This window comes from Lissotriton vulgaris, chromosome 8, assembly GCF_964263255.1.
Source record: "Lissotriton vulgaris chromosome 8, aLisVul1.2, whole genome shotgun sequence".
In the NCBI taxonomy this organism is placed as follows: Eukaryota; Metazoa; Chordata; class Amphibia; order Caudata; family Salamandridae; genus Lissotriton; species Lissotriton vulgaris.
In genome coordinates this window covers 259,694,755-259,766,843 of record NC_141696.1, presented here as the reverse complement: position 1 = coordinate 259,766,843, position 72,089 = coordinate 259,694,755, and the positions used below count along the sequence as shown (strand labels likewise).

The window sequence follows — 72,089 nt, the reverse complement described above, 5'->3', positions numbered from 1 at the left end:
ATTTCTTTGTAGAGGAATGCTTTGATTTGCCCACACAGCAAATTATATGTAAGTATCGCAATCATAAGTCAGAGGAAAGCAAATATGCAGGCCAGAGCAATACATAACAAATTAGAACTAGTATCAATTCCAGATTTATTTTAATTAAAAGTTTATGAATCAGTTCTCATACAATGTATACATCCTTTCCAAGCAATAGTTCATATGGAACCAAAGACAGGGAAGCTGCCACTAACTGAGCTACAGAAAGGCCTTAACGGTAGAGTTGTCTACTTACCTTTAGATTTTAAACAACATATTGAAACTGTAGGGTTAGAGAGAGCTATTGAACATATTATCATTTTAGTAAATGGTGTGCCTACCAATAACAAACAAATCTGGAAAAGAGTTAGTGGATGCTAGTAAAGTAAAAAAAGAGACATTATACCTGGAACAAAATAATATTAATTATAAAAATCTCTCTATATATGGATGATGTAACATTACCATCAAGGGGACAGATTAAAAAAGTGGATCGATCAAAAGAAATGTATGAACTCTACATTGTCCACCCCCTGCATTCTAAAGAAATTATTGGTGATGCTATTGATTGCTTATAGAAGAAACAAGCAATAGGAGTGTGTTTAGAGGCTTGCTGTATTTCACAACTGTTTCCTACTGGACCAAGAGGTCGCGCTGATGACCACCCCACACAAATACCAGCAATTGAATAGTGATGCACCATGTTTTATTAAAATGATCCTATATTTTTCCAGTGTATTCAATACATATTCCATCTCTGCAAAGGAATTTGTTGACAAAGTTAATGGAAAAGTTAAAAAGGTAGAATGCAACTCAATTAATTTTATGGTGTGCCAACGGGTCACAGAGTATTGCTATCATTGTCATGGAGAACTGAAATGTATGTTGAGAACCCTAGGAGTACCTACTTAGTTTCTGACACCCAGTTGTGCTAAGTATGCTTGTGACAACTTACTTGCATAATAGCAAAATAAAAAATTAAGAAGACAGCAGGAGAACTTTGCTCTTTGGATCCTGCTAATGTTTGTAGATATTTTCACCACAGGTATCAAACCATTCCGCCTTTATCTGCAACAAAACAAATCCTCCTCTTGGCAAAGTAAATGATTTCTTTTGTCTAAAGGGTACCAAGCAAGAGGTGCTCTTGGACCCACATTTGGAACAGACAGTGATGTATCTATACTGTAATTCATAGAACAGTATGTGCCATGTGCCATCGCAAACAAAGGTGGTTAAAAAGGTCTGTGGCACCTAATCCTGCACTTTCAAACACATAGATGTGGGACGTAACATTGCCAAAAATACACATGCACAGGAAACCTTTACACAAAATATCAGTTTGGTTTCGACAGCCTGTCATTTCCCAAAGAAGAATGAACAGTTTTTTATCTGCACTCAGACATACACTGACACAAAAATCACAGAAAAACAAACACATACAGCTCAGAGGAATAGAGGCCTCCAAGTATATTAATGACTATACCCTTGTGATTCTCAAAATGTGGAATGCTAATATAGATATACAATTTGTTGTAGACAACTCCATAGCTGTAGTTCATTATGTCTCTGCATATACTACAAAGTCGGAGAAGACAGAAATAAGGAAGTTGTGGGAGATTTCAGTAGAAAAGACTCTAGCAAAGAAATTGTACAGCCTCAATCTGAAAATGATTTCCCATAGAGAGATAAGGTCCTATGAGCGCTGTGGTCATTTGTTCTCAAAGTCAATGGGAAATTGTTTGCGTAAGTCTAGGCCTAGCAAGCATGCGTAATAGAGTTTTGAAGTATTTCTCGGAAGTTCAGTACACAGATGAGTTCGACCAGTAAAGTGCAAACATTGTGAAATCAAATATGTTGGACACATACTATCCAGAAGGAGTCCTCTTCCAGAAAACATGTGCCATTATGAACCACATCAACACTACAGATATAGAAGTAATTTAACAAAAAACATACCTGACAGTTGTTTGGTTAGACATGCAAAAGGAAATTTAATTAATCACAGAAAACATAGTTGCCAAACTCCAGATAAAAGAGAGTGTTTCCATTTGGCACTTCTACAACTCTTAAAGCCTTGGGCCCTTATTTATGAGGCCTTGCGTCAGTTTTGCGCCGCCGGTGCGTCACTTTTTGTGACGCACCAGCGGCGTACAAAATGCACCTTGTTGCGCCATATTTAAAAAGTGACGCATCTAGGTAGATGCGTCACTTTTTAAACCCCTGCGCCACATTATACCTGCGTCAGGTATAATGTATGCAGAGGGGGCGTTTCCCCGCAAAAAGCCTCGTAATAGTGACGCAGTGAAATCTATGAGATTTCACTGCGTCACTTTTAGGATGCTGTTGCGTCAAAATCTTGCGTCTGCCTCACAGCAGGCGTAAGACTGACGCAAGCCCTTTCACATGGGGCTTTCCCCATGTGAAAGGACGCATTGCTGGAGTTGCGTCACTTTTGTGACACACTCCAGCAATGCGTCACTTTTGCGCTTACAGATGCGTCAGAAATACTGACGTAAAATAATTGTGAAGACTTTGATGTACAAAAAGGCATCCCTGGAATCTTCCGCTTCAGGCTCGGACCCACACACCCTCACAGTGAGAATCCCCTCCCCAAGCACAATACAGGATGGTTATCAGATAGTAGGAACGCATGTGGTGTGACGGATCTCATGAGGTGGGGGCCTTGATCTACTGTAACTCCTTTGAAGAGGGGTGATTCTCTACAGCTGGGGCCATAAACTACACCTGCAGGACTAGGTGATAGCCTGGGACCGGCCTGGACAATCGGACACAGAGGAAGAGGAGTGTCAGAGGGTGCGGTAGTGAATAGGGTGAAAGGAAGGTGTCGGGCGGGCACAGGGTGTGATTCTCAGAGAAGAACAACGCAGATGGGAGGAGGTTTCTGGGCCATGCATGAGAGAGAGAGCGGGGGTGACCAGTGCGTGGGGGAGATGCTTGCGAGGGAGGGAAGCCATGCTGAGGATCAGCGGCGTGCAGAGAGTGGGCCTGGTCAAGGCATCTAAAATGGCTGCCGTGCTCAACAAAAGTGTGGCATTGCAAAAAAGGCAAGATGGCGCAGACAATGTTTATCAATAAGGATTAATTTATAACAATTATTTTTAACAATATATTTACTCGCAGTGTCAAAATGGCGGTCAACACTTCCTGATTTCCATCGAATCGAACGTTAACAGACATCACGCAGCAAAAAAAAAAAACGCTCACGAACAGCGCAGATGGGAGGAGGTTTCTGGCCCATGCATGAGAGAGAGAGCGGGGGTGCACGCAGCAAAAAAAAAAAAAACGCTCACGAACAGCGCAGATGGGAGGAGGTTTCTGGCCCATGCATGAGAGAGAGAGCGGGGGTGACCAGTGCGTGGGGGAGATGCTTGCGAGGGTGGGGAGCCATGCTGAGGATCGGCGGCGTGCAGAGAGTAGGTCTGGTCAAGGCATCTAAAATGGCTGCCGTGCTCAACAAAAGTGTGGCATTGCAAAAAAGGCAAGATGGCGCAAACAATGTTTATCAATAAGGAATAATTTATAACAATTATTTTTAACAAAATATTAACTCTCAGTGACAAAATGGCGGTGTATAGTTATTGCATCTAACTATATATGCGAATTTCTATGGTTTTGTGCGAGTATATTAAGGTTTTGTAAATGCTAATCCCTAACTATATATGGGCTAAAACCTATGTTTTTTTCTATATATATATTTTTTTTTTAGGGGCTTGAATTAAAGAAAATCACCATACGATATCTGCGTGCTGGTCATCCTTCTAGCCGGATTGGAGTGGAGTGTGTTGAAAAAGTGAATATATATATATATATATATATATTCACTTAAAAAACATAGGTTTCAGGGGCGTTAAAGTTAGTTGAACATTTGACTCATATAAAACAAGATAAATTCACCTGTTACCGTTAGTTGAGCTAACTATAACTATCACGCCTGCAATGCACTGCTGATGATGTCATATATTACATCACTCATGACATGGCTAGTGACATCACTGATGACATCTCAAATGACATCCCTCATGACATCAGTCCTGACATCATCCAGTAAATTTGTGTTTCTGTAAAGTTTAAGTATGTTTCATATATATATATGCCAAGGTTTATTGAAGAATGAATGCATTTACAAGTGGCTAAAGGAAATATTTCATCGGTGCATGACTGACTTTATAAGTTAGTGATTGAACGTGTCTTACTGAATGCATTGGTTAGTGACTAAACTGTGTGAACGTCTGTATTAGTCTCTCCGTTGCTGTGTAAGCAACTGCATGGGTTGCTGAATAGCTACATGAGTGTCTATAAAGGTTATTGATTTGTTGTCTGAGTATCTGTATGGGTCCCTGAGTGTCTTTGTGGGTGGGTGGGTGGGTGTATGAGTCTGTGCATAGATGTCTGAGTGAGTGATTCAGTGGTTGTATGGATTAAAAAGTCTAGGACGGGCTGTATGGGTGAGTTAGTGTGTCAATGGGTGTGTTGATGAGTGAATAAATATCCCAGTGGTATATCTGTGACTAACTACAAATGTTTTAAGGCACGATATGTGAGTGTTGGAGTATATAAATGAGTATACATGAGACTAGGTTATTTAAAGAGTGGGTGTATAAAAATGTGTCCGCTTCTGTAAGTGATAGCATAAGACAGTAAATATGTGTTAGTATCTGTATAAATAAGTGATGTGGTATGTCTAAAAATAACGAAGTTGGTGTGTATAACTGTATACATGAGTAAATGGACATGTGATTGATTCTTTGCATTACTTACTAGGTGTGTGAGGAACTCTATGGATGAGTGGCAGAGTGTGACTGCATGTATAGATGTCTGAGTGCATATTATAGTCCTGTATTGATGAGTAACTACTTGTATAAGTGACTGGATGTGTGTGTGTGTGTAGACCTAGGAAATAGTGAGTGCTATGTAGTATATGACAATCTTCTGTGTATGGTTTCAAAAATAGTAGCCAGCATTTTAGAATGGGTGTACCAAAGTTTATATTAGAGCATCAGTATGTGCATCAGATTGCCACGTGGATGATGTCATGAGTGATGTCTTCAGGGATGTCATTTGAGATGTCATCAGTGATGTCATCAGTGATGTCACTGACCATGTCATGAGTGATGTAATATGTGACATCCTCAGTAGTGCATTGTGGGAGCACGAGTTATAGTAAGCTCAACTAACTATAACATGCGAATTTCTCCGGTTTTATATGAGTCAAATGTTCAACTAACTATAATGTCCCTGAAACCTATGGTTTTTTTTGTGAATTTCCACGTTTTTTTAAAAGCTAATTTCTAACTATAACGTGACTGAAACCAGTGAATTTCTAAGATTTTTTAAATGTTAATTTCATATTTTAATGTTTCTAAAACCTATATTTTTTCAAATATTTCTTTTAATATTTTGGAGCTTTATTATACTTCTTGTTTTGTAACTTTAAAAGTGATGTCCTGTTTTATATATTCCCCAAAAAACATGTATATATCTTAGTTTTTTCTGAGAAAACTGCACTCCCATACTGGTAGCGTACCAAGCTCCATCACCACGCGAATCCTATCCCCCATATTGCTAAACTTGTAAATGATGCGCATTTCGTATCTAATGACTTTGTGGCACCGCATCCCGTGCATGAAATCACCCCAGCTGCTATTTTGGTATCCAACCGGTACGCAGTACCAAGCCATGCATTACGTCAAGTATGTATGAGGTCCCGTCCGCTGTGCGTTACGTATGTGACGAGTGCACGCTGCCTGACCCTGCGTACGCCATTCCCTTGGTATATTTTTGTCTCAAAAGTATATCTAAATAGCTTTAAACAGTATATGAGAACAAGCGATAATCTAAAATATTTAAAACATTTATGTATTTCTAACTGTAATAAACTTATATTATGATAAATATAGTTTGTCAAAATTGCGTCAGGTGCGGCCTCCTTGCGTGCTCGGTGCGCGATTGCCATGTGACCTTAAAAACAGCATTTGATTGCTTCATAACATTTCCCATTGTAGCAGTTGGACGACCCCACCCATTTTACTCACTCTCTCTACAGCATTTGATGAGAGACACCTCTTTTGATTAGAAAGCTTTTTTGAAAACTTGTTTGCTGTGTACACGTATCTTATACTGCACACAACATGCAACGATCATTTTGAGCAACGTTCATGGTCTGTACATTTGCCTTCCATGTGTGATGGCCATGCATCTCAAACGTTCCATCAAAAAATAAATATTTGTTACACGATGCCCCTGGTGTGTGGGTGTGCACATTAATGTGCTCCCTTTCGGCCTGGGTATTCATGGTTCTATGAAGTATCACGAGCCATGGGCAAAATGCACATCCTAGATCACATGTGACAAACAGTAAACATCAAATGTGTAGATTTCTTTTGCTGTACGTTCTGTTGACAGACTTTACCAACATACTAGTGTGTTATATGTGAGACATTCAGATTCACATTTGACATGCATTCCTTGACTGTAATGAGTGTTATCACTGTGTAGCCCCACTGCTGAGCCTCCCTCCATCCGACCACATATACATGTGTATGCTTCATGATAGCAACACTTTCAATAATACCGCACACCATTGACATGCTTGTCTGCGCACATACACAACCTTGACAACGACATGTGATGTTCACTATTCAATCTTTTCAAACACCATATCGTTAGGGATAGTTGTCGCCGTCCCGACACATGCTACACTAATGTAAATTGCACACTCTGCGAGGTCAAAACTACAAAAGAAACACACATAAGTACACTTCCTGGCCAGACAGGAACTGAACAACGCTCAGGTTCCCGGAATAATTATTCACAGCCCTACGCTGGCCTGGCATGCGCAAGCCCAACCCACTTTGCGTACGTATAAATAGGATAACCACAACACCACACTTTCCTCTTCTTCCACACTGCCTCAGGTGATATGTTCGCATCCCCCTTGCATATCACAATGAGCAATAAAAAAAAAAGGGATCCATGAGGTGTACACCATCCTGGCAAATAACACTGGCTCTAAATTGTGAGCCCTACTGCCCGTCGTCTTTGAAAGGGATCCTTGAGGTGTACACCATCCTGAAATCATCACCCCAGCTGAATTGTGAGCACTTCTGCCCATAGTGTTTGCTCACACAACAATGACAGCAGGTAAGCAGAGCAGCCTGGATGCACAGGCCCTCCAATTGAGCGCTGTGCGGTGAGACAGGTGGGGTGCATCACCCTGGCTGCCAGGTGCGAACAAACGATGTTGCTGTGCAAAATGATGTGATCTCTGACCTGATTCAGTCCCATCTCTGTCTTATTTTAAAGACCTGCTGGACCGTACTGTAGGCCTGAGTCAGCGAGCAGGGCTGCCCTAAAGACATGTGGCGTTGGCTTTTAGGGCACTGTAGTGAGCTCGTTACTAAGTGTACATGCACACAGCCTTCCGCCACTGCATTACGCGCGCACATTATGCTTCTACCATGCACTCTGTTCCTTTCTATAGGAACCTTCGTATAACGTATTATTATTTAACCTTGTGAATTCTCAAGCACTCCAACTCCTCTTTAAACCATGATTACCACTAACAGTTGGTAGATCGTACTTCAAAAACGAAGGATGCACTCAACTCCTGCTTTCTATCAAGCTTGAAATAAACCTTCATTTACCTCCAGACGTTTCTACCATTAAATAATGTCTCCCTTTTTCTGACATCGAATTGATTGACTCAAGTTGGGCGGAGTGGGAGCTCACCCCGAAATGATGCCCTCGGCATTCTGACGCCTTCCATCGTGGTATCAAGACACCATCCCTGACCGGAGACCTGTTCTCCTACCGTACAAACGAACCCCGGACTCGGAGCTTCCACCAACACATCGTGGGACACACTGGTGGTGGCAGGTGAGCAGTGAAGCCTCGGTGTGCAGGACCTACAATTGAGCACAGTGTGGAGGAAGGGGCTGGGGTGCAGCACCCTGGGTGCACAGGTACAGGCAAGTGATTTTCCCGTAGCTAATAATGTAGGACCATATTATCAAAGTAAGGCGATAACATTACCGCCTCTTTAGCAGCAGGAAACTGACACTAAAGCGGTGACAATGGGCTTGATAATATGCCCTTGTGAATTCCCATGGAAGCCCAGGTTCACAACAGTACCTGGGCTTCTATGGAAATTCACAAGGGCATTCTACAACACATGGTTAAAAGTTCATCAATTGTTTTAAACCTAATGATATTTTTTTGCAACATTTTCTAAAACATTTAACGGCACGTGCAGGTTAAAAGTTCACAATTGTTTTACGTTCGAACACTGCATTCCAAATGCAGGTAGCAGGTGTGGTTGAGTTGATCAAATGTTATCCTATAATATGTACTCCACATTCAAACTGCTTTTTCTTAACCAATCACAAAGATGCTTTTCCACAAAACAAATGTGCACCCTACTTTTAAAAAAACAATGTTTTTCATCTCCCAATCAGGTACCATTTTGTATGGGAAAAGAAACTAGTTCCCCATCTTTAAACATATCTCTTATTCTATGGAGGAACTGCATGAGCTACAGACATCTTTCCATTCCTTCCAGCCTTACCTTCAAAATGCTACAGTGGATCGTAGGACATAGCTATGTTTTCTGGTGCAAGAGGTATGCAGAACAGAGATGTATTGACTTAGACCTCGGTTCACAAAATGTGGACATTAAATGGTTTGGACAGAGAGGATTGAAGTCGTACCAATTGCTGCCTTTGGTTAAAACCTGTTTGCATCTCCAACACCCTGACCTCGTGATTGTTCACTGTGGTGGAAACGACCAAGGCACATTGACTGGGGTAGGTTTGGAAATTCTTATGAAGGGCATCTTTGAGCAATTGATGTTACTTTTGCCTCAAACTGTCTTTGTATATTCCAATATATGCCAAAGACAGAAGTGGAAATGGTCCAAACAATTTTGTCCTCAGATTGAAAATGTCAGAAGAAAGTCAACAAAGCTATGTCTGCATACCTCAGAGACCACAAAAATGGCTCCATCTACAACAACAACATAAGTTTTGATGTGGCGGATATCTACAGAAGTGATGGAGTACACTACACAGATCAGGGAACCAGAGTTTTCCTGAATAACTTGAAGCTGTGCATCCACACTTATATGTAGCTCCAACTAATGAACACAAGGGATCTTTTTAGAGCGACCCTACAACTTACATTTTATTCCCACTCTTTTAGGACCAGATAACAGCAATTCCTGGACCCTCGCCAAAATGTATTCTCCACACAGCTGTGGTGCAGCGGCCATACCATCTACTTTGCAGCACAGACATCTCGCTTTGATCCCCCGCCCTACTCAACAATAGGGGTGAGTAGTTTGTGCTTTACAAATACCGTATTGATTTACCTTCGCACTCCCTATACAACACCACCTAAGTACCATATACAAGTTGAGCAGGTGTGGCACAGAGCCCAGAGCACATGACTTCACAGCATAGCACACACAGTTTAGGCTCACGGTTTCAGCCCAAAGTCCAGCAGCAGCTCAATTTTACAGCATGACACTCTAGGCAATACCTCACTTAATTTCCGTACCCCACACTTTCAGACCAGTAGGGGCCAGTAGTTCAACGGCTTTACCCCGAGTCCACCAGCAGCTCAGCTTATACCCCCAGTGCCATCAGACCCGTTATGGTGAGTAGATAGCACTTCACAAATACCGATTTGATAAGCGCAAATTTACCTTCGCACTCCCTCTATGAACACCTCCTAAGCACCATACATAAGCTACAATGTTGGAAACAAAAGTTCATCTTAAGTAGCTATAACTACATGCTCACACTACTTGGACAGGTATAGCACATCGCCTAGGGCACATGACTTCACAGCACAGCATACACAGTTTAGGCTCACGCTTTCATCTCCGAGTCCGTTACCAGCTCAGCTTAGCATAGCACCATGAGACTCTAGACAATACCTCACAAATTTTCCGTACCCCAGGACTTTCAGACCAGAAGGGGTCAGTAGTTCGTCCTAGTAGGTATAAACACATGCTGACACTACTTCCACAGATGTAGTGCAGCGGCCAAAGCACATGACTTCACAGCATAAGACACACAATTTGAGCTCACGCTTCAATCCAAGAGTCCCGTACCAGCTCACCTTAGCAGCAACAGACTCTAGGCAATACCTCACTTAATTTCCGTAACCCACAACTTTCACAATGGTAGGGGTGAATAATTTGCTTCACACCCCCTCTAGGGCATACCATAAACACCCCACAGAGGTTACAGGGCTCCTACCCTCCTATTTCCCACTTTTTTGCCCTTTTTTCCCTTTTACTCACTTCAACAGAATCACAAAATGGCAGCCAACACTTTCTAGTTGCAACCACTCACAGCCAATAAGCAGCAAGCTTACTCTAATTTTACAGAACATGTTATTAAATGTTGAAATCTCTTTTTTTAAACTATCAACTGTAATATATGTGTCTTGTTCTGCAACTCCTCCCCTTAACAAATATTTATTTTCCCTAGAATCCTGCTCAGAGCCATAGAAACAAAACTGCATATCACCAGCCACTGCCTACATCTGAAACACTACCATGCAAAAGTGCTCTACGTATTTCTAAGCCTGTGGGTAAAACTCTGCTCTGCTTAATGAGATATACCCAGCATTATACAACCGCGCATAGTTTTTTAAATGCTGGGGTACCCAAAATGCATTTTTGCATGTCTGGGAGCAACTTACCGGGTTCCTGTGATCACCGACGAGATCTCTGAGCTCTTCGCGAGTGCCACAAGATTTGCTAGGCGGCCGCATGGTCTAGCCAGATTTTGCGGTCACCAACACATCATTCACAGGTGCCAACTGAGTTCCGTCAGAGGTTTTGTGACAAACAAGATCCCTAATGCACAGGATATCACGCACCTGCCATCTGGAGAAGGTTTTCTCTCCAAGCAGCATCAAAACCTTTTACTTTTTTTGTGCAAGGAGTCCTTTTTCTTTTTTTTACTTTTATTAAATGGATGGAGGTGCCTCAGAGTCTCCAACTTTCTGTTCCTGTCCAGTAGGCTCCTTCCAGTGCGTTGTCCATCTCCTGGTCACTTTTTATTTGGTATTTTTAACATTTACCTCATCCCTCTCCTCAATCTTATAGAGTCATTCGGCATACCTGTCACCTCGTATGCCGATGACACACAACTCATTGTACCACTGGACAAACTTTCCACCAAAGCTGAACTCAATCTGAAATACTACCTGACCGAAGTATTTCGGTGGATGGAAATTAACCACTTGAAATGCAATTCAAGTAAAACGGAGATCCTCCCGATCGGCACAAATATCTCCTTCTGTCCAGCACTTTGGTGGCCGGATAATTCTGTTGCCCCCCCCCGAGACAGTGTCGTCTGCCAGGAATCTCGGCGTAATCTTTGATTCCGATCTCTCCTTTGATCAGCATGCCAGAACCGTCGCAGGCAAATGCTTTGGAACAATCAGATCTCTGAGAAAATTCTTCGACTTCCTCCCTATCGATGCCAGAAAAACAGTGACAGTAGCACTCATAATCTCGCGACTGGACTACTGCAACGGTTTGCTCGCAGGCGCCAAAAAGAGCACCATCCTAAAACTGCAGAGCGTACTTCACACTGCTGCCCGTCTCGTCCTGGGCCTACCACGCAGATCCTCTATCTCTGCAGCACTTCGTTCACTTCACTGGCTCCCCCTTCACAAGAGGATTCTCTTCAAAATCCTGAGTATAGCCTTTCGTGCCTACAACAAAACAGGCCCTAAATACCTCATTTCCCATTGTAGCAGTTGGACGACCCCACCCATTTTACTCACTCTCTCTACAGCATTTGATGAGAGACACCTCTTTTGATTAGAAAGCTTTTTTGAAAACTTGTTTGCTGTGTACACGTATCTTATACTGCACACAACATGCAACGATCATTTTGAGCAACGTTCATGGTCTGTACATTTGCCTTCCATGTGTGATGGCCATGCATCTCAAACGTTCCATCAAAAAATAAATATTTGTTACACGATGCCCCTGGTGTGTGGGTGTGCACATTAATGTGCTCCCTTTCGGCCTGGGTATTCATGGCTCTAAGAAGTATCACGAGCCATGGGCAAAATGCACATCCTAGATCACATGTGACAAACAGTAAACATCAAATGTGTAGATTTCTTTTGCTGTACGTTCTGTTGACAGACTTTACCAACATACTAGTGTGTTATATGTGAGACATTCAGATTCACATTTGACATGCATTCCTTGACTGTAATGAGTGTTATCACTGTGTAGCCCCACTGCTGAGCCTCCCTCCATCCGACCACATTCACATGTGTATGCTTCATGATAGCAACACTTTCAATAATACCGCACACCATTGACATGCTTGTCTGCGCACATACACAACCTTGACAACGACATGTGATGTTCACTATTCAATCTTTTCAAACACCATATCGTTAGGGATAGTTGTCGCCGTCCCGACACATGCTACACTAATGTAAATTGCACACTCTGCGAGGTCAAAACTACAAAAGAAACACACATAAGTACACTTCCTGGCCAGGCAGGAACTGAACAACGCTCAGGTTCCCGGAATAATTATTCAGAGGCCTACGCTGGCCTGGCATGCGCAAGCCCAACCCACTTTGCGTACGTATAAATAGGATAACCACAACACCACACTTTCCTCTTCTTCCACACTGCCTCAGGTGATATGTTCGCATCCCCCTTGCATATCACAATGAGCAATAAAAAAAAAAGGGATCCATGAGGTGTACACCATCCTGGCAAATAACACTGGCTCTAAATTGTGAGCCCTACTGCCCGTTGTCTTTGAAAGGGATCCTTGAGGTGTACACCATCCTGAAATCATCACCCCAGCTGAATTGTGAGCACATCTGCCCATAGTGTTTGCTCACACAACAATGACAGCAGGTAAGCAGAGCAGCCTGGATGCACAGGCCCTCCAATTGAGCGCTGTGCGGTGAGACAGGTGGGGTGCATCACCCTGGCTGCCAGGTGCGAACAAACGATGTTGCTGTGCAAAATGATGTGATCTCTGACCTGATTCAGTCCCATCTCTGTCTTATTTTAAAGACCTGCTGGACCGTACTGTAGGCCTGAGTCAGCGGGCAGGGCTGCCCTAAAGACATGTGGCGTTGGCTTTTAGGGCACTGTAGTGAGCTCGTTACTAAGTGTACATGCACACAGCCTTCCGCCACTGCATTACGCGCGCACATTATGCTTCTACCATGCACTCTGTTCCTTTCTATAGGAACCTTCGTATAACGTATTATTATTTAACCTTGTGAATTCTCAAGCACTCCAACTCCTCTTTAAACCATGATTACCACTAACAGTTGGTAGATCGTACTTCAAAAACGAAGGATGCACTCAACTCCTGCTTTCTATCAAGCTTGAAATAAACCTTCATTTACCTCCAGACGTTTCTACCATTAAATAATGTCTCCCTTTTTCTGACATCGAATTGATTGACTCAAGATGGGCGGAGTGGGAGCTCACCCCGAAATGATGCCCTCGGCATTCTGACGCCTTCCATCGTGGTATCAAGACACCATCCCTGACCGGAGACCTGTTCTCCTACCGTACAAACGAACCCCGGACTCGGAGCTTCCACCAACACAACGTGGGACACACTGGTGGTGGCAGGTGAGCAGTGAAGCCTCGGTGTGCAGGACCTACAATTGAGCACAGTGTGGAGGAAGGGGCTGGGGTGCAGCACCCTGGGTGCACAGGTACAGGCAAGTGATTTTCCCGTAGCTAATAATGTAGGACCATATTATCAAAGTAAGGCGATAACATTACCGCCTCTTTAGCAGCAGGAAACTGACACTAAAGCGGTGACAATGGGCTTGATAATATGCCCTTGTGAATTCCCATAGAAGCCCAGGTTCACAACAGTACCTGGGCTTCTATGGAAATTCACAAGGGCATTCTACAACACATGGTTAAAAGTTCATCAATTGTTTTAAACCTAATGATATTTTTTTGCAACATTTTCTAAAACATTTAACGGCACGTGCAGGTTAAAAGTTCACAATTGTTTTACGTTCGAACACTGCATTCCAAATGCAGGTAGCAGGTGTGGTTGAGTTGATCAAATGTTATCCTATAATATGTACTCCACGTTCAAACTGCTTTTTCTTAACCAATCACAAAGATGCTTTTCCACAAAACAAATGTGCACCCTACTTTTAAAAAAACAATGTTTTTCATCTCCCAATCAGGTACCATTTTGTATGGGAAAAGAAACTAGTTCCCCATCTTTAAACATATCTCTTATTCTATGGAGGAACTGCATGAGCTACAGACATCTTTCCATTCCTTCCAGCCTTACCTTCAAAATGCTACAGTGGATCGTAGGACATAGCTATGTTTTCTGGTGCAAGAGGTATGCAGAACAGAGATGTATTGACTTAGACCTCGGTTCACAAAATGTGGACATTAAATGGTTTGGACAGAGAGGATTGAAGTCGTACCAATTGCTGCCTTTGGTTAAAACCTGTTTGCATCTCCAACACCCTGACCTCGTGATTGTTCACTGTGGTGGAAACGACCAAGGCACATTGACTGGGGTAGGTTTGGAAATTCTTATGAAGGGCATCTTTGAGCAATTGATGTTACTTTTGCCTCAAACTGTCTTTGTATATTCCAATATATGCCAAAGACAGAAGTGGAAATGGTCCAAACAATTTTGTCCTCAGATTGAAAATGTCAGAAGAAAGTCAACAAAGCTATGTCTGCATACCTCAGAGACCACAAAAATGGCTCCATCTACAACAACAACATAAGTTTTGATGTGGCGGATATCTACAGAAGTGATGGAGTACACTACACAGATCAGGGAACCAGAGTTTTCCTGAATAACTTGAAGCTGTGCATCCACACTTATATGTAGCTCCAACTAATGAACACAAGGGATCTTTTTAGAGCGACCCTACAACTTACATTTTATTCCCACTCTTTTAGGACCAGATAACAGCAATTCCTGGACCCTCGCCAAAATGTATTCTCCACACAGCTGTGGTGCAGCGGCCATACCATCTACTTTGCAGCACAGACATCTCGCTTTGATCCCCCGCCCTACTCAACAATAGGGGTGAGTAGTTTGTGCTTTACAAATACCGTATTGATTTACCTTCGCACTCCCTATACAACACCACCTAAGTACCATATACAAGTTGAGCAGGTGTGGCACAGAGCCCAGAGCACATGACTTCACAGCATAGCACACACAGTTTAGGCTCACGGTTTCAGCCCAAAGTCCAGCAGCAGCTCAATTTTACAGCATGACACTCTAGGCAATACCTCACTTAATTTCCGTAGCCCACACTTTCAGACCAGTAGGGGCCAGTAGTTCAACGGCTTTACCCCGAGTCCACCAGCAGCTCAGCTTACACCCCCAGTGCCATCAGACCCGTTATGGTGAGTAGATAGCACTTCACAAATACCGATTTGATAAGCGCAAATTTACCTTCGCACTCCCTCTATAAACACCTCCTAAGCACCATACATAAGCTGCAATGTTCGAAACAAAAGTTCATCTTAAGTAGCTATAACTACATGCTCACACTACTTGGACAGGTATAGCACATCGCCTAGGGCACATGACTTCACAGCACAGCATACACAGTTTAGGCTCACGCTTTCATCTCCGAGTCCGTTACCAGCTCAGCTTAGCATAGCACCATGAGACTCTAGACAATACCTCACAAATTTTCCGTACCCCAGGACTTTCAGACCAGAAGGGGTCAGTAGTTCGTCCTAGTAGGTATAAACACATGCTGACACTACTTCCACAGATGTAGTGCAGCGGCCAAAGCACATGACTTCACAGCATAAGACACACAATTTGAGCTCACGCTTCAATCCAAGAGTCCCGTACCAGCTCACCTTAGCAGCAACAGACTCTAGGCAATACCTCACTTAATTTCCGTAACCCACAACTTTCACAATGGTAGGGGTGAATAATTTGCTTCACACCCCCTCTAGGGCATACCATAAACACCCCACAGAGGTTACAGGGCTCCTACCCTCCTATTTCCCACTTTTTTGCCCTTTTTTCCCTTTTACTCACTTCAACGGAATCACAAAATGGCAGCCAACACTTTCTAGTTGCAACCACTCACAGCCAATAAGCAGCAAGCTTACTCTAATTTTACAGAACATGTTATTAAATGTTGAAATCTCTTTTTTTAAACTATCAACTGTAATATATGTGTCTTGTTCTGCAACTCCTCCCCTTAACAAATATTTATTTTCCCTAGAATCCTGCTCAGAGCCATAGAAACAAAACTGCATATCACCAGCCACTGCCTACATCTGAAACACTACCATGCAAAAGTGCTCTACGTATTTCTAAGCCTGTGGGTAAAACTCTGCTCTGCTTAATGAGATATACCCAGCATTATACAACCGCGCATAGTTTTTTAAATGCTGGGGTACCCAAAATGCATTTTTGCATGTCTGGGAGCAACTTACCGGGTTCCTGTGATCACCGACGAGATCTCTGAGCTCTTCGCGAGTGCCACAAGATTTGCTAGGCGGCCGCATGGTCTAGCCAGATTTTGCGGTCACCAACACGTCATTCACAGGTGCCAACTGAGTTCCGTCAGAGGTTTTGTGACAAACAAGATCCCTAATGCACAGGATATCACGCACCTGCCATCTGGAGAAGGTTTTCTCTCCAAGCAGCATCAAAACCTTTTACTTTTTTTGTGCAAGGAGTCCTTTTTCTTTTTTTTACTTGTATTAAATGGATGGAGGTGCCTCAGAGTCTCCAACTTTCTGTTCCTGTCCAGTAGGCTCCTTCCAGTGCGTTGTCCATTTCCTGGTCACTTTTTATTTGGTATTTTTAACATTTACCTCATCCCTCTCCTCAATCTTATAGAGTCATTCGGCATACCTGTCACCTCGTATGCCGATGACACACAACTCATTGTACCACTGGACAAACTTTCCACCAAAGCTGAACTCAATCTGAAATACTGCCTGACCGAAGTATTTCGGTGGATGGAAATTAACCACTTGAAATGCAATTCAAGTAAAACGGAGATCCTCCCGATCGGCACAAATATCTCCTTCTGTCCAGCACTTTGGTGGCCGGATAATTCTGTTGCCCCCCCCGAGACAGTGTCGTCTGCCAGGAATCTCGGAGTAATCTTTGATCAGCATGCCAGAACCGTCGCAGGCAAATGCTTCGGAACAATCAGATCTCTGAGAAAATTCTTCGACTTCCTCCCTATCGATGCCAGAAAAACAGTGACAGTAGCACTCATAATCTCGCGACTGGACTACTGCAACGGTTTGCTCGCAGGCGCCAAAAAGAGCACCATCCTAAAACTGCAGAGCGTACTTCACACTGCTGCCCGTCTCGTCCTGGGCCTACCACGCAGATCCTCTATCTCTGCAGCACTTCGTTCACTTCACTGGCTCCCCCTTCACAAGAGGATTCTCTTCAAAATCCTGAGTATAGCCTTTCGTGCCTACAACAAAACAGGCCCTAAATACCTCACCAAACGCTTTCCCCATTACGTGCCTAGCCGTCACCTTCGTTCGACCCACGACAACCTCATCCTTCCGTCCAAATACAATCTGAAAACGAAGGGTGGGAAGACCCTCAGTTTCCTTGCAACTAAAGCTTGGAACAAACTGCCTAAAACCCTCAGACAACAAACCCAGGAAAAACCCTTTAGAAAGCTTCTAAAGACATGGATCTTTAATCTCTCTGACGCTTCCGCCAAAGCTTCCATCTAACTCTTCCTGGAATGGCTCATTTGGGATCTCCAGCGCCAAGATGCTCCCTCCGGAGCGAACGTCGCGCTCAAGAAATACCCCACAAATATCAAATATCAAATATTGGAGCTGTAAGGATTACTCTTTGTGCATGCTGCATAATAAGATATCATTGCATTTTAGGACTTTAAATTTGAGATTTCACAGGTAAGTTGGTGTTTTTTGTTTGATTGGGGCCATACACCGAGAATTATTTGTATTTTTCATTGATTTTTTAAATTTATTGTGGTGGGTGACCTGTAGTTACAGTAGGGGCCTGGTTGTTTCTTTGTAAGTAATTTTTCTTCTTTTATGAAAGAAACATGTTGCACAGTTCAATACATTTTCTCCATGTTTTGAAATCAATTTGCAATATTGATTTAGTTCACTATGTAGCTAAGTAGTCTGCCATTTGGCCTTTCAGCCAGTAGGCTCAGTGCTACTCATGGGTTTATGAAACAACTGTTTCCCTGGTGTCTGTTGAAATTGACATGGATGGCAATGGATTAAAATTTTTGTGGTATTTCACAATATTTTTTTTCCATGTGTGTTAATGCCTTTGTTAGATGTGTGTGGCTGCAAACCTTTTTAGCCCTGTGGATTGGATTTTCGTTTTTGGCATTGTTGCATTAAACATGTGTTTTTTAGCATGTCTCCTTTGTCTGCAAAGTGTGTGAGTGTGTTTGCATTGGAATAGTAGGCCAGCAATGTATTTGCCTCTGTCCCCATGTGGTGGGGCATTTTGAAAAGTCTTTGTCCTTAGGCCTGCTTGTGTGAGTTGTTTTTCTGGCCTCCTGCTTGTTGTTGTTGTGATCATGTGGCTGGCAGCCATCTTTTTGAAGGCAGTCAGTGTGCTTTTGCCATAGGCCTGCATGGCTCTCAAATGCATTACTCTTGCTTGTTGTTAATGATGATGATGATACCATCTGGTACTGCTGGCAGCCACTTTGTGCGTTAATCCAGTGCCATATATTTTCATGGATGGTTGATCAATGAGATAATAGCAGCTCAATAAATTAATAATTAGACTCTTGAGGGTATATATATTAATTTGTTACGTTATTTATTTTGCTTTAATTTTAATTTGTTTTTCTAAATGTTTATATTTAATTGTTCCAATAGGTTTGATTTTTTTCTATTTTCAAGTTTTGATTTATGTTTTTAATTCTTGCAATTTTTTGTTGTTGTTGTTTTTCTTTCCTATCCTCCCTGCGTGTAATGTACACCATGAAAGCTTATGTTGTTGACAAAGTCTCAAAAACACAAATGATTACACTGTATTGTATTCTTAATGCTTTTTTATAACTGAGGTAACAAGTATGACCACACACTACATTTTATCATATTTGTTTGTACTAGTAATTGAACTACAACAAACTAACAAGCCATGTTTCACTGATGTTCTTCTTGCTTCTTTGCTTTAAGGTACACAAGAGGAGGAGGAGACAACATCACCCTTACTACGGCCAGACAGAAGGCCTTGGCACGACATCACGTGTGACCACAGACATCTCTTCAACCTGTGAAGCCAAGTGCCACTGGTAACTGAAAGCTTCAAGATGGCCTCAAAGAAGAAAGGTACCAGCATCGAAACAGTTGCCAGTGAGTAGAAGAAGACACTTACCACCACTGGTATGTCGCCCAAGACCTATTTTTGGAAACCAAAAATGTCCCCAGCAGTAGTGGAGTCCTGGGAGCAAGCTAGGAGCAGCACCCCCACATCAGCGGACCCACCCCACCAACCTAGGCCAGAGCACATGTCTGTTTCAGAGGCAGCCAGTCTGATCACGGCAATGTCGATGAGCAGTGACATTGAAATTGACTTATCGTTATCTCAAAGTAGTACCCAATCAATGCAGGAAAGTCAGATAAGTGGACAACAACAGCCGAACCACCTATAGTAGTTTCTCCCAAAGTAGAGGTAGTTCAGGAGATCGAGCTTCCTGCTGAGGAAGAAGAGCAAGTCACTCTTTCAGAAGACCCATTGTCTTTTAGATCCACTGCAAGAAAAAGGAGGGTTAGTCCATCAACTTCTTCTACAAGCCCCTCTTCTGATGATCTAGACACCACTTGGATCCCGCCTCAGTCTGAGAGTGAGACACAGCAGTAGACAAGACTAGGGAAAAGGAAAGGTCCTGAAAGCCTTAGAGTTATGGCAGTAGATATAGAAGAGGAGGATGATGATAAACCAGTCATCATGGATGTTAACCCCGTCCCAATGGAGACTGACATTACACCATCCGAAATTGCTCTGAAGGATGTGGCATCACAGATACCACCAATACAGAAACTACCACCACCACCTCCAGCTGCCATATTTACAAAGTCCCAGCAGTGACCTACATCCACCACAGCCACCTTAGTAGAAGTAGGTACCGCAGAGAGTCAAATGTCTCGCCCACCTACTAGTTTATCCAACATTGCAAGGGGCACCAGCAGCATCAGACAGTTAACTTCCCCATCCATTACTACTGCAAACATTTTTGAAGGCTTTAACACTAAGTTATTTGAATGGCTGCTACCAATAGGGCTTAGCATTGGGTTTGTTGTCACGGACAATGGGAATAATATAGTTAAGATACGGTAAAGCTGGCACGGCGCACTGCTTAGATTCGTTATGGATTTTAATATGTAACTATGTTGTGAAGTTCATATAGTTTAAAGGTGCACCATCAGGTGACGTAACTGTCCAAGTACGTTGTGGAACTGTTGATTGGTTGAGTGCATTACTTTGAGTGTAAACGCATCCCTGCAGTTGGGCACACTTTGGTGGTTAGTTGCAAAAATACAACAGACTCCGGTAAATTCAAATGAAGGAGGTCTTTTTAATTTCAAAGATCCATTGTTTAGTTGCTTTTTTTGCAAATTATAATTCAACATTCATAGTATCCAAAAAGTATTTCTTTTAGTACAAGGGATTAATCATAAAGGTGCTCTGATGCATTTCGGACCACAAGGTCCTTTTTCTAGGGGCGCTGTAAGAAACAGAACCAAGCGCTTATCAGTATATATGTGATAAAACATAGCGACACAATGGAGAAAGTGAATACATACAGCTCATCATCAAAATTATGTGAAAGGGAAGGGATCGTGCGGGCGGGCTGTGTTGAATGGAATGCTTGTGAGTGGAAGTTAAAAACAAGCAGGTCGTGGGTGGTGATTAGTGGGTTGAACAATTAGCGGTTCGCGTTTGGCATCAAACGTGTGCATTAAAGGGTGCGGCACCATGAAAAAAGTGAATACATGCAGCTCGTCAGAGACGAGACTTACGTAAATGGCATTAACTCCTACAGAGAGAGATTTCTTGGATATACAGGCTTCAAGCCATGAAGCCACATGGCCTGAATGACCGTTTAGAACTAAGTTGTTATCTGTAGTACCTGCGGGTACCCATGATACACATTGTGACGTTTTGTCTCATCTGCTTGTAGTGTATGATGGTTCACATCACCTATCACCTCTATAACACACTTCACCCTTTCCCTCTTTTAAGATGGCCGACCGTTTCCCACACCCGCTGCCCCTAGTCTCCTTTGGATCTCCTGTCATCCCATCACGTGTCCCTCTTTTTGAACTACGCTTTAACTTTGCGGAGTTCGCGTACTCCACCAGGCATACTCCATGTCAAGGGATCCTTCGCACATTCAGATGCGTCCAGACTTTCCAGTAAGTACAAATCACCACCCTGATGATACTCGAGAACGCTTCTATTATAGCATGATCTCCGTTAATATTATTCTTTGCTTTATTTTTCTATAGACCACCTGAAACGGGATTAATGCCATTAATGTCCTCTCTTTGCAACCATTCACAGCTTGGCAGACACCATGGGGTGCCTGCCACAAGGTGCAAGGTTTTCCGCAACCACCCATGTTTTCAATGGGAGCCTGTGTTGTTGGTGGGAACACAGGCTCCCAGTGAAATCAATGGGAGTCCGACCGAACGGTGTGTGGCACCATCTTAATCAGCTGGTCGGACTCCCCGAAAGCGAGTTCATCGGAAACAAGTCCAACAAAAAGTTGGTTGGCATGCTTTCCAACCAACATCGTAATGAGGCCCATTGTGTCATGCAACCATTACATTTGTGACACAATTCTTGATCCATGGTACAAACCCTTGCTGGCCACTTTCATTCCTTTTTCAGATGGGGATTTTGCCAACTAATAAACTTGGATAGCAGTGCAAGTCAGTCAGCTAGAAAACTGAAGGCTGGGAATTAGAGGCACGCTCCCCCAGGACACAAGTACTGCAGGGCAGCCTTCAAATTCAGAGCCTGAGGGCAGTGTGAATGGCTCACAGCAGCTAAAATCACTAATAGCAAGAACAACATCAACAACAAGAACAGGAGCATTAGCCCCAAATTCGGCAAAGGAATGGTTTCACCTGGCAGGGTTTAAGTCCAGTGCTGAGGCAAAAGAGAGCGAGCAAGGCAGGGCACCCATGGCCATTGAGCAGATGGTCCAAGCCTTTTTGGATGACCCAACAGAGGTCTACTTTGATCAAAACCCGTTGCTGTATTGTTATGGGAAAAGGCACCAGTGTCAAGTGCTCAGCAGGCTGTTAAAAAACAATCTGGCTTGTCCCATAGCCACTTTTTTCGCTGAGCATGTTTTCAGTGCAGCTGGTGCCGTTCTGACAGTCAAAAGGAGAAGTCTCTCACCCAAAATGTGGACAGATTAACCATGATCAAAATGAATCAGCACTTTATACCACCGGATTACACCATACCTCAAGTACCGCAGCACAAAAATAATGTGCTGTGGTACATGGAAGTAGTGTGTTAGATGACCTACTTCTGGGTGAACCAACAGAGTTTATGGATGAGCTCTACTTCCCTGACTACTAGGCTTTTCTACTTGTGATGATGATGATGACTTTGAGGTGGCCTAAAGGTAAACAACAATACCAGACCTACACATGTCTGTGTAGTGGTGGTGGTGAGTGTGGTGTGACTGACTATTAGTGGTTGCATCGATTTATTACTTAATTGTGAAAATGCGATGTTGCTCTGTGTGTTCAGTGCTGTTTGGCTCAAATTTAAGGCTAAGTGGAAGTTGGATGGGTGGCCTGTTGTTGGAGTTAACTGCCGCAAACATATATTTAGCCAGGCTGCTTCTGAAAGTCTTCTTTTTGCACTCCTTATGCAGTTTACCTTTTCTCCTTTATTCATGAGTATCATTTTTGGTTTTCCATCTACAAGCCCTTTACCCTGCGCCAAACAACTCACACTTACCTTACCGAACCGCACACGCCGGCACCCAAGAGTAATGGACAGTCCAAGAGGAATGCAGAGATGCAGCTCCTGATTTGGCAATACAGTATCATTTTTTATTTTCAATTATTACAATTCTGTGTGTTGTTTATGTTTGTTTACTTGACTCCTACAGATATTTTTATTTTATTTGCTATCTTTCAAATCCTGGTACAATAGAACATAATGTAACTTGGGTCTCTCTGGCTGCAGAATGATAATTGTATTTACCTGCACTAGTCTAGTACTCATCATCACGCATGCATTTCCTTTATCCCTCATAACAGATTTATAATGGTCGGGTACCAAGATGAATGTGTGGCGTTGTGCAGAAGGGTTTGTCTTTGTCAAGCCTTTCCCTCAAATCCCCGTTCCCATCCATTCATTGAATCCCTAACCTTCTTCCCCCTGGCTGATTTATTCAGGTGTGACTAATTTAAATATACACCATTGATTGATCACACACTTGGTGGGACGGATGTGGTGAAAGCAACACCAACTCAAGGCAGGGCGAGGATCTTCTTCTTCTGCTCCAAGTACAGCCCACACAGGAAATATTTTATATGCTACATTGCCCACCCATGCACAATTTTAGATAATCAGTTTTTTTTCCCGAGGAACTTAATCCATCAGAATTGCCAGCATCCTTCCAGCACTAAAGTTTACACTTGTCCACTCTGCTTCATAGCTCGTGTTGACTTCAGTTTGTAACTTGTACTAGGCCACCATTCTGATTATTTTTTATTTTATCTTAGCATTGCTTATCATGTTTTCTTGTTTGGGAATCTTCTTCCTGTGTACTACTACTAGTCGTAAGCTAGTCTCCCTCAGGTTTTTGGGCAAAGCTTGCATGTAAAACAGCATTAACTCAATTTTTAATATGTCAATTTATTCGTTCCCTGCGAGGAATATTTCTCATCCTACAGTTTGAGTTCAGCTAGGAGGGAGTGGAACCTCTCTGCGGAATATACTACTAGTATTCGTCTAGTCCACTAGCATGCTGCTACTGTCTATTACTACCACCACCATGGCACCTTGGGAAACCATCACCACACAGCTATCGATTCAGCTAATCACAGGTAAGAGAATAACTGTGGGGGATTCATTCAAGATGCAATAACCTATATACTATGGAAAATAATTCACACACCCCTTCTGAGTCCATTGGGTTAATATAGTTGCTGACTGTAAAGACCAGGTGTAGAGACTGAGAGTAGTATGACAAGTGAGGGTACAGCATCTATCTGTTGTTGTATTACACTTTGGGCAGTTTTCAAAAACTGGCTGTGGCCCTGCGGCAAAGGAAACAGTGTGAAGTGAAAGAGTAACCCCCAAAAAGATTTGCATCATATGTAAAACTATAAATTCCCCTAACAAATATAAACTTGAAGGAAATCCACAACACCGAACCCGCTACTCTCCCTAACCCCAACCAATGTTAAGTAAAGCAAGTCTAAAATTAAAATTGGCGATATAAATCAAATGTCATAAAAAAAAATAAACCCCCAAATTTTCCCCAACTCCCACATTACCACCATCTCCCCAACAAGTCCCACCCACCAAACATAATATTAAGAAAGGGGCAAGAGAGGTCTAGCGCCGGTCTATGACTTGGATCTTCCTTTCAAGCTGGTCAAAAAGATCCTTCATCCAGGCCTCCAGGCACACCATCCTCCGGAGAATGCAGCGCTGAATGAACTTCTAAGTGTACAGGTGGGAGCTGCAAAGTTTGAATGGCAGAGAACAGCTGCCAGATCACGGCGCTATACTACCGGAAGCACTTGGAAGCCTGGGGAATTGGAGGCTGCAGATGCACCTGCTTCCTTCTCCTCCTCCAAGACCACTAGCTGCCGATATTTTGCCCTGATGGCCTCTAGCTTCCCTTACCAGGTCTTGGCTGCTATCTCCTGCCTGGTGGGTTGGGAAGGAGTAGCTATATCAAGAAAGAAAAAAGAAAATTTTAACCAATACTCTTAGCAAAACAGTTACATATAAAATTATATATTGGCATCGTGGCACTAGCAGTACATAACATTTGTGGTATCCTCGATTACTCAGCCCTAAAATTTGGATTTGATGAGAGTTTCAGCTAGGGGTGGGCAGACATTTCTGTTCCACCCACGGAATGTGTGAAAACTTGCACTTTCCGCCTTTCGCAAAGAAGGCGGAAAAACTGAGCACGTTTCCGCCCATTCCACGGCGGCACGGAAGTTGGCCACCTGCCCGCCTCCCTCTTCCCACCCGCCTGCCTCCCACCTGCCGCCCGCCTCCCGCCCACATATTAAATTAAATTAAAAGGCGAAATAAAACTTTAACGCAAACTTACCTTATTGCGCCGCATCTTCCCGATCCCGGCTTAATTTTTGTAAACTGCGCACGCGCAGGCTTCCGTGCATGCGCAGTTTACAAAAATGAAGCCAGGATCGCGAAACGGAAATATCGCGGAGAGGCACGGAGATTGCTTCAATCTCCATGCCTCTCCGTGATAGCCCCTTCCACTACTTCAACCCACCCCTAGTTTCAGCCATTAAACACTATGGAGTAGACAAGTAATTTGATTCTTCTTCTCTCTCCTGTTAAAATTAATCTTGTAGGCATGTCAGCACAGATTTCGCCCTGGACAAACATACTTTTGTTGCAGTCTCATAATACTTTAATACTGTCTTCAGGTGGGGCAGCTGTACTACACAATTATCTTTTTTTCGATTATGGCCATGTTCTATTCAATGACTACAAGAAGGCAGATAGTATGAATAGTCAATAGACATGAGGTACTACTATTGTAACCATGCATGCCATGGGTAGGGAGTGTGGTACTGAAAATTCTGGACCCGTGTTATAAACATCGTCGTATCATGACGACTTTGGTATTGGCAGACCGGTAATGATTAGAATACTATGCACAAGCATTTTCGTCCTATTCGGGTGACGAAATCACCCTGAAATCAGAGTTTCCGTCCTGAACCCTCGGGTTCCATTTTGTGAACGGCAGCCATTTTGTGATTGCCCTCACCTAGGCCAAATGACTAAGCCAAAAGCGAGTCAGAAGGACACGTACACCTTCGCTGACTCCTTTGTGACCTGGGCGAGCTAAGTCCACTGCCTGAAGCCAAACCTGTTCGGCCAGTTCCTCTCCCAGTGGCCGAATGAGATTAGCATCAAAGCACAACATGTCATAAACCTTTCATCGCACACAAACCATGCCTAATCTCACACACACCTGTCCCTCTTTCTTTCTTTATGACTTGCTTTACGAGGAGGAGGTGCCCGTTTTTATTGGGGGTCCGTCGATATCTGATGAAACTACTGAGCCTTGCCGGATAATTGATTGTGGGCTGAACGAACTGAAATATGGGCTTGTCATCATGACTCTGCTTTTTCTTTGTAGTGAAAATATGTGAATGATCAACTATAAAATAAGGAATGTTTGCCTAAAGCATAATATTTTGTATAAAAAGAGAAGGCTGGCTTTGTAAGTTTGAGCAGTCTCCTGAGAATATACACCGTGTTGTACTTCTAAGACACCTGTTACTGGCTGCAGCCAATAAATACGATCTTTGACTTCACCTAGAAGACTCTGTGTTTCTGTAGTCTGAAACAGGAAGGACTCAAAGTCTTTGGGTGTGTTCCCTGGCACCGCTGGGTTCTTAAAAACCCAGTACTTCAGTTGGCGCCCAGTGTGGGGCGATTTCAGCGGTACCGGTCCAATCCAGAGGTTCGTGAGGAGCTTTGTGAGAAAATTCTGGAGGAAGGCCGCCACTTCAACGACCCCTGTATGTCGACGTGGTCCGAAAGTCTTTGCTGTGAGGTTCTCTGCTTCCCGAAGGCTACGAAGGACTGCTGCCCTGACTATCGCCCCTTTTTGGACCCTTGATGATTGGTAGAGCGAAACGTTAGACGAGTCTTCTGGTGACGTTATCAATACCTCAGTTAAGTATAAGTGGAGCGTCTCCCAGTCCTTAGTTTTGGTTCTTAGTTTTTGGTATCCCTTGGGATCGCTTTGATTTGGAACTTGCAAGTACCAAAGCCGAGGGACTTGTGTATTCACAAGACTATTGTATTCGATAATCCTTTGAAGTTTGAAGCTAGACTAGAGAGCGAAGATGCCTGGTCTTAGCAGACTTGGACATTTGTTTTGTCTTGGTTGTAATAGGGATTCCCGATTGGAGGACTCGTGTCCGGTTCCTCCGATTGGAACTCCAACCTATGAACTTTATATGAAGCATGGCGTAGGCCCCATTGCATATAATGAAGTATGGATCCGATACACCAGGAAAGATGGTGTTTTAAAATGGCCCCAATATGGTAGTTTTGACACGGAGATTTTGGATAATCTAGAGGTTAAACTTTTTAAGAAGAAAGCCCGGCCGGCAATGTTTGACTCTTTTTGCATATGGCGCAAAGAAGCCAAACAGAGAGAAATGAAATTAGCAAAGAAAAATAAACGAGAATGAGGTATGTCAATGGTACAAGCTGCTGTTGCATTTAGGATAATGAGGAAGAGCAAGAAAGTGAACAGATGCTTAGAGTGAAGAAGTTAGCGGTAGATAGATGCTACCCAGTTTTGCCGCGTAAAGAACAGGAAGAAAAGAAAGATCTTGAGAAAGATCCTTTAATGTCGCATCTCTTGAGTTCACCACCCCCTTATGCACAAAATGCTACGGCACCACCGCCACCAGCTGTGGTTGCACAAAACCCAGTTGTTGTGCCACCTGTGATTCCTCCACAGCCAGCTCCTTTTCCGTTGGCTACTATTCCTTTGGCGCAGCCTCCTCAGGTGCCGCCGCCACTTTTACCTCCTTCTTCGTCTGCTACTCCTACCCCTGTCCTTAATGCTCCCTCCATTCTGACTTTGAATTCTTCTGCTATTGTTCCGTCTTCTCTTATTCTTACTACTGCAGTTACTGGTTTCTTTACTCCTCTGTTGGGACAATTGGGTATGTCCCCTGTTACTGAGCGTAGACAGTCACGTAGTCAGTTGCCGAATATGGATGAGCGTACGGTTTTGGATCACATGGCGCGTAAATGGATTATGTACGATACACAGTATGATCTTGAGGGCGTTATGCATGTTTTCCTCCAATGGGAAGCACCGAAGCAACGGTACGTTTTCGATACGATGTGTGCTTTTCTTGTTGAAAAATGGGATGAGGAAGTAGGACAAGCTCCTGACGAGTTGTATAGCATACATTCCGAATTCACGAAAGGAACTATTGTAAGTCCATCTGATGTTGGGAAAGCGGTCGCGATGTTGTTGTCATTTAGGAGTGAGTCTCCTTCTCGACAATTGTTCGGGTCTGATTTTTCAGTTAGGAGAAAGGCTCGACAATATCCAATGAGAGAGGTTCCTCTGGTGTGGAAGGAAGAAGTGCCTGCTGGTGCAAATAATAATCCGCCACTTGTACCGGCTCGTTTTCAGCGTGTCTGGGTACATGTTCCATGGAAACGTGCTGATTTTTTAGCTATTAAGCAGTCTTTGCCTGATCCGTGCAAAAATCCAGCAGGGTACTCTAAAGAGCTGACTCAGACTGTGGGTTCATGTATTATGAATTTGGCGGACATCGACATGTTGTTTGGCAATGTCGTTCCACAGTCTATTTGGGGTAAGATTTGTCATACGGATCATGCAGTTGAATTGGGTGATACATGGGTTAATCTTTGAGATGCCGACAATAGACAAGTAGGCGGTGCTAAGCCTGAGGATTTGATTACTGAACTTCCAGATAGGATTATTACGTATATGAAGACTTTGATGCCCAAATTGCGTGTCAATTGGGACAAGTTGTCTGCATGTAAGCAGAAGAAAGACGAAACGGTGTCTGACTTTTTCACGAGGTTCGAAGAGACCTTTGTCGATCATAGTGGTCAGGATATGGCTACCGAGGGTGGCCAGAGATTGTTTGTTGACAAATTTGTACATAATTTGCTCCCTGAATTGTGCAATAAATTGAAGGATTCTGAAAGTGCTTGGGCTGTTTCCACGTCAGCACAGATTTTAGCTACTGCCCAGTACTATGAGAATAGGTGCAAAGATGAGTTAGAGAAAGCGGATAAGAAGACTAAGGAATTGAAGACTAAAGTTCTTCTACAGCAAGTTTATCCACCCCGTACTAATAATCAACGTGATTATCAGCAGCCCCAGCAATATTCGGGAAACTCGCAAAGAAACGAGTCTTCTCAACAGCGTTTTCCGTATGGGCCTAATCAGTGTGCGTATTCTAAAGAAGAGGGTCATTACAAGAATAGTTGTCCGGTTTTGTTGCAGCGCACGAATGGTGCTTCTGGTGTACGTGGTAGAGGTGCTCAACAAGTGCCTAGAGGTAGAGGTCGCGGACAGAACGTACGTCCTTTGCCTCCACAGACCTCGATGAATAGTTTTGATCAGCAGCAAAGTTCGTCTGGTAGGACAGCACATTACTTTGCTGATGATTACTATGTTGAAGGTGACGAAGCGAATGGTAATGAATGCTAGGACAGCCATGGACAAAGAGAGGGAGTTGTTTCAGTTCCAGTAGATCAGAATGGACCTTACGTTGAGGTGATTACATCAGGTGTGTCAGAGCCTTTTCTGTTGGATAATGGTGCTACAAAGAGTTCTATTATACACTCAAAACTCCCTGGCGCACCTTTGTCTGGCGAAATGACTGTTTCAGTAGGTTTTTCTGGCGCCCCGGTTAGGAACCCGATTTCTAGTCCTATGTCTCTGTTTGTTGGACCTTATGAATTTGAAGCACCCCTTATTCTGACAACAGGTTGTGGGGAGAACCTTTTAGGATTGGATTTGTTGAAAAGACTATATCCGACGTTGTATTGTTCTCCTTCGGGAGTACAACTTACACTGGGTAGGAAAGTGATCTCTCCGATGTATTTGTCCAAGGATACACTTCTGACAGAATTTTCTTCTCTTCTGGATACTCTTTGGGCTACTGGTCCTAATGATGTGGGTCTTTTGGAAATACCGCCATATGTTGTGACATTGAAAGCCAATGTTAGAATGCCGCGCATTCCCCAATACAAGATCTCTAGCGAAGGTGAAAAGGCGTTGTTAGCGATCATTTATGATCTGATTGAAAAAGGTGTAATTGAAGAGACAAGAGGCAACGTTTGTAATAGTCCTGTTCTGCCTGTTTTGAAGCGTACTGACCCTTCCCAGCCACCTGTTTACAGGTTTGTGATTGATCTTAGAGAGGTCAATAAAATAGTTGTGCCACAGTTTCCCATTGTCTCTGATATCACTGCCCTATTGACTATGATTCCAGCTTCAGCCACTTGGTTCTCAGTGATTGACTTGAAGTATGCTTTCTTCAGCATCCCGATTGCCGAGGAGAGCAGGGATATTTTTAGCTTTAGTTTAGGAGGCCGAAGCTTCCGCTTCAAACGCGCTCCTCAAGGCTACTGTGAAAGTCCATCGATATACAGTCAGGCTTTAAAAACACAGCTTGATATGATTGATTTTCCTGATGGCGCTACCCTTATTCAGTACGTTGATGATTTGCTAGTCGCTGCAGATACTGAGGAGATTTGTAAAGAAGCCACTTTGTCGTTGTTGCGTCATTTGTCTGCTCTGCATCACAAAGTGTCCCTTTTAAAACTGCAATATTGTCGACAAGAAGTGACCTACTTAGGTCACCTCTTATCCAAGGAGGCAAGGAAACTGACCCCAGAAAGAATTCAGGCAATTGCAAAATTGAGTGTGCCAAGGACACAGAGAGAAGTACCTGCTTTCTTGGGTATTACATCATATTGCAGACAGTGGATACCGAATTTTTCTTTGTTGGCCAAACCTTTGGTGGCATTAACTTGTAAAGACACACCGAATCCCATTCCGTGGTCTGAAGATTTTCCGAATTACGTGATGCATTGTGTTCAGCTCCTGTGTTGGGTACCCCCGACTACAGTAAGCCCTTTACACTGTATGTTCATGAGAAAGAAGGTTGTGCATTGTCAGTGCTGACACAGTCTTTCGGAGACAAGCAGCGTCCATGCGCGTATTTTTCGTTGACTTTGGATCCGGTAGCTAAGGCGTTGCCAAGTTGCTTGAGAGCCACATCGGCAGCCACATCGGCAGCAGCTGTTTCTATTCGACAGTCTGCTGGGTTAGGGATGAATAACATGCTGATTGTGATGGTTCCACATGCAGTGGATACTTTGTAAAACAGAACCAAGACGCAGCACTTAACTAGTGCTCGTTTGTCAGGTTACGAGTTGACACTGTTAGCGAGTCATGTACACATAAAGAGCTGCAATACGTTGAATCCAGCCACGTTATTGCCGATTTCAATTGAGACAGATGATGATAGTGAAGAACAGCATGACTTATGGGTGGATGGTTCATGCTTCAAGCTTCCGAATGGTGATACAACTGCGGCATATGCTGTCACGACTTTGCATACGATTGTTGAAACTGCACGTATCCCACATATTTCGGCTCAAGCAGCAGAGTTGATTGCACTTACGAGAGCATGTGTGTTGTCGAAAGGAATGAGAGTGACCATATATACTGACAGCCAATACGCATTTGGCGTGGCTCATAGCTTTGGACGTTTGTGGCGTGAACGTGGATTCCTGACTTCGCATGGAGCTAAGATTCAGAATGGTCAGTTGGTGAATGAGCTTCTTGAGTCACTGATCTTGCCGTTACAAGTAGCGATTGCGAAATGCAGTGCCCATAAGAAAGTTACGGATGATGTTGGCCGCGGAAATGCGTTTGCGGATGAAATCCTAAAAGAAACAGCAAGAGATGTGATGAATCGAATGTATGTTGCAGGCCCTGCAAGATGGATTGGTGACTTTGGAATGTGTAAAGATACCATAGAGAGTGTGAAGTCTATTCAAGCTGAAGCTTCAGAGAAAGAGTTGAGTGTGTGGAGACAGAGTACAGGTAAACTGGATGCAAATGGCTGTTGGGTTGAATTGTCAGAACATCAGCGATGGTGTATGTGCTTGCAGTGGTGACAATGGCTCATGGAATGGCCCATATCAGTGTTAAAGGGATTTGTAAGTTGTTGGCTCCAGTATGGCAAAATGCTGGAATTCCTAAGTGTGCAGAGAATGTGGTCAAGAATTGCATGGTGTGTCTGAAATACAATCCTGGTAGGGGAACCCCAACTCCAGCTGGTCATTTTGCGCCTCCAACGTATCCGTTCGAGGTTTTGCAGCTAGATTTCATCCACATGGAAAGGTGCAACATTTTGAAATACGTACTCGTTGTTGTTTGTGCCTTTTCGAGATGGGTAGAAGCATATCCCCTGAAAGACAACACTGCCTTAATTTGTAAACAGGGGACCCCTACTAATAGTTAAGTTTGCTAATTGTAGGGACTAATTTGAACAGGTATGTAAAGAACTTAATTAGCAAAATAGTTCCTGTAATCACTCAAAATAAAGAATAGTAAGAAGCTGTTATAACCCAATAATTATGAGTTTGCCCTGACCCTACCTATTACAGATATTTAGATACAGCAACTATTGCTTTAAACTATGGTTTTTAAATGACTGATATGTTTTTTTGCTTTTGTTGCTTTCTTTTCAGATATTTGAGCAATCTTTTGTCCTGTAATTGTTTTTGTCATATATGTAGGACGGTCACCTGATGAAGGCCACAGGCCGAAACGCGCGTTATTTAACAACATATTGCCTACATATTTAAAAACATCGACCTAAACTACGTTATGTATATGTCGTTTTATGTATATTTTTTCTGTCTATGTAATATTTATGTATGCTGATAAAGAAAAAAAATCTTTTATGAAATAAGAAAAGAAGGAAAAAACTAATGGATAAAATAATAATTTTTCTACTCTAATTTTTTTTTACAAAAATACATTATATATCAAACTTCCATGTTATTCATTATGTGCTTTATTTGAATGTCATGTATTTCAAATGTAAACAATATGTTGATCATGATTAGGGCAGTAAATATTCAAATGTTTGCTAATTAAGTTCTTTACATACCTGTTCAAATTAGTCCCTACAATTAGCAAACTTAACTAATAGTAGGGGTCCCCTGTTTACAAATTAATATATTCTCATGGCCTGTACAAGTCTCTCAGACATACAAGTCATTTATAACATAGAGATTACAGCTTCTGTTATTACAAATGTATTATGTCAAGGTGATATTCTTGTACACTAAGAGTTCTCTTCCTTGTTATATACTTCTTACCTCTCTTATTCTTTTCTCCTTCTTTTTTCCAAAATTTTGTCTTTTCATCTATTCCAGACCTAATAGACTAACTAGTCCACTTAAACTAAATCTCATCCCGTAGCGCTAGGTACGAAAGTTAAAATATGGCCACACTTAATTCTTTTGGCTTCACAGAAGAGGACTTTGCCTCCATGGTAGGTTCCACAGTAGATTTTGACTTTAGGAATACCACTAATACTGAACAGAATGAAGACCTAATAAACCTGTCATTTCTTAAAAAAAAGGCAAAAAGAGTGGAGTTTCATGGTAGATTCATACTAGATTACCTGAAAGCTGGAACAATCCCCTTAGGTCTTCAAATTAAAAATATTCCTGGTCTCTTCATACATCTTAAACATTTTTTGGAGCGTTGGTCCCTCATCTCCAACCGTTGCTCGAGGGACCACATGATCATGATCGTAGAAACTGCTAAGGAAGTATTAGAGCAACTCTTTAAGGAAATTTCGGAATTAGAAGATAAAATTAAATCATCTACTGTAATACTTGATATAAAAAAAAGTTAGATGATATTGAAACAGATCTCAGCTCATATAGCGATTATCTATTTAAAAGAAAAACTGACAAATTTCAAAAAGATTTGCGAATCTTTAGTAAAGAAAAAATATACCCATACCTAGCAGATCATTTCTAAACACAATCAGATACATTCAATCAAGATAATGCATCGGATTACCAAAATCAGGGCCCCAAAAAATATACTACTTTCTCTAATTCCTCTGACTCTGGTAGTAATTCTAGTCTGTCATCATTTCAACCACGAAACAATACATTTAGGTCTAACCAAGGATCTAGACCTTTTTTAGGAGGACCCAATTATCGACCACGGTATCGGCCCCAATATCAACATCAACAAAATCAATCCTATCAACCATCAGGCCAGTATCAACCAGATCAGATATATCAACCTCAGGCACAATATCAACCCCCACAAGTACAGTATCAACAACCTTACCAACCCCAGGGACAATATCAATGCAGCTTCCAGGACCATCAACAAGTGAACCCAGATCGATACCTGGAAACACGAAATGCCAGGTACTGGGGACAATGAAAACCTTCCCCATTTTCAATTTAAGTAGCCATGAAGCAAGTGAGTCTACCTACTCAGTTCTATCTAAAGGACTCTCCTTTGTTCCCCATTCTGGGTTAAACAAATTTGAACTATTTAACGATACGACTATCTTTTTCCGTAAAATCCGACTTAGAAGTTTTTTCTCTAATAGAGATAACGATACCTCAGAATTTAATAGATCAGGTTTGACCCCTAAATCTATTTTTACTCCTACCTTGGAACAGGTAGCACCAGAAGTGGGAATTTTTGAAAAAATAGTTCTAAAGAAACTTAAAAATGCCACTAAATTTGTACCATCTACCCCCTATAATATATCATATATGGAACATCAGGCATTATTGGAACTCAAAGATTCCAGCATGATAACTATAAAAAGTTGCGATAAGGGTGGTGGGATCGCCATCCTAGATACAAATAAATACATTGAAACAATAGAAAATATGTTGAGCGATACCAACTACTACACAAAAATCTCCAAAGATCCTACGTCCAAAATTAAAAACAAAATATCCAAATTGACTACCAAAGCATTAAATAATGGTGATATCTGTACAAAAGAACATCAATATATGAACATAGATAACCCTAAAATGGCGAGCATTTACGGAATCCCAAAGGTTCATAAAAATGAATGGGATCCACCTTTCCGCCCCATTGTAACAACTATTGGGAGCGTCACAGAACCTATCTTCAAATATTTGGACGCAATTTTGCGTCCCTATATAGACAAGATACCCGGATACATTCAGGATACTCGTCACGTCATCAAAGAATTTGAAGGCACACCGTTCAATGTTCACCGTCAATGGATGGTAACATTGGACGTTGAGAGTCTTTACTCAAACATTCCATGTATAGGAGCCATAGATGCAACTAAGTGGTTCATAGAACTATATGAAATAGACTGCAACAGGGAATTTATCTTAGAATGTCTAAAGATCATTCTATTTGACAATATCTTCGAATTCCGGGGCAACATTTACAGACAAACAAAGGGAGTTAGCATGGGCGCATCTTGCGCCCCTACGATTGCTAAAATCTATGTAGCTCACTTTGAAATAAAACATATATTCAATGAGGTAGCACCATTTTTTGAGTCAATATTTTACTGGTCAACATATATTGACGACATTGTATTCATTTGGAATGACGAAGAAGAGCTATTTCAGGAATATGGCCGGGATGTCCGTCACCCCCTCCCAACACAATCCCCAAGGATGGGAAGTCAGACACAGGCTTGAACTTTTGGAAGGCGGGAGGGAGTCACCCTCCCGGCCGCATTTATTACATTTCGATGAAGACATGTTCTTTGGCTAACCTTAACAGATCTCTAATACAAAGGTTTCCTAGCCGTGTCTAACATCCTGCAAATGCATACATTCTAAATAAAAATTGTACATCCTAGCATTAAGGGCCAACGGCAAGGTCTTAACCGGTGTCAGATCCCTACTACCAAAACTCTCGCCCTCACGGTGTGAGTGGCGCATGCGCAGAGGACTGTACCCTCATTGCCAACTGTAATTTCCCTTGTCGTGGTGGGGGCCCCCTTTGCACTCGACGCCATCTTAAAGGTCGTCCGAGTTCCCGTGTGAGGTATCTGTAGGAAGGACAGCGTGGACTCCCCCCCCATCCCCACACTCTCTATCCGCCGTCGCGGATATCCGGCCCCCGGGAAATTAGTAGGAGGGGCATATAGCCACCTCCTCCCCTGGGAGGGGCCTATGGCCGTCACCCCTTAGGCGACCCATCCTTAGTGGGTGCCGCCTCCCCGTGGGAGGGGCCAATGGCCGCCTCCCCCCGGGCGCTCCCATCCATTCTGGGTGGCGCCCCCCTCTAGGGACCTTGAAATTACTGCTCACCGATCATGACCTTACCGCCCGACCAAAATATAAAATACGACAGTTGTTCACCTACTAAGGAAGGAAAAAAATTCAGCATGCCTAATTGTATCAAGACTGTTTGCTCTTAAAAAGAAAAAACAGTATCCTACAGACAAAAGTCACATCCTCCACCTAAACATTCTTTTACTTTTCTACAAAGGAAAAAAGGGGCCTAACTCAGCAAAACTTTTACAAAACAAACATTGCCATAAGGGGCTGGTGGGTGGGTCAAAATTGCTGCTTGTTCCGTCGAGGGCTCACGAGCAACGAGTGGGTGTAGCCTTCAGAGCACAGGAACAAGAGGACGCTTCTTCGGATTCCCGCTCTATTTATTCTTCTGCGGGAGGGCGTGTACCCTCCTTCGGTACGCCTACTGGGCGTGGTCATCGATGTAGGTGTCTAGGACAACCCCTCTTGGGCAGGAAAGAGGCGCGCCCCGGCTACGCCGCTTTGGGCATACCAGCCGAGACACGCCCCCCGCCCAAAATGGTTTCCCGGGAGGATCGGGGCACCCAACCATACGTTCGGGGGGACCGAGTGGTCGCCCCTTTCCATACGGCCGGGATGCCCGTCACCCCCTCCCAACACAATCCCCAAGGATGGGAAGTCAGACGCAGGCTTGAACTTTTGGAAGGCGGGAGGGAGTCACCCTCCCGGCCGTATTTATTAAAATATGAAACAAAATTTAAAACATTAAATAAAAGTTTCATAATCGTGTACAATTTTACATTTATTACATTTCGATGAAGACATGTTCTTTGGCTAACCTTAACAGATCTCTAATACAAAGGTTTCCTAGCCGAGTCTAACATCCTGCAAATGCATACATTCTAAATTAAAATTGTACATCCTAGCATTAAGAGCCAACGGCAAGGTCTTAACCGGTGTCAGATCCCTTCTACCAAAACTCTCGCCCTCACGGTGTGAGTGGTGCATGCGCAGAGGACTGTACCCTCATTGCCAACTGTAATTTCCCTTGTCATGGTGGGGGCCCCCTTTGCACTCGACGCCATCTTAAAGGTCGTCCGAGTTCCCGTGTGAGATATCTGTAGGAAGGACAGCGTGGACTCCCCCCCATCCCCACACTCTCTATCCGCCGTCGCGGATATCCGGCCCCCGGGAAATTAGTAGGAGGAGCATATAGCCGCCTCCTCCCCTGGGAGGGGCCTATGGCAGTCTCCCCTTAGGTGACCCATCCTTAGTGGGTGCCACCTCCCCGTGGGAGGGGCCAATGGCCGCCTCCCCCCGGGCGCTCCCATCCATTCTGGGTGGCGCCCCCTCTAGGGACCTTGAAATTACTGCTCACCGATCATGACCTTACCGCCACAGGCCGGAGAGTTGACCGACTATCCGGCCCCCCCAACTCCTCCTAAAGGTCATGCTTCCTCAAACCCCTTAGCCATGCTATGAAGTCTCCTATGAGTAAATCATTCCCCTCCCGGGACAGGTGAACCCCATCAGTCAGATACATGTGATCACCCCGAATACACCCATGAGGAATGCTATGCAACTGCGCAGAGCGAAACAATCTACCAATTTTATTGTTTACCCTCTTCACCGAATGGTTCAGTGCTGACACCGAAAGGCCCCCCGCCATACTTTCCTGGGAATCATGTGGGACCAGGCAATCGTGCACCCCGGGATTCTTTTCGCCAACCAGCTAAAAGCAGACAAAACTTGTTCAAACAACACTCGTCTACCCAGTGTCACCAAGTCATTGCCCCCCAGGTGTACTATGACTACAGATGGCGGTGACCTTTGCCGCCCTAAGAGACCCTCAACAAATGACTCGAATTGGTCAAAACAGAGCCCGTCCTTCGCATGGAAGGCCACTCTGTACCCGTATTCCCCAGCTGCGCGAGTCGCGTCACCTGCTTTGAATACGTCCCCGGTGCGCCTCACGTATGAGTGCCCACGACCCATACCACTCTCTCTCTAGACGGTGATCCATGACCGCTGTTCTCCTGGTACTGGGTCGACTGCAAATTCCGCCCCGTGTGACAGGCTCGCGAAACTGTAATTGAAACAAAAGACAAGAAGCGTGAGTGCATGTCAATTGATCTTCACAACATGTGCAATCGCACATACCTTTTGAAGCAATTCGAGGACCATCGCCCCAACTGTTTTACTTCGTCCGCACTCTGACCCCTGGCTGTAGCCTCCGTAGCAGCCCCTATCCTAAAGGAGTGGGTCCCAAAATCGCACGGGTCCATGCCCGCCGCAGCGATTGTCAGTGCTAGCACCCTCTGGAACTGAAACCTCGTCAGTGGGGTGCCATCCTTGTGCCTCAGCAAACTCCCCCCCATGTAGCCGCCCTTAGTGCCAAGTATTCCTCTATACACATTATCGGGCACGTGGGGGACCCTCGCACGCGCTGTATAACAACACTATTTCCCATAGCCCCCTGGTCGGTCTTGGACCTGGCTATCGAGAGCACCATTGAATCACCCCTAATCTGGACGTGATCCCTGCACAAGCCTCCCTCAACCTCTTTCTTGTTCCTTGCGACCAGTTCGCTCACTCGCATAGCCCCATGGAATGCCAATGCGAAAGTTGCCCGGAACAGAACTGCTTCGAAATGGGAGGAGCACGTCTCATCTAGTTTCGCTACGAGTAAAGATAACCTGTCTAAGCCAATCGGGCGCCTCGCATCTTGCTTGCGACCCTCGAGGCGCTGCCAGCCGCGAAGGGCTTTCTTCACCAAAAAGGAACCCGTTGGGTCTTTTATGCCATGCACCTGCGCCATGAATGAAATGGCCGCCCTATGCCTGTTGGCCGTTGCCGCTGATCGGCCTTCCCTGTGCAGTGCTACCAGGAACCCCAGGAAGGATTCCTCCTGACCCCAGCTCTGATCCCCTGTTGGACCCAAAAATGTGCAATAGGAACGAAACGCTCCTTCGTATGCCTTCCTTGTCCTGGGGGCTAAGCTTGCTGCCACGAGGTCTTGTAATCCGGGGCACCGATTAGCCAAAGTGCTTCGGGGAATGGTGCCGCCACTAGGTCCGCTGTAGGTAGATAACCCCTGAACGCCTGCATATGTGAACGAGAGAGTGCATCAGCCGCATGATTCAGTACACCCGGCACATGTCTCGCCCTGAACTGTACATTCAGTCTCATGCAAAGCAGCACAACTTCTTTCAACAATCTCAAGATCCATTTGCAGCGTGCTGCCTGCTGGTTAATGCACTCGACAACAGTCATATTATCAGACCAAAACACCACTGAGCGGTCTCTGAAATCGTCTGGCCATGCCATCAGAGCAACAAAAATGGGGAATAGCTCCAGGAACCCAATGTTACTTGTGAGACCGCTGGAGTGCCACCACGCCGGCCATGTTTGCGCCGACCATCGATTACCAAAAATGGCGCCAAATTTCACGCTCCCCGCTGAGTCAGTCCACAGACCTAGCTCATCTGAAGACGCTGGCGGCTTGTTCCACACTACTCGACCGTTGAAGTCAGCCAGAAATGCCAACCAAATGCGCATATCCTGGCAAACCTCTGCAGACAGTCTCGTACGGTGGTGTCCTTCTTTGAGACCAACCATAGCTTGTGCGATAGAGCGTGAGAAGGGGCGGGCCATTGGTATCACTCTCAAGGCAAAGTTAAGCTGACCCACTGTTTGCTGCAACTGGTGCAGGGTCACTTTCTCCTTACCCAGGCATAGCTTCAGGGAAGCCCTAAATTTGGCCACCTTTCCCATCGGCAAACGGAAACATCCCTCCACAGAATCGAGCTCAATTCCCAGAAACTCCAGTGAAGTAGATGGTCCAACCGTCTTACCTGGTGCCAGTGGAACTCCAAACTCCCTCATGAGGATGCAGAAGTCGTGCAGCGCCTGCACACATTTCGTATCGCCGGCTGCTCCCAAGAACAGGAAATCATCAAGATAGTGCATAACATGCCTATGCCCTGTGGCCTCGGTGAATGCCCACTCTAAAAAACAACTGAACATTTCGAAATAGGCACAAGAAACGGAGCAACCCATAGGCATGCATTTATCCATGTAATAACTCCCTTGGAATGCAAAACCTAGCAAACGCTGATCCTGCGGGTGTACCGGGAGCAACCGGAACGCCGACTCGATATCTGATTTCGCCATCAGCGCCCCGGGGCCCAGGCGATTCAGTATGGCCACGACCTCATCGAATGATGCGTACCGCACTGAACAGACTTCTGGGTCAATGGCCTCGTTCACCGAGGAACCCCTTGGAGCAGACAGGTTATGAATAAGCCTAAACTCCCCTGGGTCTTTCTTCGGGACAACCCCTAATGGGGAACAGATGAAATCCGCCACCGGTGGGCGATGAAAAGGCCCTGCCACTCGCCCTAAGCTGACTTCTTTTGTAATTTTTCTCTCTACCACACTTGGATTATGTTGCGCCGATAACTGGTTTTTACAAAAGAAGACCCCTCGAAAATCCCCCGCTGGGATGTGGAAGCCGTGCAAGAATCCCTTCCTCAACACCCCAGCGGAGATATGATCAGGGTATTTGTTTAACCAAGGAGTCATAGCCATGAGATCAACGGGTGTAGGCAATTGGTCACAACATTCTACCTTACTCGTGCTTGGACCCTCCCTTTCCTCCCGCCCCGTTATTTTTTGATCTACATGAACTCTCCGGGTGTGAGGAATTCCCACAGCCCGCACACACATGCTTGAACCTACATGTTCCTTCGCGGTCTGTTACAGTTGCCTCGATTGAAGCCCCAACAGACCCCCCGCTTGCCGCCATTCCCGCCGGTTTTCGGCTGGTGATCGACACCGGCGCCTGCTCGAAAGGGCACCGCGGGCTTTTGGCGGAAGACCCCCGACCCACTCCCGCCCGGCGAGGATGTACCTGCCGCCCCCGGCAGGAGCTGCTTATGCCATGAGACCGAGTCGAGGCAGTCCCATGTCAGAGAGGCATCATATTCTTTCGCTTTTCGGAATTTCATGTCATAACCTTTCCATTCCTCCCCCTCATACATTGCATAAAAATCCATAATACGAGTTTGATAGCAAGACAGTTCAGTTAACACCTCGGGTTTACGTTCCCCCATAACTGCAGTAAATATTGCAAAGGCCTTCGCCCAATTCGTTATCGTTTCATCCACCCTGAATTCCGCCATCTTGGCGCGCCATACACTCGGATGCCACAAATCTTTCTGGGTTTTAGCATACTCCATCTCGCGATGGTCAGTTAATAATGAAAACATATTGACATATTTGTCTCCCCATATTAACTCTTTTGTGGCCATAGGGATGTGCTGTGCCACCCTCTCCCGCCTTGAGGGTAATGAGCCCTCCCTCGCCATTGGCAAAGCGAGCTTACCCGGCTCGGTCGTTGTTCCCGCCGTTTTCTCGAGACCAACTGCAGGTCCTACCAGTGTCACCTGTGGGGAAACAAGAGGAAGATTCGCCTTTGCGGCATCTCTCGACTGCCGCAATTGCTGGATTAGTAGCTTGGCCTCTTCGGCCGTGTCTCCGGGCGCCTTGGCACCCCCTGCCTTTTTATTGAGCCATGCGGCCAACTGGGTGGCCAATTCAGGAGGCATATCTTCATTGTTAGCGGGGGTAATCACTACCGGGATCGGTTGACCCGCGTCTGGGATTGGTACTGGGTCGTCTGCTGGTGTGACAGGGGTGACCGGGGGTACCTCTGGGACCGGAACCTCCCCTGAAGCCGCCCTCCTCTTGACCCGCTTCCCTCTACCCTCGGGGACGATTCCCGGCAAGGCCGGGCCTATTACCTTCTTAGGGTTACCAGGATTGCTCAGTGCAGCCAGTTGTTTTTTGACCTCCACCAAACCTCGACCGATCGATGGGACTTGTCCGAGTTTCCGCTCCATTCAAGCCATCCAGTTCGCTAACAGGCGTAGCACCTTATCCGTTTCGGAACCCTTCCCTGCTTTCTTGCCAGCCATGGTTTCGAGTATTCTGCGCCTAGTCGATCCACGAGGTCCTGGACTCTCCGACTCGAAATAACTGAAAGAGAAACAACAAGATTACAAGTTCTCAAAATTGCTGCTTGTTCTGTCGAGGGCTCACGAGCAACAAGTGGGTGCAGCCTTCAGAGCACAGGAACAAGAGGACGCTTCTTCGGATTCCAGCTCTATTTATTCTTCTGCGGGAGGGCGTGTACCCTCCTTCGGTACGCCTACTGGGCGTGGTCATCGATGTAGGTGTCTAGGACAACCCCTCTTGGGCGGGAAAGAGGCGCGCCCCGGCTACGCCGCTTCGGGCATACCAGCCGAGACACGCCCCCCGCCCAAAATGGTTTCCCGGGAGGATCGGGGCACCCAACCATACGTTCGGGGGGGACCGAGTGGTCGCCCCTTTCCATTCTTGTCATGGCTAAATGTATGTGATCCTAACCTAAGGTTTACTGAAAAGAAAAGTAAAACAGAACTAGAATTTCTTGATTTAACCATCAAACATGATGAAGGCATTCTAGTTATGGATCTTTTTGTAAAACCAAGTTCTCGTAATACTCTCCTTCATTACAGCAGCTTCCATCCTTTGACACAAAAGAACAGCATACCCTTCAGTCAATTTTTAAGACTTAGAAGAAATTGTACACGTCTTACATACTTTGATGAGAGAGCTGCTGTAATGAAGGACGAATTTAAAGAACGGGGTTATCCCCATAGGTCAATTAGAGAGTCATGTAAAAGAGCCAGGTATTATGACAGGCAACACCTAATCAACAACACTAAACCTAAGAAAGACGCCAGTCTGGTATTTGTTACTAGACACTCCCAACTTAACAACCAAGTGCAACAGATTCTTTACTCTCACTGGCATATACTAAATGTAAATAAAACAAAACAAGAATTGATACCCAAGCCTTTATTTGCATACCGCAAAAATAAGAATCTTAAAGATTTAGTAGTAAGATCACGAATGACGTCAACCAAAGGGAATCTATACAGAAATCCGATCACCGGGGCTCCGGTGACTGGTAACTTTAAATGTGGGAATTGTAAAATCTGCCCACAAACCATCGAAACAGCTGACTTTCTATTTAAAGGAATCACAATAAAGAACAGCTATATGACAAATTGTAAAACTGAAAATATCATATACCTACTGCTATGCCCCTGCAACAAGGGATATGTTGGAGAATCTTCCAGATCTATGTATACTAGATTAACTGAACATAAATAGGCCATCAGAACAAGAAAAATACATGCACCAATAGTGGCCCACTGTGTTGAAGCAGACCACAAACCAGAAGATATCCAGTGGATTATTCTGGAAAAAATTGTTCCTAGAGCAGGTCTATGCCCAGATAAGATCCGACGTAAACAAGAAGTCTTTTGGATCTTTTCGTTAGAGACAACAATATCGGGACTCAATTTAGAAATCCCGTGGGAACAAGCCATCATATAGCCCTCGATACAGTAACTATGGAAGGTTTCTTTCTACATGCAGTATATACTGAGTATGGTTTAGATATCACAGTTATACCATAATGGATAGATTTATAAGCATACCTAATTTCAAGTGGTATTTTTACAGATTGAGGATCTAAGTAATGTCCTGAATTTCCATATGAACTAAACAATGAAGCACCATATGTTGCGTTATAATATTAAGGAAATATATATTACGATTTTTCTTAATCGTGGGCAAAATGTTGAATAACTTTTAAGAATTCCAAACTAAATAGAAATAAATATAATCTACTATTATCATTACCACCAATATTTGGATTTAATACTAAATTAATGCGACTATATTTTGTAAATATTTTCATCTACGCAATACATTAATATGCTTAGCGTCTCTATATATATATTATCAGTAGAAAACATCTCGATGAACAGATCCTGTTAGTTTCTTATGTCTAGATTTATAACAACAATGAAAGAATGACATGTTTGTACCTCAAGTGTCGATTCAAGTCCATTGTTTGTTTTTCCGAAAATGGGGAATATAAAGTTGTTTTAACATTACATATTTGAGATCAAAAATAACTACAAAGAACAGACAGGTCCGTTTTCAGTGTCAGGTATTTAAACACAACAAGTAGAATGGCTGGTCCGTTTTTAGTGTCAGGTATTAAAATACAACAAGCAGAATGGCTAGTTTCTGCCTCCGGTGTCCGTCCCAGTCCATCATTCATTTCGCTGACCAAACAAGTCCCCTCTACATGACGTATATATCCAAGCGTCATGTTTTGTATGTCCAGCTGAACCGACTTTAGACGTCTCCAGCTAGTTAACACTAGTATATAAAGAATGAATCGCGCACCAACGTTCGTCATACCGTCAGATATGCGCGACCAGCCAGCGAAGAACCCCCCCATTGACTCAAGTCTACAGATAATACAGGTACGAGCATAGCGATCGTTTTCGCCTCAAGGAGATTGCTTTTCGTCGTACATTAAGCGCCCCTTTATCTCAGTACTTCTTTGCGTGTGCTCTTTTCTCTTAGACAGAGAAGCAAACCAGTACTGCACTAATGGACATAAAAAGTAGGAAATGAGCTCTTTGCAATCCACGGCCGAAAACATCACTTCGAGCCCGTTTGAAACAGAACCCCCAAGCCATAGCATATTCTATCTTAATTAAGGTAACCAATTAACTTGAGTTATACCATTCAACCAATGTTTTTTATATTTCCAATGTTATCACAATGGCTAAACTACGTTTTTGTCTGTGTCCTTACCTTTAAGCAGACATTTCAAAGAAGAAACGCTGAATGCACTATAAGTTCGCTGTAGCTACAGTCGCCCTTATATAGAAATTGAGTAATACTAAGGTAATTTAACAACTTCAGTTATAACTATGTATTTACCTTCAGTCTCGGCCATATACCAGCATATTGATTTGAACCATTTAATATATCCATGTTTTATTCTCTAGTAACATCTCAAGATACTAATATATCAAAATGAGAAGATATTAAAGATGGTCTAAGACACATATAAGGTATTATTCTCTTGCCTTATTATTTCTACCTTGCTGTAGGAAGGGCCCTTTTACTCAAATTTATCCCTGTGTTCATTCACTCATACCAAACCTTACTCCCACCTTAAATTAACGATAATATATGCATGTTTCCTGATAACTCCTACCCTAATACCGCATTAAAGAGAGCATAACATCAGTCCCATTCGAATATATCTGGAATATAGTTTGAATAACCAACGTTTTGCCCCTCTAATTAAAGGATGTAAACATCTTTATAGATAGACTCTCTTTTTCTTTCTTTTTGCAGAATATTATCAGAACCTTTAGTTCTTCTTTAAGAATCAACAGAGAAGGCGCTAAAATAGAAATAATAGCTTACGATTGATTCATCACTTGAGATATTTTTATAAGTAAGTGATGATTCTCCATAATAATCATCTTCTTATTAAACTGCTATTGTTTCCTTGGTACAAAGATAAGATGAATCGCTATATATTCAACTTCACTCTCCCTTGCTTTTTCCCTTGTTTTTCCTTTTTCCTTCTCTGAATTCTCACTATCTATACCCTTTTGTTTTCTGGTTTTGCGAAGAGAATGTTATTTCACACCTTCTCAATTATGTATTGTGGATTGAGCAAAAAGTTCAGTAATCGAGTTAGCTTGTTTGCTTTTGTAACAACCAATAAGTATAATGAATTGTAAGAAAAATGCATATTAGGTCATGCAAGTTAAATTATGTTTTGAATAAAATTAATAAAAAGAAATCCAATGAGAGAGGGATATTTTTAATAATCACATATATAAATGTATGTTGCAATAGCTTAGTAGACATTCTTATCAAATAATGTTCTCATTTAAAAGAAAATTATTCCTGTAATCACTCAAAATAAAGAATAGTAAGAAGCTGTTATAACCCAATAATTATGAGTTTGCCCTGACCCTACCTATTTACGTTTACAGATATTTAGATACAGCAACTATTGCTTTAAACTATGGTTATTAAATGACTGATATGTTTTTTTGCTTTTGTTGCTTTCTTTTCAGATATTTGAGCAATCTTTTGTCCTATAATTGTTTTTGTCATATATGTAGGACGGGCACCTGATGAAGGCCACAGGCCGAAACGCGCGTTGTTTAACAACATATTGCCTACATCTTTAAAAACATCGACCTAAACTACGTTATGTATATGTCGTTTTATGTATATTTTTTCTGTCTATGGAATATTTATGTATGCTGATAAAGAAAAAATTATTTTATGAAATAAGAAAAAAAGGAAAAAACTAATGGATAAAATAATAATTTTTCTACTCTTAAAACAAATTAACAAAAATAAATTATATATCAAACTTCCATGTTATTTATTATGTGGTTTATTTGAATGTCATGTATTTCAAATGTAAACGATATGTTGATCAGACAACACTGCCTTATCCACAGCTAAAGCCCTTGTCAAAGAATTCTTCCCTAGGTTTGGAATGCCGAGAATGGTCTGGAGTGATAATGGGAGTGAATTTGTGGGTTGAGTGATGTAGAAAGTATGTGAGGGGCTAGGTATCCAACAAAAGTTCCACGCTGCAAATCACCCCCAATCAGCTGGACTAATAGAGTGCTATAATGGCACACTAAAACTGAAATTGGCCAAGATACAAGCGAGTTCTGGTGTTAAATGGCCTGACACTCTGCCTTTAGCACTCCTATCAACAAGAATGACTGTCCATTCGCGAGTGGGACTTAGTCCCTATGAAATTGTGTTCGGCCGTCCGGCCAACATATGGGGAGTGCCAAGGCCGACAAAATTCAGTGAAATCGAACACCCTGTACTGCTTGATTATTTGTATGAATTGACGGCTAAATTGCGTGTTTTACACCAACAGGTTCACAATACTCTGCCTCAGGTCTCTGAAGCTCCAGGACATCCTATCGATCCTGGATCATGGGTGCTGGTCAAGAACTTTCAGCGGACAAAGAATGATCAGCCCCGTTGGACCAGCCCTCACCTCGTCCTTCTCTCAACAAGATCAGCTTTTCGAGTGGAAGGGAAAAAGCACTGGATCCACGGCGTACACTGCAAGAGGGTCCCGTTGCCTCTACCGTATGACCAGTGGGTCCAGGAGGGGATCGCTGACTCTGAAACTGAGACTGAGCCTCGTTTTCTGCCTTTTAGCGATGCACGTGTAAAAGGAACAATTTCTGAACTAGAAAGTGACAACCTTTTGCAAGCAGCTGTGCCACCGTCAATTCGATTGAACACTACAGAGCCTGAACTCTTGTCCCAGAACCAGACAATACCTGGAAAAAGCCGTTATAATTTGAGGCCGAGAACTATGGACAAATACATTTTTTTTTTCTATTTTCTGAAAGTGCAGCTCTCTCATCTGTGAAACTTGCTTATTTTTGTTTTTCGAACCGCCATCCGGGTTCAGCTGCTAGGGTCGCGGTTGCTAAAGTCTTTGGAGTGCAGCTGAAGACGTTAGGTCGACAGTTCTGGTTGGTCTAAGGGAGTTGCCCTGGACTGACAGAAGCATTCCTTAGCATAGAACACCCTACCGCCGCGGGCAGCAATTTAGAGTGGATGGAGTTTTTCGAGATGGAGAGACCTGCCAAACAGATGAACTTTAAAGCCAGAATGTGTACATTGATGACAAAGAAACGATTTTTGATATTATGCATTTTCATGTTGCTTAGTGTAATGATGTCTTTAATAGGATATGTTTTATTTTATTTCCAAGTGACCTTTGCACCCACTACACAGCCCATACCTCCTTCTACTATTTCTTCACATTCTTTTCACCCTCTGCCCGAACATGAGTCCACTAGAAGATTAGAGTTTATCAATAACTCCTTCATCCAGCTTTTACACCAACACCAATTAGTAGTGAACACAACTAACTGTTGGGTGTGTGGTCTTATGCCACATGCAACAGATAAGGGTATCCCATACTTGGTTTTACCATTTAGCTACAATGGTTCTTTGTGGGCGTTTCAGACGATGTTCATATGCCATCGAACCATATCCCCCACGTTCCACGAGAAGTAACTCGAGCAATAAAGCATTGGTAATGGGAATAGCAAATATGAGCTGAACAATTGACTCGTACAGAACAATTCCCAGAGATGAGTTGCAGGCTTACGCTAGATGGAATGTAACAAGATATGGAGTTATTCTGAGTGAGAACCAGCGAGCAAAGAGATCCTCCTCGATTTGGATTGTACCTCATCAGGGTCACCTATGTCTGCAAGGTAATGGCAAGAATCCCAGAGCTCAGCTAGGGAGAAGTATCTGCACTGAAACATACGTATTTTCATCTCAGACTTCCCCTTCATTTCTAGCAGCTAAGGGTACCTATTTCATCTGCCATGATAGAGCCTATACATGGTTGCCCCCTGACTTCTCGGGCACATGTTTTGTTTCGTTCCTGTTGCCTCCCACCTACACGGCCGCGGCAGATTACCATAAGACAAGGATAGTTAGAGGTGTCATCAGTAAAGAAGACACTGCAGGACAGGAATTTGGAGATTTCGTAAAGGGTTTTCTGCCGTTTTGGGGGCCTATGGTGAACAGCAGGAACATAAGGCAATTGACAAGGGTGGTGGAATCCACTGTAGTTGAAACCGCCGGCGCCCTTAGTAACTTGACAGCTGAGCTCCAGTCGGATCGCCTTATGACTCTTCAAAACAGGGTTGCGTTAGACGTCATACTTGCAGACCGAGGTGGGGTATGTAAAGTGATCCAATCAAGTTGCTGTATTTTCATCCCAGATAACGCTCCGACAGTCTACCAGGCCATTTCCAAACTGCATCAGATCTCAGAATCTATCCACGTGGATAAAGGAGATTGGTCATTGATGGAGTGGTTCTGGGAACTGATATCTGTCTGGGGATGGAAGATTCTGATAGTCATTGGGATTACCTTAGCCATTCTTTTCCTGTTCTGTCTGTGTGTACAGTGTGCTCCTGCAATATGTGGCCTCTGTGCTACATCGTGTGTAAGGAAACCTGTATCAAGAAACGAGCTAAGTAATAGGATGATGCTACAGCAACATCTAAATGACTTTATGAATATAGACCTGGACTCAGATTAGCGTGAGTATAGGTTATTGCCTATATAAGGGCAAAAGAAGGGTCTGTGGTACTGAAAATTCTGGACCCGTGTTATAAACATCGTCGTATCATGATGATTTTGGTATCGGCAGACCGGTAATGATTAGAACACTATGCACAAGCATTTTCGTCCTATTCGGGTGACGAAATCACCCTGAAATCAGAGTTTCCGTCCAGAACCCTCGGGTTCCATTTTGTGAACGGCAGCCATTTTGTGATTGCCCTCACCTAGGCCAAATGACTAAGCCAAAAGCGAGTCAGAAGGACACGTACACCTTCGCTGACTCCTTTGTGACCTGGGCGAGCTGAGTCCACTGCCTGAGCCAAACCTGTTCGGCCAGTTCCTCTCCCAGTGGCCGAATGAGATTAGCATCAAAGCACAACATGTCATAAACCTTTCATCGCACACAAACCAGGCCTAATCTCACACACACCTGTCCCTGTTTCTTTCTTTATGACTTGCTTTACGAGGAGGAGGTGCCCGTTTTTATTGGGGGTCCGTCGATATCTGATGAAACTACTGAGCCTTGCCGGATAATTGATTGTGGGCTGAACGAACTAAAATATGGGCTTGTCATCATGACTCTGCTTTTTCTTTGTAGTGAAAATATGTGAATGATCATCTGTAAAATAAGGAATGTTTGCCTAAAGCATAATATTTTGTATAAAAAGAGAAGGCTGGCTTTGTAAGTTTAGGCAGTCTCCTGAGAATATACACCGTGTTGTACTTCTAGGATACCTGTTACTGGCTGCAGCCAATAAATACGATCTTTGACTTCACCTAGAAGACTCTGTGTTTCTGTAGTCTGAAACAGGAAGGACTCGAAGTCTTTGGGTGTGTTCCCTGGCACCGCTGGGTTCTTAAAAACCCAGTACTTCAGGAGTGGGCCTGGAGGGAGGTGATTGATGATGGTTGGGTACATACTATATATGTTGTGCTTGAAAACTAGGGAGTACTCTGAAATACAACCTCAAAGCTTTGAATCAATAACCTTGATAACCTAAAACATTCCTTTGTTTATTCTTCTTCCCAGGAATGTCTCCATTTATCATCTCCATCCTTGGCTTTGCTACTCAGGGACAGTTTAAGTTTCTTTTACATTCTCTACATCCAGTCTTCGCCTATGAATGAATACCATCATCCATCCAAACATGGCTATCATTCTCAACAAACCTTTCACCAACATACATTTGTCATTTTACAACCCATAAATCCTTACTTGCCTTTGACTCATCAATCCCCCGGGGGATTCCTGTCACCCATACACTTTCACCCACCCAGGCAGGTATAATTTCTTTTACCTTTCACCCATCATTCAACCACCCATGCATCCTACCAGCCACCTACATATGCACCCCTTCATCCATGCATCCTTCTCTGCCAGTCATATTGCATTTTACCCATCCTTCCTCCTTCCATCCTTCTTTCCCTTTTCCGTCAACCCATCAAGGTCTTACTCTTCTTCATAAAACGTTCTCTGCTGAGTTGAAGATAGAAGAGGCCATTCTTTACTCAACTTCCGCTTTTTTTGCTAATGGTAAGTAAAGGGTGTCTTCAACTGTTCACAACTTATTCTCAACAGTGCCCACTTTTGTTAATTTATGACTGAGATGCTTTTTGGAATGTAGAAGTTGTTTTATTATACCTCATGAACTGTATATAATGATAGCAACATCTTTGTACACCCAGAGACTTTGAGCAGATGCAATCTGTCAAGGCTTTACCTGCTGCAGTGTTTAATTAAACCAACTTGTTCCTGTTTTGCCAATTGCCTCTTTTCTTTTCATTTCAGACAGTATGTCCCATCAAAAATAGTAACATTTCCAGTTGGGCATTTTGTTGATGGCAATTTTTGAAAAGCCTCTGAAGAAGACAATCTGTGAAGGACTGGACTCAGTGGCTGGAGCTATTGGTGAATCTGAGTTTTTGAAAAGAAATGAGTGGCCAACTGGGTAGACAATTGGACATAACATATGGTCTTCTTGGTTGGAAAATGTAATGGTGCCGATCACCTCCTCGTTATACTTCCTTCCAGGCATGGTGCACGGTAATCAGTTTACCATCAACTACTGCTGATAATAATAGTAGGACTAGATGAGAAAAAAGGCACAACTTTGGGGTGTCCAACAGCACCATCATTTACTGATTTAGCATGAGGAAGTAAAAGAAAGCCTCTTATTCTTAACAAATATGCATAGAATACCTTACTTGGACATGCAATCTGTACGGCAGATTAGCAGTACTAGTACTAATAGTAGAAAGGATTAATGGGTTCTCTAAGTATTACAGTTCCACCAATAGGCAGTCCACAAAATATATAAGGGAGGAGGGAAAGCTGAGTAAAAAAACAGACGAAAGCAAACTACAGACAGACTAGTACAAACAGATGCAGTTTGAGGTAAATATACAGACACTAGGGGCCTCATTTATGAGGCTGTGCGTCACTTTTACGCCGCAGGTGCATCACCTTTTGTGATGCACCAGTGGCGTAAAAAATGTGCCTCGTTGCACCATATTTACAAAATAAATGAGGCCCTAGAAATCTAAAATACCTAAGTTAGTAAACAGGATAATGCAGGAATAACAGGAATTTAGAAACAGATAGATTGAAGAGAATTTGGCGAAAAATTAAATAAATAAACAGAAAAAATAGTGCAGAATAAAGAGCGGTAAAAGTTAGGGAAATATATATTATCGATAACAACAGGAGCACTTACAGGGGCCAGCAAAGCCATCAGGTGAGGAGCGTTCTTAGGAGGCACCTTCATCTCCTGCAATCGGATCAGACGACCTTGTCTTGCCCCTGGTTGCTGATGATCATGTTAGACAGAATTAAAGAGACAATAAATGGTTGGTGGTAAATAAAAATTAACTAATCGCTCCAAAGTTATTTTTTTAAAAGAAATGGCTATTGTGGTAACATTGACTTTTCCTACATCAGATTGACTAGTTGTATGAATGAATGAATAAATGAAATAAAACTTATAAACGCGCGACTTTGCCCGGAGGCATCAAGGCGCCTACAAAGAAAATGAAAAACGAAAAGGTGAAACCAAAGAGCTACGGGTAAGCTTTGCCAAAGAGCGATGTTTTCAGGGCCATTCTGAAAGGTTGTATTGAGGGTAGCATCCTAATTTCTAAGGGGACAATTGTAGACTAGTATCGGGGTTGCGGACCATCCTATCTTTATTATTCCACATATCCAATCTGATTCCTAGCCCACCAATTACAAAGGCTTTTGAATGAATTGCAAAAAAATTACAATTGCTTCGAAGTTCCAATTTCATTTGCAATCATCTCAACCCCCTTTGACGGGCCAATTCACTAAGTTTGCATTTAGTCGTTAAATGCATAGATGGATGCATGCATATTGCATACAACAAATGTTTTGGTTGCTAGTCACTCACTATACGAACTACAAAAAAAGGTTCAACTAAGGACTGAAGAAAGAGGATGCGAGCTGCTACATTGCTAATACCAAGTAACTGACTAACTGCCACCATCTTATTGCAGGCCAAAGGAAATGAGTCTTTCTAGTCTGCATTATCTAACCTAAGTTCTGTTACATATTCAACCCAAGCGGGCGCAAAGTTGCAAACAAGTATGATTAGGTAGGGCCAAGCACCTGTCTAGAATAACCATCACATACATGATATAAGATTTGTAAACGTAACTTACCTGCATGTGAGCAGCATGCTTGCTATTTGGGAATTTATTTTTAGCAATCACATACAACGCACTAAAATAATCATAATTAGCTACTCACCAAGCCTGTGACCTCAACCCCTAGCAGGTCCAGCAGGTCCTGCTCTTAGTCCAGGATGTCAGACCACCAGTGCATCACATGGTTGTGGGTGTGCTGGACCCCAGAGCAGCGATTCACTGCCCAGTGCACATTCATCCACTGCTCCTGCAGCTCCTGCAACCCGTACCTGAACCGAGATATGCCGTCTGCTGCCAGGGTGGAGGGGATGTGAGCTGCAAAAAAGAACAAGCTCTGCCACCTTCACCTTGGAAAATAAGGCCTGGGCATGTTCTTCGCAAGGGAGACAGCTCTTCTTTGCGTGGGTTGCACTCTCTGTGATGATGCTGGGAGTGCGGGGTGAAAAAGAAAATGTAGAAAATAAAAAATTAAGGGAAAGTAACATTTTTTGAAAGAAAGGATATATAGAAAAAACAGTACAACAGTACAAAACTCACTATAAAACACACACAAGTAGAAAAAAACACATTATTCACTTAAAAAGATGAGGGAAAGATAATAGATAAAAAAGATTAGGAAAAAGTTTTGTGAAAGAAGGATTGAAGAGATTAAGGCAGGATTGAAAGGTAAGGCTGACCAGGTTTAGATCATATCTCTGAAGACCTGTTTGTTCATGATAAAGAGAACTGGGTACGGTATATGCTTTGGTTAGCAAACGCTATTGTAAATGGAGTCCCTATCCAAGAATCTTGGGTTGGTGCTGAAATCCTTCCTATCTACAAAAAAAGGAATTGTTTCTCTTCTAGCAATTACAGGCCGATTATCCTTATTGATTCCATACAAAAGATTACCGCAAGGCTTTTGCTGAGCAGGGCAAAGGAGTGGATTGAAACCTAATATATATTATCCCCCCTTCAGGCAGGATTTCGTTCCCATATAAGCACGGTTGACCAAATTTTCAATTTTTTAATAATTTATTGGCGTATTGTTGTAATAGCAGGTGGTACCATCTATGCAACCTTTGTTGAACTTAAATCAGCTTTGATATGGTCCCATGTAAATAGCTATGGGAAGTATTGCATCACCTAGGCATGCCAGTAGAACTTTTATCTATGGTAGTGTGATTTCACAAGGACAATGTTGCACAAGTCCGATGAGGCACCCAGGGAGATGTAACACCACAATTTCCAGTTTCCAAAGGGGTGCGGCAAGGGTGTGTCCTAGCCCTAACCTTATTTTCATTATTTATTAACGGGGTTGTAAATCATTCTCTCACACACCCAACAGATGCTCCATCCCTTGTTGGCACCTAAATGCTGTTACTTATGTTTGCGGATGACACCCTGATTATTTCGAAGTAACAGGTAGGGCTAGATAGGGCACTTAGGTGATTTGAGGTGTTCTGCCAAGATCACGACCTGGTGGTTAACGTAGACAAGACAAAATGTATGGTCTTACACAAGCACAATGTAGGGAAAGGGAGGGTAGCCATGAACGGGAAGCAACTAGAACAGACAGATGTGTTTGCATACTTAGGGATTCCCCTGAGCAGAAAACTAAATTGGAAGCCTCACATAGATATCATGGCCTTAAAAACAGTCAACTAGCCGGGGTCCTATTAAAAGAATGCAATCTCTCCAATACCAAGCCAATTGGCCCAGCAGTTAAGATTTATAACACCAAGATCAGGTCCTCCATAATGTATGGTGCAGAACTATGAAGCTTCCATGACGTCTCTCCTTTAGTACTGGCCCAGAATACATTTATGAGAGCTTTGACTGGTTTAGCACAAAGCACCCCACTAACCCCTGCTATCCGACTTGGGCTGCAATTTGCTGGTGGATGAAGTACGATTCAGATCAGTAGCATTTTGGAGCCGATTGTGGTCCACCCCAGAACTCACACACTATGCGATGGCAGCGAAGGATGTGGTAGATACAGATAAATTATATAAGGTAGTCTATCTTCAAAGGGTTAAGAATATGCTGGTATATATGGGCATGGGTCTTCTATGGGAGGACACAGTTGGCAATCAGTTTCCATCAAAAAAATAATTTAAGGAGGCATATTGGACAATGGCTAAGGCAGACTATATACAATCCACATAGGGTAATTCACTGACAGGTCTGTTTCTGAAGCATTAGATTGTTCCTCAATATGGAAACTTTTGGGATTTTATACCTATCCCCAGCGATAGGATACTATATTTCTGATTGAGGGTAGGCAGCCTCCCGGTCATTTTTATACTTGAAAATGGTCTGGTATGTGCAACAGTAAATGTTTGTGCTGTAAAGAGCAGGATGACATGGTATTACATATCTTATTTGTTTGTCCAGTATATAAAATCCCCCGTAAAAACTGGTTAAAACCAATCTGCTCCAATATGGGCAACCGGTCGAACGCTACAGCTTTGTGCATCCTTATGACCAACACCAACGAGCCATTTGTGATAGCTAATGCTAAATTTTTAAGTTGGTCATGGAGAATTCACACACATTTTTCTAAAAAACAGACAACCGGGCCCACAGGTAATACCGAGGAAGATTTGTCCCTTGTTAGGGACTTAGCATGATAAAGTCTACGGGAGAAACGCCAGAAGTACCAAAGAGTTTGACAAATGATAAAAAGGAACATAAGAGCTCTATCGGTTTTAATGGTTAATGTTTTTGCTTTCATTAATGAATTGTAAATGTTATTGTCCATTGTAAATTTAAATTGTGTTGTCAATTAATGAATTGTTATTTCAATTATTGGGAATGTTGATGACAAAAATTGTTTTTAATTTTTGGTATCATTGGACACTGTATTTTATGGCAGTTGGCACTTATGATTGATTTAATCGAAATAAAGCTTGCATTGAATTGAAAAGTAGGCCCCAGCTCCATGCTAGAGAAGAAAACAAGATGGCCACGCCTTGAACGATTGTGTAGAGTAGTTTGCGCAATGTTTCCCACCAAACACACAATTTGTGTTGCTTTACGGTGAGAAATGTCACGCGAATGGGTGGGACAAGCAATTCCGCCCTCTCGCGGAACACCGCATAGCACTGCAGAGTTGTTTGCCACTTTGTGGATTTCCGCGTAGCGCCACTACGCAAACTCCTCCCAGGCTTGTTTATTTCTCCTAAACATAACACAGGGGTTTTCACATAATATAGTCTCCTTCCTCAAGTTCACATTGTTGAGTGGTATTACTTGATTTTAGTTTTAAACTTAGCCTTGGAACGATACATACCAATTTTCTTAAAGTATCAATGGATTATGCTAGAAACAGTAATACAATTCTATTTGTACATATCACCCTGACGATGCATTCCTCATACCTCTTCTGGAATACATTCTTCTACATTTCTGGATACCATCACCTCTTTTGCTATAGGACTACCATTCTTCATTTGATACCATTGTCCTCTTTAATCAATAGCATGAATTAATTTGTGATCCTAGAGATAGCTTTCTCCATTAAAGAAAACCTCTGTACAAGAAGTATGTATCCATTGTCCACCCAGAACTGTAGAACAGTTGCCTCTATTTACTAATCTTTTCTTCTGCTTTTGTCTCCTCATGCAAAACTCTATTTTGTCAAGAGTGTTCACTCTGTTTAGAATCAAAATGAAAATCTTTCTTTTAAAAGCAAATTGCTTATCAGCTACTCTCACAACTCGTTCTTTTCGTTTTACTTCATCTTTCCTTCTTCTAGGCTTTTTTAAATGTAACACTAAATTTACACGGCTGTAGGTATGCAATTATTATAACATTTGCACGGACCCAATTCAGCCATCTAAACACCTAATTAAAACCCATGCATTCATTGAAATGATGAGGCATACCCCTGCAAAAATGAAATTACGTATCGAGCACATTTGTAGTAAACCCATACCCCATATTCCTCTGTAAAACTTGTAAATGCAGGTACTGCCAAGGTGATTCCCTGAAGATGCAAGTAGTGCCTAGATGATTCCCTGACTATGTCATAACTCCATGGGTCATTCCATATCTGCATATGTACTGTCTGCGTGTTTGCACGAGAATACCACTAGTATCTGGGTGTTTGGTGCAAGAGTAGAACCTGAATGATTCGACAAGTGTGTGACTATTTCTTCAATAATTCAATACATGGATAGGTACAGGTAGGATGATTGAATGAGTGCAACTCTAGTGCCTGGATGAATGCAAGAGTGGAAACATAGTGTATAGGGGATTTATGCAGTGCATACATCATTGTTTAAGCCCATGCATAGCACCTAGCCTATTGGATGAGTGGGTGCATATTGTTTCAGTGATTGGATGCAGTTCATGTCTTTTTTGTTGAGTGACCAGGTAGTTGCTGGATGCCAACATAACTACATGGGTTGTGCCCGCAAAATTGAATAAGTGTATCAGTTGTTGCTACCTTATTAAATTAGTGCATGACTGATGTCTGAGTGATTACGTAATTCCATCGGTAAAGCTTGAGAGATTGGATAAAAGTAATTATAGTGCTGGGGTGATTGTATTCGTACAAGACTATTAGCTCAGTAATAAATAACTGCATAGGTACTGGATGGGGATAGGTTTACTACAATGGTTCTTGCTACATAATTACATGCATAGACCCTGAGTGTTTCATCAGTGCACGCGCATGCCTGAGTATTTCAATGACTGCATGGGTTATAAGGGGGTGCCTAAATGGCTGCATAGGTTCTGCGTAAATGTTATAATGATTGCATAATTACAGCCTTATTAATTGCATAAGTCAATAGATAGTACCTAAGTGATTAGATGAATGTATACGTAGTGCCTGCATACTTCAATAAACACATAATTTCTGTCAGCCTGATTGCAAGAGTACATGTATAGTTTCTGGATAGTTGAATAACTCCATAGATAGTGAATTGCTGATTTGATGACTTCCCAAGTAGTGGCTGGGTGATTCCATGACTGCCTGAATACCGCCTGAGAAAGTACTGTAATTCCTGTTAGATGCATAACATTTGTCACTATATTTCTGAATCATTAGTTATCTCCTTCTGTCATTATCAAACTAGCTGTCTTACTGTATACATGCTTTTTTCTGAGCTATGTGTGAGTGACATCTGGGTATCAAACTTGATATATAACTGCATACATGGCCCTTTAGAAACATACATTGCTTTGCTACTGAGTGTGTGCATGCATTAGTAAGTTTCTAAACTGGAAAACAACATTTTGAAATTGTTCAAAGAACAAAACCCTTTGTGAATGGCATACCAACATAATTTCTCAAATACTTCTGCTTCTAAAACAATATCGGTGCAGCTTCAAACAGTCTTTTGCCCTGCTTCTTTGCTGTGCTTCCTGAGGTGAGCGCACACCTTACTGCATCAGTGCGCGATCATTCTCATCCGCGTGGTGCAGCATCCCATGACGCCGCCGCGGACCCGCTTGAGAAGAGCAGTCGGCTCTCTCCCCCGACCCGGGCAGGCCGGTTAAAAAATCCAAAAATAGCAGTCCCAACTTCCCAAAAGACTGTTTGAAGCTGCACCGATATTGTTGGACACTTGGTGCATGTGGAAACGTACCTACAAAGGTTTTCAAATTGGTGTGGACTACGTCTCCCAGAAGGCCGTGGAGCCACGCCCAACCGGGCGGGAGACGTTTTGATAAGAAACACCATTTAATCAGTTTCCCCCTGCACTTCCAGTCAGCCACTGAAGAAGAGAGACACTCGAAACGCGTCTGGCTATGAATTGGTATGATGTTTGGCCCTTCAAAGGATTTTTTTGCTGGCATGCTGTTCTTCGATTAAAGTACCTGTTGCACAAGATTGTGGTCTCATCTGGCTCTTTCCCGAAGTTGGGACTGCTATTTTTGGATATATATATATATATATATATATATATATATATATATATATATACATTCACTGAAAAAACCATAGGTTATAGACCATATATAGTTAGGAATTAGCATTTACAAAACCTTGAAAATTCACTGAAAAAACCATAGGTTATAGACCATATATAGTTAGGAATTAGCATTTACAAAACCTTATTTTACTCACACAAAACCATTGAAATTCGCATATAAAGTTAGTTGCACTAACTATATATCGCGCACCCGCAATCTACTGCTGATCATATCACATATTACATCATTCATGACATGGTCAGTGACATCACTGATGACATCACTGATGACATCTCAAATGACATCACTGATGACATCACTGATGACATCTCAAATGACATCACTGATGACATCACTGATGACATCTCAAATGACATCACTGATGACATCTCATTTGACATTACTGATCACATCACAGATGACATCATTCATGTGATAATACGATGAACCTCTTCAGACTCTAATATAACCTTAGATACACTCAGTGTGAACAGACACTCACAGACTGTCACTCATCCATGGAGTTACTCACACACCTAGTCAGTCATGCAAAGAATCAATCACACCTCCATTTCCTCAACTATACAGTTATACACACCTTACTTATTCAAACATATACTAACACATATTTACTCTCTTATACAATCCCTGATACAAGTTCACAATGATCCATACAGCCACTCACACATTCACTGGCTCTTATGCACAGTTATTTATATATGTCAACTATCACATGTACTGTGTTTTACATATGTACTTACTTTGACATGTAGCACTGAGATATCCATTCACTCACCAATACACTCATGCACACAGTCAACCGCCCATACAGCTGTTTCCACATGCACTTTTGAACCCATACATCTAGTGAATCAACTGCTCACACATCTATGCACAGAGTCATACACCTCCCAGCCACCCACACACACACTCAGTCTCCCATACAAATACTTGGGCAACCAATCAATAACCCATATAGTTACTCATATAGCTACTGATCAACACATGCAGCAGTTTACAGAACAACAGACATAATGATGCACAAATTAAGACAGTTTAGTCACTAACCCATGCACTCAGTGAGACACATTTATTCACTCACTCAATCAGTCAGTCATGCACCTAATAGATCCTTCATCCAGACACTTATACATCCACTCATTCTTCAATATGTAAGACATATTTTAACTTTACAGAAACATACAGTCACTGGATGTTGTCATCAGTGATGTCATCAGTGATGTCATTTGAGATGTCATCAGTGATGTCATCAGTGATGTCACTGACCATGTCATGAATGATGTAATATGTGACATGATCAGCAGTGGATTGCGGGTGCGCGATATATAGTTAGTGCAACTAACTATATATGCGAATTTCAATGGTTTTGTGTGAGTAAAATAAGGTTTTACTAATTCCTAACTATATATGGTCTATAACCTATGTTTTTTTCAGTGAATTTTCAAGGTTTTGTAAATGCTAATTCCTAACTATATATGGTCTATAACCTATGGTTTTTTCAGTGAATTTCAATGGTTTTTTAATAGCAAATATCAAAAGCTGTAAAATGTATTCTTCTTTTAAAGTAAAAATATATTTTATATGTATTTAATATAATTTTTTTATGTATATACATTTTTTGAGGGAACGAATTTATCAACTATATTGCTGAAGAAGAGTGTGGGGAAAAAAACCCAAAGAGGAGGACTAAGTGGAAAGAACAATCAGTTCAAATATACATTCGCTTTAAAGCATGAAGTGCTTTTCCACACATTTACATTTAAATAACCCATATTGGAACATACAAAATATCTACAGAGGAGACGGTGTACATTGAATTTTAGACTCTTCATTGGTACCTACATGTTGGTACTTACATCACCCACACAACACAACAGCTCTATTCAGAGCTACCCTACCTCAAAGCACTCTAAAATATTATTTTACTATTTCCCTTGGTTTTCCCCTTGTTACGCTTTCCGGAACGCTACCCGGTGCGCGGACCGGGCGCTAACCGTGCGAAAATTAAAAAAAAAACGCTTTTTTTTTTTACATATATGGGCCTCCTCAGCCACCCTCAGAAAGCCTAGGGGTCAGGATATGTCTTCCGTGCCCCCTTATACCCATTCCCAACATTGTTTATCCTCCATCTTGTGACTAAATTCGTCCGAAACACAAGATGGCGGACTCCCGTTACGCTACCGGTGAGCTACCCGGTTCGCGTACCGGGTAGCGCTTCTACCGCGAAAAAACGAAAAAAAATGTATTTTATTTTTTTGCCCCGCGGGGCCCTTTAATAGCCCCAACATCAATCCTAGGGGGTCAGGAGGGGTCTACCTTGCCCCTTTCATTCATTTCCCCCTACGTTTTTTTCCACCTCTTGTCTCTCGATCCTACCGAGAGACAAGATGGCGTCCGCTCCGGACTGTTTAGAATGTTGAGAGTCACCGGAGAGCCAATCCGCTTCTCCTCGCGAAGTTCCGTTACGCGTCTGGTACGCGAACCAGGGCGCTAACCGGGACGCTGTCACAGATATATATATTTTTTTGAAAGTTAATTTCTCAAAATCCACTGGAGCACATATCTTGAGACCCAGCAAAGGCACATCGGGCAAACAGTCTCTACAATTTTGCCAAGTTTCATAGAAATCCATTCAGCCGTTCGAGCTAAAAGTGAGTCCAACCGCCCTATGGAAAACTCAATGTTAAAAACACGTTTTGGGACCCCCCTTTTTTCTCGGCCCCCGCTTGACGAAACCCCCCCAAACTTTCAGGGGACGCTCAGAAACAAAATGTGCCATTTTCCTGAAAATTTCAGCCAATTCCGTCCATCAACGCCAAAGTTATTCAACATAGAATTTTCAGAAATCCCTATTCAAAAAAATCCTAACTATATATAGGTAATATATATATATATTCTAGGACAAAATGAAACCCCTCATTTTGTTCCTTTGCAAATTAAATGTTTTAAGTGTTAACACTTTATTCTAATCAAGATGACTTCAGGTGTGCCATACTTTTGTCATAAGTAAGACTGTTAGCGCTCTAGTTGTTCTTTAGAACACTCTGGGACATTCTGTCACTGGGTTATAGTTGGGCTACATCTGGCTGATATTTGGGCTACATTTGTTTTTTTTTGTCTCTGGTGGCCATCTTTGGGCTACATTGGGCTACATTGGGCTACATTGGGCTACATTTGGGCTCTAACATATATATAGCCCATGTCATGAGTGATGTCACTGACCATGTCATGAGTGATGTAATATGTGACGTCATCAGCAGTGCATTACACGCGCAAGTTATAGTGAGTCCAACTACTATAACGTGGAATTTCAATGGTTTTATGTCAGTAAAATTTCCAGCTAACTATAACTGGTGTGAAACCTATGGTTTTTTCAGTGAATTTAATAGGTTTTTTAAATGCTAATTCCTAACTATAACTGGTGTGAAACATATGGTTTTTTCAGTGAATTTCAAAGGTTTTTTAAATGCTAATCCCTAACTATAACTAGTGTGAAACCTATGCTTTTTTCAGTGAATATATATGTTTATTAATATAATACCTTTTTTTTAAAGTATATTCATTTTTTTTATGTTTCATCCTGGAGCGCTCCCGGTGCGCGGCCCGATGCGCGTACCGGGGCACGTACCGGGAGCGTACCCCAAAAAAAAAGAAAAAAATAATAATGAAGGAGTGAGCATGAGCAAAGGGGACAGAGATAGTGGTGTAAAGAGAAAGAGAGCTAGAAGGAAGAACACAGAGGGACTGTGTAATAGATAGTAAAACAGAGAAAATGTATAAGTGGAAGTAACTGAGAAAAGGAAAATGAATAAGGGAGCAAAAGCAGAGAAGAAAGAGGAAGAAGACTAAAGCAGAGGTTCTGGGAGAATGTGAATGGGTGATGAAAGTAAAAGGAAGAAAAGTAAAGGATGGGGAATGACGGGTAGTGACGGAACCAGAGAAAAGGAACAGCGGTAACGGAGGGAAAGAAAAGAGCAGTGAGTGTAAGTAAAGAGAAGTGAAAGAGAGTGGATAAAAGTGAATAAGGGTAAGATATGGGGAGTGACAGAGAGAAAGATCAAAGAGAGTAAAGGAAGGAAGGATAGAAAGGGACTGAGTGAACCAGAAAAGAAAGGAAAGTGAGGGAGTGTGGGTGAGCAGGAAGACTGAAAGAAGTTGAATGTGTTAGGAAAGTAAGGAACAGGGAAATAAACTTGGAGGATCATAATAAGTGAGGGAAGCAGATTAAGGAAACAGAGGTGAGGTAGGGTGTGAGAAAAGTAGTGAGGTTAAAGCAAAGGGTGATGACACAGTACATTTTTTTGTCACAGTTACCATATAATTAATGAAAACTTACTTGCATGTTTAAACTACACTTTATATCTGCGAAAGACAAAAGAAAAAAAAAGTTATAATTAGTAAAATATATATTTTGAAATAGAAGAAACAGGTCAAGAGGTAAAAAATCAAAAAAGTGTACTAAGAAATAAAGCAAGAGTGAAGGATACAGAAATGTAAATAAAGTAATGTAGAAAGTCAAAAAAGAGGGAAAAAGAAATAGAAGGAGAACAAATTACTGAAGGTAAGTAAGATACTAAAAGAATGTGACATACCAAAACGAAAACAGGAAAGAGAAGTAAGTAAAAGAAAAATGAGTGAAAGGGAAAGGAGTCTAAATGAGGATCTATTTACAAGAAAGAGGAATTGAAGATGACTGAGAGTGAGTGAAGGGGAGTCACAGAGTGAAGGGATGAAAGGAATGAGGTTAATATAGAACGATAGAGGAAAAATGAGTGAGGAAGTAAGTACACAGAAAGACAAAGAGAAGGACTGAGTAAAGTGCAGTACAATGAGTAAAGAAAGGAAAAAGAATAAACGAGCAAAAGAAGGAAAAAGAGGGGAAGAGAACTAAAGCAGTGGTACTGAGAGAATGTGAGAAAGCTGAGAAGTGGTGCAAGGGAGAGAGGAAATGCAGACAGTTGAAATTGGATTGAGGAGTTGTGAAAGAAGTGGAGTAAAGGAACAGCGATGAAACAAAGTGAAAGAAAGGCAGTGTAAGTAAGTAAAGAGAGCTGAATAAGGGTGGAAAAAGGAAAATGAGTGTGAGACAATGGGAATACAATATAAATTACACAATGCAAACTATAGAATGACTTATACAATATGTTACATTGTTTATTTTTGCTGTTCTCAGAATATATTGAATTTCACTTAAAACAGTGAGTTGAAACTCTTCATCATATAACAGCGGGAACAAAAAACACAATCTAAAATATTGTGTTTAAAAAAACCCATATAATCTTACAAATCATATACGTACACTAATCTTTGATTCACTTACTTTTCCTTGAGGCCAAATAGTAAATAGTGAAGGTCCTTTCGTAGGAAAATACTCTGCTGTTCTCTAAAACTTCCATTTCATCGACTTTCTATGAAAAACTGAAATAATTCTCAACTTTTTTATTTTCCTCCTTGTGTTAAGTTACGATTCATTAATCATACCTTACACTTTCCTTTCGGCCAAATAGTGTCAGATATATGAGTATATTTTTAAATTTCTCTAATTAAACTCTGAAATTACCGTTTACCCAAGTTTTCAAAGGAAAGCTCATATGACATTTTCACAATCTTTAAATATTCATATTCCCTTTTTTGATCACTCATGTTCAACATTTACTATAAAACTGATATCACTTACTATAAGATCCACTTACAGTGCCTATATGGGATAAAAAAAATTAAACATTAGACTAACTAACTAATTAACTTTTATTAACTGCTCCTGTCTTCATAGGCCAATTACCTTTACCAAAACTTTGGTTGTAAAAACACTAAGTAAGAATTGTATAAGTCAAATGAGAATCATTGCAGTAACTCCAACCTTTTTGACATTTTAAGTAGCATGTATAATGCCCTGATGTTGTCGAAGGACCGTCATGATAAATAATAGCTACAGTTGAAAAGGTTCTTCCTGAAATTGATAACTGAGAAGCCACAACATGTTTGATACAAGTTGTAAATTTAGTTCCATCAGGTCTACATCATTGGAAAACTAATATGACACACTGACCATATGTTCGTATAAATAATGTGGACAGCATTGGACACTTACATTGGGTACACACCATATTATGATCAGCTGCTTTAACTAGATTATTAGATTATTAAATGACACTGATTTGCAGTCTGGTAAAGTCAAATATATAAATCTTTCAGTGTCTATTCTAGTAGTACTTATTAAACTACAATTGTCGCAGTCATGCTGCCATTGATAAGAAAGGCTAAAAAGATTTTCTACATCTACACCTTCATCTTCCAAAACACCAAACATATACATTAAAAACTCCTGACAATCCTGCTGAATGTTCTGTGAAAATTTATTTGGACCAGAACACATGTCTAAAATATTTCGAATTTCTGTTACACTTTCTATTTTTGCTCTATCACTGCTACATTTCTCAAACACAGAATTCAATAAACCGCAAAATCTTTGATCCCGATTTTCAACAATCTGTTCTTGTAAAGTTTTAAGAAAAAAAACAACATTAACCACTACATTAGCATAGCAGTTGACACCAGAACTGTTTTCAAATTGAAATCCAACAACATCTTCAACAGAATGCTTTTTCTTTCTGCTTACAATTACAGTTTCATCTACTTTTTGTCTTTTTGCTACTACCTCACTGCAATTATTTTCATTTCTTCTTTTTCGGCCTACCACACGTTTTTCAAACAGAGGATATTGAGGCAAATGTGGAGCATACTCTCTTCGTAACCTATTGTATTCTTTAACACAATCTAGATCTTCACAAATCTTTGTCTCATCACACTTAATCAAGTACAATCCTGATAAAGTTCTGATTCGTGATAATGCCACATATGCCATACCCTCTTTAAACACAGAACTTCCAATGTTCACCAAAGCACAATCTACACTTAAACCTTGAGATTTATGAATTGTCACTGCATATGCCAAACAAACAGGAAACTGTTTTCGGAGAACATATAAGTCTTTTACAAGCAAAAATCTAGCAGAACAACAACTGATTTGTTGTACTTGCTCAATGCTATCAAATGTAATTTTTAAAAATTCAATTCCATCTCTATTTCTATAATTCACAAAATCAACAACATGACCCATTGCTCCATTTACCAGACCTCTTTCAACATTTAAATTCCTTCTCAAAATGATACGACAATTTAAACACACATTCAGAGTCTTTTCAAAACCAGCTGTTTTAGATATACTCTTCTTTAATGAATCCAATTTTGTTTTTAAATTTTCTGACAAAATAATTGTTGCTCCCATATGCTCTATGTAATCTATTGCTTCCAGCTTCACAATCTCTTCATTTTCTAACTTTAACATTTTGTTGTTGAAGATGGAACATTCTTGCAGAGTTGGCATCAAACATATCCCAGATTTGTTCTCAGTAATTTTCCTGAAAATATTCTCTGGAAGAATGTTTTCATTTGGATACAAATTTGAAATTAATCGTGCATGTAAAGCTTCTTTTCCATGTTCACTTACTTTTCCGATTCTTACATCTTGTAGAATATTTTTATAATCTTCATCCTTTGCCTGTCGCATATTTTGAAGCAGTTCTGCATATTTGAAATTTAACCATACATTAACGTTTACAATGCTTCCAAGAGATATCCTGGTATCTTCATGCGTGAGCATTTTAAACACTGGTTGTCCTTTTACTGGAGTCAACTGCAGTAGATCTCCAAAAACAATAATGTGTTATCCTCCAAATAACACATCATACTCTGTTCTAAGAATTTCTTGCATTCTCAAATGCACAAAAGCAAGCATTAGATTTGAGACCATGCTTACTTGATCAATGATAAGAAGTTTCATTTTCTTCAGGACTCTGGAAACTTCAGAACACGCATCTCCAGATAGCTTGTTGTAATGCAATTTATTATCATGCTCAACTGGCAGCATCAGTAAACGATGTAGAGTGATCCCTTTAATGTTATGTGCTGCCAGTCCAGTTGGAGCGGTTACAACACAAGACAGCGGTGATTCAGTCCTTTTCTGCAGATAAGTTGCTATTGCTTTAATCAGAAAATGTTTTCCTGTTCCCGCTTCTCCACTTACGTACAGTCGGACAGGCTTAAATGATGTACATGAGCACTCTTTTTTCTCATGTCTAAATCTATGTTCAATCTGTTCTGTGACTTCGTCATATATCTTTTTCTGCTCAATGTTTAGTTGCTCCACCAAATCTTCTAAGTTAACTACATCCTCTTTAGCTTGTTCCATAGCTCTTTCCACCTCATCCATGGCAGTGGCAGCTTCATTTTTGATAATTGGTCCTCCTAGTGGATCCTGACTCAATGAAGTAGAACTCTGACTGTCTTGAGAACTGTCTCTAGCAATCTCTTCAGCAATTGTTGCTTCTTGCTCTATTTCTTCATTCAACATTTGCAGATAATTTGGAAAAACAGGACATTCTATGGTATCCTTGGTTGCATTAAAAGAATCTTCATAACAGAGAAAATCTCCAAGTAGTTCCTCTTCTGTACGCCATGGCTTAAAGAGTTGCAAAAGAGTTAAATAGTAAAATTCTCTTTTGTCTGGAGATTCACAACTCAATTTTCGATGATTAATCAAATGGCCTTTTCTCTGCTTCACTAGACATCCTTAATTTCCAATGACAGCATATTTTCCATTATTGACATCTTCTGTGATGTTCCTCTTATAACTATAGTTTTGCAGAACTTCGTACAAACAAGTGTTCTCTAGGGGAATACTTCTATTTGGATAGTATGTTTCCAACATGTTTGTCTTCAAAATATCTGTACTGTTTGGTTCTTTCTCCGCCAAATACTCAATTTCTTGTACAGATCTCAAAACTCGGTTTCGTGTTGCAGCAAGACGTAGACTCACCCAAATGATTGTTCTAGATTTGGCATAGAGACTTGCTGATGATAACCGATCAGAACATTCATATGCTCCAATTTCTCGATGCGACAACATCTTCAGACTATAACTGTATAATTTCGTGCTTAGACTCTTTTCATGTGAAATGTCCTCCCACATTTCCTTCAGTTCTGTCTTTTCTTTTTTTGTGATGTAAGATGTCACATATCGAGCCACAGCAATAGAGTTGTCAGCAACAAACTGAATATCCATGTTAGCATTCCACATGGACAAAATCACTGGGATGTAGTCGTTGATGTACTTGGACTCTTCATTTCTTTTGAAATTGTATGTATTTTTTGGTGATTTCCTCGTCACAGTATGTTGTGGAGATGACATCAAGTTATTTACTCTTCCCTTAGAAATCACTGGTCGTGGAAAGGCAAAACGACATTTTGTGTAGAACTTTTTCTTGTTTTTGAATTTTCGACGACAGTACTTCCCACAACGATGGGATTGAAAGCGTAAAACTTGTTGAATTAAATTGTTTTCTTCAGTAGTTTTCGGAACAGCACATGTTGAATACTCTTCAATGAAACTCATCACTGTTTCATCCGAATCTGATCCAAATTTGGGTGCATCTTTAATCCACAACAACATAAGTATATGAGGAGCACCTCTCACTTGATACTCCTTTCTCCAAAAGAAATCCAAAACCTCTCCAAGAGGAGGATTTTTTTTATTGGTAATAACAGACATCATAGCTTCAAATCTATGATTGAAATATCTGCATACGTTCACTGGATCCAAAGAACACAGTTCTCCTGGTGTTTTCAATTCTATATTTTGTATATTTGCATTTGCCTCACGTATAAATTCAAGTAAGCCGTCCCATGCATACTCGGCACAGCTAAGAGTGAGGAACCATGTAGGAGTTCCTAAGTTTCTTAGCATACATTTCAATTCCCCATGACAACGGTACCAATACTCGTTTGTACCACGCTGACATGCCATGAGATTGATTAGATGAGATTCCAAAATATTATCTTGCAGATTGACTTTCTCCATAAAGTCCCTCGCCGATACATTTTGCAGATGTGCTCCACTTTTCAATATATGGTTTACTGCATATGAAAGTCCAGACAAGTCACTTTCATACAGTAGATGAAACAAATATGGTATGCATTGATGAAACCTTGGATCTTCAGCATATAATCTTAAAGTCCGGTATTCAGAAGCAGGAATTTGAACTGGTCGATCTTCATATCGTCCACCTCGACCTGTTGGAAATAGCTGTGGAAAACAACGAGATTCCAAACTTTCTTCCCATACACTAATGGGACTTCCTTTTGCTGCTTTCATTTGAAACAAGTCAATGGCATTCCCCATTACTTCTTTAGAATGCAAAGGATGAACAGTATAATGTTCATAAATTTCTTCACCTCTAGACACATCAACTTTTTCAAATTGGCCAGCTGAACAATCACTGTCTTCTTCTGCAGCTATTTCCTCTGCTCCAACACATACATGTTTGTAGTACTCATTGTTTTTGACCAAATACAACGTTGCCTTTTTGACTTTCCTAACATCCACTAAATCTTGCCAGATTTTCTTACTCTTTGTCGGAACCCTATTAAGTAGAATAACTAAAGGTTCCTCTTCCACTTTTTCTACACCAATTATATCAATATTTTTCTTGAAATCTAGAGGCAAATAAACAACTCTTCCCTTTAATCCTCTCTGTAAATCTGAAGGAGGCAATTTCCCTGTCTTAGGCTCCATGCGAACAATTGCCTGAAAAGGATGGACACATTGAATCAAAATAGATTCATATGTATTTAACTCCATCAATTCAGCAGGAATATCTACCAACTCAAGATTATTATAAACAGCTCTAGCAGGCATTCTGTTTTCCTTTAATTTATTATAACAATATTTACAAATACGCTGATCAAAACTCAAATCAAAAGAATTCTTCACCAACAAATAAGTTGCCAAATTCCTACATTCACTATTATTTTCCATTTCACTTTTTGCATATAAATCAACTAACCTAGTCTGAATCATATAATGAGTCCGTCGACAACACACACAAGTAAAATTAGGCCTTTTACTTGATTTCAACTGAAACTTTCTAATTTCCTGGACAAACTTTTCTGTACTTGAAATCTGTAGATTGTCTTCCACATTACCTTGTATTACTGTGTCAATTTCTACACTGTCCTCTTTTTCACAAAAATAACAAATCTCAATTTCTTCACAAATCTTCTTCTTATCTAATTCAGTTCCATGCAAAAGAGCACTGTTTAACTGTTTAAGCTTAAGTGCTGGACTTTTTGCATAATACAACCTTCTCACTAATTTCCTCATTTTGTTATCATGCACAGCTAACATCCTAAAATGATGAAAAACACTCTGACATACTTTTCTAGAAAGACAAGCCAATGAATGTCCATGCAAACCTGTGTTTTCTCTCACTCTGCAAGGATCTAAGTCTTGCAACAACTTAATTTTTTGTTTTAGACTTTTCTTACTGTATGTACGTAAGAAATTACGAAGCACATCTATAGAATCCTGTTGCACACTACAAATACTACTACACTTCCAATTGTACACTGGACCCTTAGTACGTCTTCCTAAAACTTCATCACTTAATACCTCTTCTACATCTCTAGACACAAGTTTCTCTTTTTCGATCGGACAACCATCTTTCACCTCATATGCTCGACCACTGGTGTCAACTGCATGCACTAAATCATTCTCCTGAAAGTAACTCTCCTCATTAAAAAATGGCTCACAACTTGAACTATGCATCCATTCTCCAGAAAAAACTTTACAAAAATTAGTTCGATGAATTACTCTTTTGGATCTACTGTTTGATTTGAAAACATCAATTGTCTTGTTAAGTGTCCCAATTCTATTGATTACTAAAATAAATATTTTGTTCTTAACTTCAAATCTTGATCAACAATGTTCTCTACATTTTTCTTTTTCTTATACAAAGCAGCTCTCTGTGTACCTTTCCTAATGTTTTTTAATAAATTTAAAACTACCCTATTGCAAAACATTCGTTTACGAATGTCCCTAAATTGATTTTTCCTTCTATTCCTATACATATCATTGTCTCCTGCTGCAGTAGTAAGATTTTAGGGGGGCCTCTCCTTTCTCTTCAAATTTGGTCTCTCCTTCTCTAAATTCACATTTAGATTATCATTTTTTTTTATGTACATATGTTCCGAGAAAAAGACTTTGTTGTCTTACCAGGAGCTTTTTTCGCGTTTTTTGCAGTATTTGTTGTAAAAGACTGCTTTAATTCCGTTGCTGTTTTTCTTTTTTTCCGATAACCATCTTTCCTTCTCCTCTGCCTTGAGGGCATATTTCTTTACTATTGAAATGTTGATTTAAATCTGTGGTAAACAAAAAAAAACACATTATAGACCACTATTACCAAACAACAAAGCAATGACAATAAGTAAACAATATAAACACTATAATGCTTATACATATGACCTTATCTCTGTTTTTTAAATGTTATTCTAAAAAAATATTTTGGACACATGAATTGGTTTTACATTATTGACAAGGATTAGATAGTACCTGCATGAATAAAAAAATATTAGCACATTTCACAATCATATCACCTGTGTTTCCTTAGATTAGTAAGCAGATTGTGCACATGAGGTGAAGCCTGTCCTCGGAAGCATAGGTGATGAAGCCAGTGTCTAAGACTGCACTGGACTGGACTTCATGAAGCCTACCCCCCACTGCACTCTTAAACACAGCCCTCATCTACTTTGTACCCCTGGAAAGACCTCTCTTGCAGTACACTCTTCAACACAAGCATCACCTCCTCTGCACCCCTGGACAATCCTCACCTCATCGGCAACCCTGAATAGACCTCAACTCATCTGCACCCCTAGACAGGCCTCAGTTCATATACACCCCTGGACACGACTCATCTCATCTGCACCCTGTTACCATCAATTATACCCAATATATTGAGGCCTGTCCAAGGGGCCCAGATTAGATAAGGCTTGTCTAAAGGTATATTTATTTATTCTTTCAGACACTATTTATTCCTTTTCAAAAATGTAAAAACCATTCATTTACCCCAAAATCGTTTTTTGAATAACATTTTAGAAACACAGCGCAGGTCCTATGTACAAGCATTCAATTTCACTACTGAAACCTCACTATTTCACAAAATACAAATCCTCTATCTTGCAAATGTTGATAGCAAGCATTATCAAAAAGCTAGACACAAACCCACAGCAAAGAAACTCAGGGCCTAATTTCTGAAGGCCTTGCTCCACCAGTGCATCACTTTTTCCCATGTTAAAAGTGACGCACCGGCGGCACAAGGCAATCATAAATAAGGTCCAAATGTAAATACCATTCATTTACCCCAAAATCGTTTT

General features: G+C 41.8%; 1 protein-coding gene across 1 annotated transcript; it reads right to left on the bottom strand.

Moving 5' to 3' along the window:
• Positions 1–34,060: 34,060 nt before the first annotated feature.
• On the bottom strand, positions 34,061–69,696 carry LOC147696952 (uncharacterized). The gene is made up of 2 exons (XM_086936092.1): positions 68,178–69,696; positions 34,061–34,287 (listed from the first exon to the last, which is right to left on the bottom strand). Exons 1-2 carry the CDS (start codon positions 69,694–69,696, stop codon positions 34,061–34,063), a joined length of 1,746 nt encoding a protein of 581 aa, XP_086792218.1.
• Between the last annotated feature and the right edge of the window lie 2,393 nt (positions 69,697–72,089).

Bases quoted from the DNA above. Each gene is read 5' to 3' on its own strand.
- LOC147696952 (XM_086936092.1), bottom strand. From the start codon at position 69,696: ATGGAAAATAATAGTGAATGTAGGAATTTGGCAACTTATTTGTTGGTG. The intron at 34,288-68,177 runs GTGGGAAGTACT...TCGTGTTTCCAG, and splicing joins ACGCTTTCAATCCCATCGTT to GTATCGATCTGGGTTCACTT.